Source organism: Crocodylus siamensis, chromosome 1, assembly GCF_052110815.1.
Source record: "Crocodylus siamensis isolate JL-2025a chromosome 1, ASM5211081v1, whole genome shotgun sequence".
NCBI classification, from domain to species: Eukaryota; Metazoa; Chordata; order Crocodylia; family Crocodylidae; genus Crocodylus; species Crocodylus siamensis.
This window is the reverse complement of record NC_143395.1, coordinates 312,910,507-312,982,595: the sequence shown is the minus strand read 5'-3', so window position 1 is coordinate 312,982,595 and position 72,089 is coordinate 312,910,507. Positions and strand designations below refer to the sequence as shown.

At 42.8% G+C, this 72,089-nt stretch overlaps 1 pseudogene; it reads left to right on the top strand.

Annotated features, from left to right (window-relative positions):
* Positions 1 to 29,122: 29,122 nt before the first annotated feature.
* On the top strand, positions 29,123 to 63,130 carry LOC149874771 (uncharacterized; annotated as a pseudogene).
* The last annotated feature ends 8,959 nt before the right edge of the window (positions 63,131 to 72,089 follow it).

Sequence of the window (72,089 nt, the reverse complement as noted above, 5' to 3'; positions counted from 1 at the left end):
CTTTTCTTCCTAATGTAATAATGGAACTATCTGAATTCTTACAGTGTTGTTATATGAGTAACAGAATCACCCACTTGTTCAGTACAATAACATAGAAACAAACACAATAAACTGAAATTTGAAACAAGATTAACCAATACAGTAGCTCCAATAAAGAAAATCCATTCTGTGGTCCCTAGGTAGAGAGCTGAAACAGGTTGCAGAGGGAAGTATAGTAGAGATTATAAGTACAGTAGCATGAATGTCTATAAAGTATATGCTTACGATTGAGCCATGGCCAGTAACCTGATTAATAAGGGTATGTGCAGACATTTGCCAGATCCAGGGTATAACCACATGGCTGACTTTAAGTCACATAATTGCAGATAAGGATTGGTATGTGCATATATTTTAGAAGCCATTCCAGGAACCCAGTGTAAGTAATTTGGGGTTTAGGAAGGGGTGGGGTGGGAAGGATTTGGTGGGGGGGGGCGCGACTAGTGGATGCATGAAGTAAGTTGGGTCCAGGGCAGTTAGCAAGATTGGGGGGCAGGGGGGGAATGGTCTGTGGGTGGGAGGTGAGTGGGTCTGCCAAGAGGGTTGTCCATGCAGGGTGTGGGGGTTGCGGAGGGGCTAAAAATAGCCTGGTCATGGGAGATGGGTAGGAAAAGTTCAGTCTCAAGTCTGGAGAGAGTTGTTGGGATTTTCCAACCCTGAAGCTATGCTTTGAAAGTATACAGATATTCAATAGATAGGGCTAACCTGTTCCTGGTCCAAGTTATTTTATCTTAGGTGCACAATCTTAGACTGAGCTCATTATTTTTGGCCTGATTTAACCCTCCCATGAACATCTGAAAATATAGGCATTTAGATCAACTTAAACCTAGTTAGGCCAATCAAAGTGGGGTCTGCTGTACCCTAAAAGTGTTATCTCATCTAAGCCACACTCCTGTTTATAGGGATCTGATCTTTAGTCCTTATTATGTACATACTTGCATAACATCACAAAACTGATAAGAAGAAACACATACATGTATACTCATGAAATAATGAACTGACCTCCAAAAAATATTAAAAACATTAAACAACCTTTTATGCTTTATAAACATATAAAAGTACCTCTGCAGGAGGTGTACATCAGAATTTAGACTGGCCATAGAATGTGGATATATAAAGTGGATAACAAATCAATCTGTAAATGTGTTTTCATTAATAAGGAAGAATTACATGGTGTTTTTTAATCTTAGTATATTTTAGGAGAATTCTTCCCAATAATTAATAGAGTCATAGATTATAAAGGGACTGGGAGGGTCCTTACAAGATCTTTGGGTCCAGCCCCTCCCCGCACTAGGCAGGAAAGACTGCTGGGGTCAGGTGACCCCACTGAGGTGGCCATCCAGTCTCCTCTTGAAGATTTCCAGGGTAGGTGATTGCATCACCTCTGGAGGGAGCTTATTCCACAGTCTGGACACCATAACCGTGAAGAAGTTTTTCCTAGTGTTAAGCCTGAAACAGTTGTCTAGGAGTCTGTGGCCATTACTCCTGTTTTTTCCCAAGGGTGCTCTGGTGAATAGTTGTTCACCCAGCCCTTGATGTATTCCCCTGGTGTAGTGATAAACTGTTACTAAGTCCCCTCTCAGCCTTCTCTTTTTGAGGCCCAAGTCCCTCGGCCTTTCCTCATGCAGCTTGCCTTGCAAGTCTCTGATCATATGGGTGTCTCTTCTCTGGACTCTCTCAAGCTTTTGCAAGTCCTTGTTGAAGTAAGGCACCCAAAACTGGACTCAGTACTCCAGCTGCAGTTTCACCAATGTTGAGTGATGTGGAAGAATCATTTCCTTGGTTTTGCTTAAGATACATCTATTGATGCATACCAGAGTATTGTTTGCCCTGCTGGTTACATGATCACACTGATGGTTTATGTTCAGACTATGGCCTGTTATTACCCCTAGGTCCCTTTTAGTTGTGGTGCTAATCAGTTTGGCACCACCAAGCCTGTAAATATTTTGGGATGTTCATATCAATAATGTTATGAATATGCTGCTTACCTTCCTTAATGTGTAAACTACTCTCATAGTATCATGTAGTGATACTTGACTAGCTTTCTTTGGGTGCATCTACATGTTTCATAGTTTCATAGTAACTAGAGTCAGAAGGGACCTGAGTAGATCATCTAGTCTGACCCCCTGCCATGGCAGGAAAGAATATTGGAGTTAAACGACTCCAGCAAGATGTATATCTAGCCTCCTGTTAAAGACCCCCCAGGATAGGAGCACCACTTCTCTTGGAAGTTGGCTCTAGATCCTAGCCACCTTGACCGTGAAGTAACGCCTCCTTATATTTAGCCTAAATCTACCCTCTGCCAGCTTGTGACCATTATTCCTGATCACTCCTGGCAATGCTCGGGGGAACAGGACTTCCCCAGTGCCTGCTCGTGCCCCTCTGACTAGTCTGTAACAGGCCACTAGATCCCCCGTCAGACTTCTCTTTTGGAGGCTGAACAGGTTCAGGTCCCACAGGCTTTCTTCGTAGGGCCTGCCCTGCTGCCCCCTGATCATGCAAGTGGCCCTCCTCTGAACCCTCTCCACGTTGTCCACATCCCTCTTGAAGTGCGGTGCCCAGAACTGGACGCAGTACTCCAGCTGTGGCCTGACCAGTGCCTCATAGAGGGGGAGGACACTTCCTTGGACCTGTTTGAGATTCTTCTGTGGATGCATGACAAGGTGCAGTTGGCCTTCCTGGCTGCCTCCCCATGCTGCCGGCCCATGTTCATCTTGGAGTCAATGATGACTCCAAGATCCTTTTCTGCCTCTGTACTAAAAAGGAGGGAGTTCCCCAACCTGTAGGTATGGTGCCGGTTGTTCCTCCCCAGGTGCATCACTTTGCACTTGTCTGTGTTGAATCCCATCCTATTCTAATCTGCCCACCCTTGTAACCTGTCTGGGTCTGATTGCAGCCTATTGCTCCCTTCTAGCATGCCCACATCCCCCCACATCTTAGTGTCATCAGCAAATTTGAACAGGGTGCTTTTTACCCCCTTGTCCAAGTCACTGATATAGATGTTGAACATTGCGGGCCTGAGGACCAAGCCCTGCAGAACCCCACTGCCCACATCCCTCCAAGTTGAAAATGACCCATCCACCACCACTCTCTGGGTGCAACTCTCCAGCCAGTTGGCAACCCAATTGATTGTGTGGGTGTTGACATCACAGCCCCCCATGATATTAGCATGGAGCAATAAACTCTGGTGCATATCATGCCAGAGATTATTGCTACCAGGCACTGTGTTTGAAAGCACACCTGGGGTCACAGCACATTGAGCCAAGTCGGAGCATCCCCAAGTGGGAGGGGACTAAGAAGGTCAGCCTGCCAGCCCACACAACATGCTGTGGAAGGTCTGGATGGGGCATAAGAGTGATCCAGTGTGGGGCTAGGTGGCAGGCAACCTCTGCACTGAAGCACCTTCATGCCCTAGCCAGTCCCATCAGCATTTACACATGTGGTGCTGCAAAGTAAAAATATCCACATCAGTTTATTAGTTTCTTAGGGTGGTTTATTAGTTTCCTGTGGCTTAATAGGGCTACATATGTAGATGTTGAGGCTGTAGAGCTAATTAGATAGTTTCATAGTAAACATCTCATGTACATTTGCTTAGCTGGTATCAAGAACAATTTGTCCCCAGAAGGATGGAGTTCTGTGTCTGCGCCTGTCATTGGGTTGATGCTTAAGTCCATGGGACATAATTTGATCCAAGAAATGTAATCCTATATTTCAAATCATAAGAAAAATGTGGAAAGGGAAACATTCTCTTTCTCTCTCTTTCTCTCTTTAAGTAGATAGGGAATGAATAGTACATAGTCTTTTAATGCATGGGTCAGCACAGCCAAATTACATTATGAAACAATGAGGCAGCAGGAAGTGTAAGGGGAATTTAGCATCACAGTTTACTTCATGCCCTGTTCCTGTAGTGGTGCTGCCCTTTTAGTAAAGATCAATTTCCAAGGTGCTAATGTAGGCCTCAATAGAGGGAATAAGCCACAAATGATATTGTGAAAGGGTGCATTCAAAATTATCACAGTACAAACGCAGGCTTTAAGAGAGCACAACACTTAACTAGTCATACTTTAAACTAGTCCCCTTCTTTGGATCACTTAAGCATATACTTAAATCCCTTAAGAAGCAGTAAAACACTTTTCATACTTAACGTAAGCATGCTCATAAGTATTATGCTAAATGTAGATAAGATTAAGCAGAGGTTTAAAAGGAAGCATATAATCATTTACTCAAGAAAAGTCTCAAAATATAAAAGCTAAAGTTCAGATGAGGAACAAATGACTTTTTGTAGGTCTGGTTTTAAGTTAATATCCCAAAGACAGACTTTTCTTGCTTTCATTAAGTGACTTTTTTCTTTGTTTAAATAATAAACAGCATGTGGTGTTTTGGTTTGGAAAGTGTGTTGGGGGGTAGGGGAAAAGGGGATGAATATTTGGGTTGCTTTATTTTGCTCTGCAAGCAAGTTCATAGAAGAATGTAGACACCAGCCTACTTTATCAGCCAAGTTCTGATGACAAAGTAGGTTCTTGTCCATGAAAACTCTTGCCTTTCTGAACCAGTAAGCCACTAAGGTGCCATTCTGCCCTATCTTTTACCTAATTTCAGGTTAACATGGGTAACCACCTCTGTAATTATAAATGCCAACTCTCAATAAAGAAATTATTGGCTGACTACATTTCTGCACTCTACTCTTGCCTAGCCTCTATATCAAAATGGCCATATGGAGACTTATGACACAAATACTTTTAATTCTGTAATATTTTTTCCCCTTCAGCAATCATCAATCAAGCCAAACTCAATCAAATGACCAATCTTGAAGAAGAAATGAAAGGGAAATGTAAACTCAGCCAAAACAAATTGAATGCATTATTTGCATACATGCTCATAAAAATTCTTTCTGATATTTTTCCAACTCCATTTTCCCCACAAAGTTTACATGCATCTACATTTCTATATAGCTGTTATTTACTAATTTTTTGGTCCAAACCCAATTACAGTCTATGAACATCATTCCCTGACTTCAAAGTGTTTTGACTTAGGCTCTAAAATACACACGGCATTTAAATTTACAGGCCCCAAAGGGAGGTTAAAAGAAATATTAAAAGGTTCCTTACTTTCTAATTGCTAAGTTTACATTTAATATAGCTGCTTGAACCTTTACCCTAAATTTCACAGTTTAACTGCTAGATTTTCTAAACTCAGATATTTAATTCAAACATTGTAGCAGAATTCATATTATTTTTTAAAACACACAAAAATCAAAGGAAAAAGTATATTCTATTTATGATAATACAATAAATGCTTATTCATGCTTTATGAAGGTATTAAATGAAATACTTTATAATGAAAACTAAATTTTTACGTATAGATCAGATTTACATCTTCTTGCCTTTCCTACCAGTTTTCTTGATCAATATCATATTTTCTGCAAGATCTTCATAAATGTGCACTCAAATGAATCATCAATCATTCTGCCCTACCTATCTGATCTCATTGGCAAGGATGAGAATGCACTTCCATTCTCATGACCACTTATTTATGTTTTATTGTTTTAATTATAAGAAATAATCTTCTTACTGATTGTGATACAATATTCATATAAGGAATGCAGCTAAAAGAATGAATGTACTTTTAAATTAGACTGTAAATTAAAAGATATTTATCTAGTATTAATTTAGGTATCATTTAGTGGAACAGGGATGTATTTTATTGCAGTGTAGACCAGAAAGTAGAAGTTACATTTCACTGTTAACTGACTGATACATGACAAGTAAACAAGTTTAATCGTGTTATTCACCTCATTGACTTTAATGATTCAATAATAGATGTAATAGGCACCTCAGGACCAGATGGCATAGGGGGAAAAAGGCCCCATGAACTACCACTTTTTCATCTCAAGTATCTGATAAATATGTTAACTCCCTGCATTACAATGATGGTTGGAATTTCTCACCAGCTGGCCAGTTGCTCAGCACAGTGGGTGTTATCATACACTGCCTAAAGTGGAATTCTCAGCACTGTACTAAGGTCAGGACTTTCTTCTTTTGTTGTTTCAAAGATGTAGTGTCAAAGTTAAGCATGGAATGAAGAAAACAAAACAAAACAACATAATGGGACATAACATCACTGCAAATCTCTGTTCCTGCAATTCCACTTGCTTTTCTTGAATGTGCAGATGACCCATACCACCTAAATAAGGAGAGAATAGGGCTCCCTTAGTTCGTGAAAGGAATTTATGTCATTATTTCTATCCAAGTATAAACTACCAGACAGTGAGCACATTTACATGACATGTTCACTGCACAGTTGACTAATTAGTTGCACAGTAAACATCTTGTTGTCTACACATTCACCCCATTAGGCTGAAGTAAACTAATTTACTCCACAGCAGGATAGTACTTAAAAATACAAGTACTATCCTGCTGCAAAGTAAAAAGATCTGTAGCAGTGCAGGTGTAGACCTTGCTTGGCTGGCTGGGGCACGAGAGTGTTTTGGTGCAGAGGCTGTCTACTGACTAGCCCCACACTGAAGTTTCCTTGTGCCCCAGCCAGTCCCTCCACAGCACACTGAGCCAGGGAAGAAAACCCAGGCTGGCAGACTAACCTCCAGGGTCCCCTGCCAACCAGGGCTGTTCCAGGCGCAGGCGAAGTGTGTGGAGCCCGGGCTCAACATGCTATGCCTGAATAAACTGTGCAATTTATTGCTTCAGAGTTAATTGCTCCCAGGGGCATGTTCAAAGAGCACACCTGGGAGAAATTATCTCCAGAGCAATAAGCTCCACAGTTTATTCAGGGACCGTAATTGCACACATAGACACACCCAGCAATTCTCAGTACCATTGTTATGCTGCCTTCACATGGCAAACCACATGGCTATGATAGACTATGATGGAACCAATTTATGTACATAGAAATAGTTACTATGTAACTTTGAAGAAGCAATCATCTCCCTAAGCTACACAGCCTCAAGCTTGTTCTCTTGGTTTCATGTATCTTCCTTTCTTGGATACCCATGAGGCCAACTTCAAAAAGCAGTAGATATAGTAATGCCCTACCAGTGGAAGGTGATCCCAGAATGGTTGTGGAAGCTCTATCCTTAGAAACATTTAAGAGCAGCGTAAATATTTGGCTGGAATGATTTAATCAAAGATGATCTTGCCTTGAGCAGGGAGCTGGATTAGATGACCTTGTGAAGACCCTTTCATTCCTATGATCCTATTACCATAGGATAACTACACTCAGAAATCATAGATGCAGTTTAATAATACTTCTGCCCAAGAGAAGCCTAGATCCTGACTCCCACTCCTGGCTGAGTGCCCTAACCCCTCACTTCTAAAGGCTAAAACATAGGTCTACCTGCATCTAATAGCCATCTAAGGTTTTCGCCCAGATACATTTTCATGCCTTACACCTACTTTTGTGTCCACAATGGACTTCTACCTACAGTGCATGCTCAGTCTAAACATGTGTGTGATTACACAGCCACAGTACAGGTGTAATACAATTAAAATCTGTGCATGCATGACAAAAAGGTCACCTGCACAGCTGGAAAATGTCCATAGTGTCTTCCAAAACTTCAATAGTGTCTATTTCTGTCACTAACCTGGTCCGACCCTACTAGGGTGTGAGATGTACCTCTGAGCAATTCCTTCATATGCGCCATTTGCCATTTAACCTACATGTTCATGGCTCACTTCCCTACATACTTTAATATGGTTACATAAGCAGAGTCATAACTTTGCACTCAGGCTAAAAGAAAATTATTTCCAGAGGTGTGGAGGTATGGAAGAAATAAGTAACATCAAAGTTAAAAATAATATACAGACAGGAATTAATCGTATCACTAATTTGTAATCAAGGCTTAATTCTGGTAAGAGGCAGCTTTGAAAACCTGCATTTACTACAATGACCACTAAATGATACATCCACTGTAAAACAGTCAACAAACTTTAAACTATTCAACAAGTTTTTGTACAAAATTTGTGTTTAAGTTGTATTAAATCCATAGTTAATATCAATGAGGGTATGACTCAATGTAATGTGGAGAATACCTTATATTCCTCAGTATATTCATGTAGCAAGGTTGGGGGAGGGAAAAAAATATCTACATGTTTTGGATGCTATTCTTGTCAGCCAGTGTAGTGCCATATTGTATTATAATGCTTGGATTATATAAGATCAGTTGTTATTGTAATAAAGGCAGTATAAAACTTCAGATAGAATAGTGTCAAATCTTCCATAAGAGGGTCTTAAAGTGGTCTGCACATATTAATAAATGTATCCATACAACATCCACTTTTGTGTCCAAAATGATTATGAATATATGGCCTGGCTAGTAGGCTATTAAACTGAGACAGACTTGCTCTACATAATGAATGGTCCAGAGTACAATTTATACTTCAATAAGTAGTTTATACTTCAGTGAGCAGTTCTCTGTCTTTTGGAGTCAAAGGCTTGTCTTTAAGTTTCAGAAGCTATCTCCTTCCTCACACTTATCCAAGTCACCAGACTATGCTAGCTAATAAAAAAAAATGTCTACTAAACAAAAGAAGAAGAAACAAAAGAAAAAGAACCAGAGTATGTTCATGAGAATCAAATAATGAAGGAAAGGATCCAAAAGGTTAAATGCCCACAACATTTTTAAAAACACTGAATGAAAATATTTCTGACTTGCCATTTTTATTGCACACACAAAAATACCACTTGTAAAAAAAAATACCAACTTGGAAAAAAGTCCAGTTATAGATTATAGAATTCCATGTATTGGTCAGTTGTTCTAGGTCTGGTTTCCTTGATGGAAAATGTGGGATATTCTGAATCAAAACAATATAGTCCATAGCCTTGAAAAATCACTTCTCATGTGGAGATAACCATGTGCACGTAAAGACTAGTGACAGATATTACACATAAACTGGTTTAAGTGATCAGAAACTGGTTTAAACTTGTAACAGAACAAATGTTCAGTGAACATAAACCCTTTTGAAAATGTCTGAAACCAGTTTCAGATAAACCTGGTTGATATAGTATCAGGCTTAAGTGATTTGGCTCAAACCAGTTTATGCAATGTCTGTTCCAGACTCCTTGCTGGTTTAAGTTAAATCAGACTCCTCCATCATTCTGGCATCATTCCTGGAATAACATAAAGACCATGTCACACATTATACTTAGGACATGATAAGTGCACTTAAAACAGGAGGTCTGCACATTCAAACAGTAAAACACGTCGTGGCAGGACAAGAATTCTAGGGGTGCCGTGAACTCCCCTTAGCATCCCTGCGTACCATGCCAAGCCTGGGTCTTGAATGTACCCTCTGTCTCGCCTGCCACATCTTGTTGGTAAATATTTAATGGGAGGCTGCCTTCCTGCCCTCCTTGGCACGGGGCCTGCCTTGCTATACTGGGTCTCTATCTGATGTGCTCGCTCCCCCTCGGGTCTGCTCGATCTGTTTTCCTGCCCTGGAGCTTACTGCGTACATACCCTCTCCCGGTCTCACTGCACACTCACCCTCACCGGGGCTTCTCAAACAGCTCACCTGCTTCCGGGGCTTTTCCCCTCACCAACAGTGCCCCACTGAGGCCTGTCTCTCCACGCTCACCGTGCTTTTGTCTGCCCACGCTGGGGCCTGTGCTTGCACTCCTTGCGCTCCTCGCCCGCACTCGGGCTTGTGCTTGCGCTCCTCTAGCTTGGGGCTCAGGCGGCCTCAGCCTTACCTGGCCCCAGACCCCTTCTAGGGTCCTATGCCCACTGGGCTTCTCATGATTGGGGCTCAGGCGGCCTTAGCCTTACCTGGCCCCCGGACATGCCTCTTCGGGCCTATGCCCCACTGGGGCTTCTGCTTATGCACCACTGAGCTCTTCCCGAAGCTGCCCGCACTGGGCCGGGGTCAGGACACCTCAAAACGCAGCGCCTCCTGCGGCACTAGGAACACCCCCACCTTACTGGGGAGCTCCTAATGAGGCCTCCTCCACCCCTACAGCCTCGCCCAGTCCTCTGGCTCGTAATTACCACTATCAACCCAAAACAGAAACTCAAAGACCCTTGGCTACAACGTAAATCTTAAGCCAACCTGGCTAACCTTCTCTCATCCCTGTCAGGGTCCTCTCCACCCTGTATCTGCACACTAACGCACAACACCACCCTGCTCACTCTAGCAGAGCTCTTGCTCCTTAGGCTGCCAGAGGGGAACTGAACTCTGGCCTCAGCATCCTCAGTTTATAAAGGCCAGGCCCTGCTCCCTTCCGGCCAGCTGACACAATCAGTTGCTTTAGCAACTCACACCTGTGCTGCCCTATTGAGTGGCAGCTGAGCCCATGTTACCATTATCAGTAGCAGGTACCTTAGTACCCTGCTATACACGTGCTAAGTTTGTTAATATGCAAAGTTATGACTTTTCACAGAAGGGATGTCTCCAGATTGTATTAAATAATATGTGTTTAGCTGTTATTGGACTGCTCCACAGAGACAATACAGAGTTAGGACCAACAATCAGTAAGCTGTGCATGTTGGCAATCATACTAATAATGTGACTTCTCAGAACATGTTCTAACTTTAATGCTGCATAGATTCAACATGTAATTACGTGTCCTGGAGACAACGCCGTGATATAGTCCATGCCACAGCTGCATCAGAATTTCTAAGACTGAACTGAGCAGCATATGCTACAGAAACTAATGTTAATGAGCAAAGCAGTAGAAATAATATAAAACTTTTTGTCCATATTATCCCCATGGGGTCTCTAAGCATTCCCTGGATAGACTGGAAGGCATACAGCCCATTTTTAAAATTAGTTGCAAAAGAACTTCTGAAGCAACTCAACAAAAGTATATATCCAGATGCAGCAACAATTTTAATACATTCACTTAAATCCGCCTATTTGCAAAGGTGCTACTGAGTCTCATAATTTTTCCTTCTCTAGTCACAAAGCCCTGGCACTTCTTTACCCACTCAGGTCTGCTGATCCTGAGTCAAACAAAGGCAGATGACAACAATTACTAATGCTAACCCTCACTGCACTTCCAAGATTTTAAACAAGATTATCGGCAAGCATATATAGAAAAAAATACTTTAAAATTCTGTATCTGTGTTGGGTATATATTCATTATCCTCTCCTTATACTTATCCTATCATTATACTTGCTTAAAGAAAGAGATAACAAATATCTAAACACAATGATAAAGAAAAAAAGATATTGGCAAGAATTGCGTATACCCCAAATTAATTAAGAATTTAGGAGTGAAAGAATGCAATAGACTTCCAGGACTCTTTTTAAATGTCAAATACCAAAACAGCAAGATATGCAAAAGCATATGCAAAGTTGTTCCAAAAAGCAAATAGGTCAACTGTCTTTGCCATACTCAAATATGAACAACTACTTGATGAAGCTGTCAGTTATAATCTTTCACACCTCACATCTTTAACTGAGAAGATCTTTCCCAAAGAACAGGGCATGCTTAATTCAAACACAACTTGAGAGATCAAACCCTAACTCTTACAACCTGGACTGTGGGTTGGCTCCAAAGAAAACAAAAGACTAGAATAGCCTTTGTTGACTTTTTTTCCATTTATGACAAAATATGGAGATATGACCACTTGCTTTTGCTTTCCAGGAGTATCAAGTGCTACTATATCTTACAGGTTACTTCCATTACTTGTTAGGCAAGCTACTAAAACATGAACCATTAGTACTCGTCTCCCACAGGGGTCCATAGTGATTCATAGATTTATAGATTGTTAGGGGCTGGAAGGGACCTTGTAAATCATCGGGCCCAGTCCCCCTGCAATAGACAGGAAAAGACAGCTGGGATCAAGTGAACCCAGCAAGGTGACTGTCCAATCTCCTTTTGAAGATTTCCAGGGTAGGTGATTGCATCACCACTGGAGGGAGTTTATTCCACAGCCTGGACACCCTGACTGTGAAGGAATTTTCCTGAAATTGAGCCTGAAGTGGCCTTCCAGGAGTTTGTATCCATTGCTCCTGGTCTTCCCCCAGGGTGCCCTGGTGAACAGCTATTCACCAAGATCTTGATGTACTCCCCTGATGTAGCAGTAAGTTGCTACCAAGTCCCCTCTCAACCTTTTCTTCTGTAGGCTTAAGAGGCCCAAGTCCCTCAGCCTCTCCTCATATGGCTTGTCTTGCAAGTCCATGATCATATGCATACCTCTTCTCTGGACCCTCTCAAGTTTTTCCACATCCTTGTTGAAGTGTGGTGCCCAGAACTGAACACAGTACACCAGTGCAAAGTGGGAGTATCACTTCCTTAGTTTTGCATGAGATGCAATGTTTAATGCATGCAAACAACACTGCCACACAGGGCAGTGTTGTTTGCCCTGCTGGCCATAGCATCGTACTGCTGGCTCATGTTCATGCGATGGTTGATCACTACCCCTAGGTTCCTTTCCACTGTGTTGCAAGTCAAATTGTTGCCACGGAGCCTGTAGGTATGTCGGGGATTATTTGCCCCCAGATGGAGCACCTTATATTTCTGAGTGTTGAACTTCATCTGGTTCCAGTCCACCCAACTCTCCAGGCTTTCCAGGTCTACCTGTATCTGCAACCTATGTTCTGGCATGGCCAGCCCCTCTCTCCCCTCCCCAAACTTGGTGTCATCCACAAACTTGGTCAGTGAGCTTTTCACTTCCATATCCAAATCATTGATAACGATGTTGAAAAGCACCAGTCCAAGCACAGACCCCTAAGGGACACCAATTTAAGAATGACATGCTAAACATGATATTAAGAAAATTTTTATATGTAAAGTTTGGGCCAATGACAGTTCCCTTGCAACCCAGGATATCAGACTCATCAATATCAATAACTTACTGCCAACCTTAAATACTTGGGGATTACTTCCACTACAGGTAACTATGCCCCAAACAACAGCAAACAACAATGACAACTTTCCAGTTAAGCAATAAAGCCACTGAAGAATTACTGTAATACCACAGAGGGCAATATGTCAGCCTGCTCAACTTTTATAGTCAGGGTGTATACTGCAAAGGGTGTTTGTAATATTACAAATGTTATATCTGTCCATCCCCAAAAAGTATGCAGTACCTAGTAATATTCCCAATAGCCAGATGATTCCATAATATCACAGGTATTCAAAATGTGAATACATTTTTAAACCAGGTGGGCATGCCTATACAAGATACTACACTGGCGTAGCAATGCACTATGGCAACATACTGTCAGTGGGCACAAACTGTGATGTTGCAGCTATGTCACCATAGTGATGCACTCCCTTGCTATAGGGTATCACTATGGTGACTTAGCAACTAAAAATAACTGCTCCACTTGCATGGCGCAGTAATGGCTGTTACTGCACCATTATTTAGTACTTCCTAAAGGATGTTGTACAATGGCATTGTAGGGGGATGTGTAGACATGCCCAGTAAGTAGAGAATTGGGAAAATCTTAGAAAGTAGAGCTGATGGGATTATGAAAACAGCTGTGTGAGTAAATGCTCCAGTAAGGATTATTTTATATTATTTCAGGCTACACTGTAATGTCCTTGTCCACAGCATGTAGCTTTACAGATACTTCGCTAGACTTCTATGCAATGTACCTTTCACTGTGCATCATGATATTGGATTCTAGCCCTTTTGCTAGGCTGGACCAGTGGTTCTCAATAGTTTTAGAGTTAAGGTTCCCCTTATTAGATTTAAGGCACCCCTTGGGAAATTTCAGCTCTTATTTTTGACTATGGAAAATAATAGAGCAATCGGTCTGTTGCAAAGACTCAGAAAGACCTCAACAGATCAGAGTGTTTTTTAGACTGTGGATTCATATTTGAAATCTCTTGTTAATTGTATCTGCACACCTAAAAGTGCTAACATTGTGTAGCTGCCAGGACAACCTTGAAAGGAACTCAAGGCATCACACAGCACCACTGCACCCTACTTGAGAATCACTGGCTACACGTTGCCAAAATGGAGAGCAAGGATGACAGAATTTAGCCTTGAATTAATATATATTCATAACTTCTACATGCAACAGGGACTGCATCTTGTAAATACTGTATGGGTTACCTTATATTTATTATTTGGCATGCACCAACTGGAGCACTGTCAAACAAATACTGAAAAGCCTATAATGTTTACAAAAGTAAAAGTGTATACAGCGTAGCCTGCTATAGTATTGAACAATTACACTCTTTTTGTATGAGATTTGAGTGGCCATAAAAAGGATATCGTATGACCCAGTCACTTTTCAACTACAGCTTTCAGATGATCACTCTCTAGAGGATAATGAGAAAGAGCTAGTGTGTATAACCTTCCTAGCAGAGTAATATTGTGAGGGTCAGAATCAAAGTTTTACTGAACATCTTCAATATTTTTAGTAAACGTGTTACTTTCCAGGATAAACTGAAGAATTCCCTCTACTAAGTTTCCAAAAATCTAAATGGGTGATAAATAAAAGAAAGGTACTATGACCTGGGGACAATTATAGAAATAGAGATCTGTTGAAATCTGGTTTTGACTTTGTTGCATTTTATCAGTGTTTGGATTTGATTTATGAGGGTGAAAATTAGGCAAAGAATGACATGCCTGATAGCATGAGTCTTGCAATCTACCATCACTGTGAATTACTGATGTTTATATTTGAGTCTTTAAATCACAAAACATTTTCCTCCAAAATCCAGTTAACTGTTTTGCTACCAAATCTGCCTGTCTTGCCATACCCCATAATTCTCTGAAGCCAAGCTTTCATATAAGAAACCAAACATTTTCTTTATGTGTATACCTTTTATTGCATTTTATGGTGCATTACATCACTTTAAGACAATTTACATACAACATTAAATGCTGTAAATTACTGTAAAGTGAAGCAGCACATCACAGAGTAATGTCGGAACTGTAAATCATTGTTATTTCCTGGTTTCCAAACAGATGTTCTTTTTCTTGATCCCATGATGTCAGGATTCCTTTTTTTCCCCTTCTGTGGCACACACAGCTTTAAATTATCCTGTTATCAAAAAGCAGTAGTGTATACACCCCCACACATGTATGTATACGAAAATATATATGAGCTATCACATGAGTTGAATGAAAAGGTTTTTTGAATTGGTGGAAGTAAATCAAAGAGCACACATCATTACTAAAATTGGTAAAAATGCAGACTAGAACTTAAACTAATGAAGAAGAACCTATGACTGGTTTTGATAGGCTTTAAATAATGATCTTGTGCTACATCATTAAGCAGACCTGATGTTATAACTTCTCTGTTATAACATCATTTATATGATTTAAACATGTTTTCCAGTAGTGCCAGAATTGTCAAATCTTTTCTAAGGTTTTTCTTTTCTGTGACATAAGAAAACTAAATTAGACTAAACTTTAATTTTCTTTCTTTCATTCATTCTTTCTTTCTTGGGCCCTTGAGGGAGCGCTGTGCCATGTGGAGGACTGCTGTCTTCAATAGATACTCTGATGTCATGACAAGCCTAGGTGACTGGGCAGACTCAGACTGTGACTCCCAGCTCATGCCACCCTCACCCTTGGCCCTCACCAGGCTGCTTTTTCCCATTCTTCTATGTGTGGAAAGTTGAAGGTGTCACATGCATGATTGGATAGAGCAAGGTAGGAATCATTTGTTTATAGAGGGCTTTGGTCTGTACAACTGTGTGGCCGGTGTCCTGACCACATAGCAGCATGTTAGGCACGATGTGTAATACTGTGAAGGTGTCTGTCACCATGTGATGTTATGAATGTAATGACATGGTACTCTTGGTTTCATGGTAATGTGTTTGTCTTTGCTGTGTATATTTGACCTGGACTCCAGAGAGGCCAGCTTTTTTTGTACCCTGAACCTCTGAATAAAATAGTTAAAAGTCCTTTCTTCCTTGCTTTCTTCCAGGATTTAGTTTGTTACTAGAAAGAAACACAGTTTGACCTTATAAAATCTCTCATTCCCTCAACCCCATATTTGCTTGCAGGTTAAATTGGTGCGGACACGTTTCCCTATCTTTAGCATGGCAATGCTGTTGACTTTAACTTCATTTTTTTTGATACACTAGAGTAGGCAGCAGCCGATAGCTCTGCAAACAGGCAGTGGCTTCATGCAGAGCTGCTAATCAACTCTGTTCAACAACTGACATTAGTTAGGGAACCAGTGGATTAGAACAATGTATTTGCAAAATGTCAGATCTGTTTGTTTTGAGAAGGCAAGAGCTACATCTGAGGGAGATTAAAGATCAACTGAAGTCCTGTGGGGGAAAAGAAACAGATAATTCAGTCAAGGCTCTGCATTAGAAACATTTGGTATAATATAATAAAACCAGCACAGGCTGAGGGAATCTAAATTCAAGACAAAGGGCCAAAATCCTTCATGTAAAACCATTAAGTGAAGAAAGTTATTTCAGAAAGGATTTTGGCCCACACACTCTCTATGGTTATGTAAAATGGAACATGGAGTTAATCTTGTTTTGTAAACATGCTTTGCAGTTCATTATTTTACTAATGGGAAAGGAGGCATTTGTTCTTCTGGTGGGATGATATGATGATGGAATATATTTTAGAAATGAAAAATTATTCACAAATATACAATTCAAATTTACTAGCATGGTTTAAAACAGACCTGAAATTCCACTACAATAGTACCTGCTTGATGTTTCCTATTACTTTCTTCTCTGAATAGAATAAGGAGAACTGCAAAAGCTGAAGTGGGAATGTAATGCGGAAAGATCAAGCAGTGGAAGTTTTTCCTTAGGTTTGATTAAGGACCTAGTTTTCAACACTGCCTACAATGACAACTAGGCCTCTAGCTGCTTTTTGCACTTTGGGAAACCCGAATGTTTGATGCAGAGTAGGGTATAAATTAAAAACAATGTGCATATTTTTTAGTGAAGCGTATTCTAAGGAAAACCATGTTATTCAACGAAAGTCTGCATACATCTGTCTTCCACTCAGATTTTAGAATACCTTCCTTTTAGAGATTTTTTAATACTTTATTGAAGGGTGGGTATGGGTAATCCTCCTTGGCTTATCCGACTGAGATATTACCATTTATTCCAGTGAATTGCACAAGACTGTAAGGGTAGGCAGAACAAGTAAGGAAAACAAGGCACAGCTAAGATGATACAGTCTCCAAGCCAATGCTTGGCTGGAAAACGGTTTATAAAAAGACCAAGGATACTAACTAACAATTAAACCACAGATTTATATCTCCCGTGACCTTACAAGTTTTGAATAGAAAAATAGAATATAAATGTGTAAATATGAACCTGGAATGAGTTAAAACCTGTAATGCAGACTACCAATATTACATTGTCTAAGTACTTAAAACTTAAGGAAGTTTGTTTATGGAAGCGTGTTATTAATATTGTTTATGAATAGTAATATTTATTATATCACACAGTACTTTCTTATCTGTTTGAACACCTTATCAGGGGAAAGAATGGCACTAGTCTGAAGCCCAGCAAAATATACAGTTGCAATAAACACTTAAAGTAAATCCATTGTGAACATATACCAGTTAAAATATATCCTTAAATGCCTAATTATTCTATAAGCTTGGAATAAAAAGCCATACATTCCCTTTATGGTGAATGTTAACACAGCACATGCAAAATCATTTATCAAAAGGCACAATTTAATACCTGATAAAGCCTGCTTGTTTAGAATTTTTTTTAAACATACTTGTAAAAACACTCTTGAATATATAAAACATGATAGTTCTGGATAGTCTGGCAAGTGTGTTTTATTTATCAGATGAGAAATGCTATATTTTCCCAAGAAAGCATGAGTGTACAATTTATTTTGTTTACAGGGATGACTCCATAGCTCCAAATGTCAGCACTCAATAGAAACATAAAGTAAATAAATTAAAGTTTGATGATATTATAAATGTGAAGTTAAAGTGATTTAGACCCTGAAAAACATTCGTAATTTAATATAAGAGAAAGAGGGATCATTATCTAAAGGAAAATAAGACAGGACTGAATAAGTGACTTATTTGTACTTAAAGAAATATAAAACTCTAGGCCTGTTGGTTCAGAGATGATACCTTTTATTAGACCAACTGAGAAATTGCAAAAAAAAAACCCCCAAACCCCCAACAAAAACACAAGCTGCAGGCTTTCAAGCACATGCGTGCTTCCTCCAGCCCAGGGAAAATTAAAGATGGTAAAAAGTTCCCATAGGTAGAAAATAAAGTTCATTTATGCACAGAGGAAGCTGAAGGTAGAAGTCTGGTCCTCTGGGTCCATGAGATTTCCACTTAATGGTTCAATGTCACTTGTGCAATTAGTGCATGGAAAAATCGAGGGCAAAAATCTAATGCTGATAGTGGAATTGGAAGACAGCTGAGGGTGAGATTACAAATTGCAATTAGACCATTTAAGAGCTCTTAAAACTTGAATGATTGCACATTAAAGTTTATTAACAAGTGCTAGGCATCTTAAAGTCATGCCACTTTGAAAGCAAGGCTTATCTTTGATCTGTACTACCTAGCAGGAGTTAACTTTTGGGTGTTAACCTTATAGAAAACAACCACTTAGTGATCTTCTAGCATCCCAGGAAGCATTGTTCCCAGGTGGACTAGCTGGGACCATCTAGGACTCTACAGCCCTGGACTGACAGCTAGGAATAGCCAGGCAACAGGTGGGTGGGGATAGATAGGGTGAGTGGGGAGGAAGGGAAAAAAGGCTAAGGGGCCAGGAAGACTGAGGAGGGGGGGGAAGGGGAAAGGCAGGCAGGATCTAACATCTAATCTAACCCTGAATGTGCTGGAGAATTGGGAGAGAGGGAGCAGAGTGCTTCAGAATGCTATAGGTTATATTGTTTTAACACTTGGGAAATGTGGTCAAACTATGTAACAATATCCAAGCTACAGATAAGAATATTCTACCTGAAATATTTCACTCAATGTCATGCCATACAAGAAACAGTTTGCTCATCTGATGCCACTTTTTTTGTGGAGGGGAGTGTTTCTGCCCCTCCCAAGATTTCACATACAATTTCCTATTTTGCTTTGATTTCAATTATTTTAATTTTTATTAGAATTAGCTCATGTTGAAAACTGAAAAAATTATATTAAACCAAAATATGGGAACATATTTCTTTTGAAAATAACAGAACCAATATGTTGGGCACTTTTTCAATCTTTCTACTTGAAAAAAAATAATTAAAACTGGCTTCCCTTTCCAAAAGTTTCAGCTTCAACAGATTTTTATGACATAGTGCTGCATTAAGAAAGTTTCTAAACAGCTCTAGTAATCATTAAATGCTGTACTAACAGATAGAGTTGAACTGATCATGACACTAAACGATAGTGTCCAACCAGATAAAAGTGATCAAGATCTGGGTACATGGTATTTTGGTTTCAATATTTGGTTTGATTTTTGAAGGTAGGGGAAGAGGGAGTTAGTGTTTATTTTGCTTTGTTTTCCTCTGAAAGCTTTATATAACCTCAACCAATAAAACTAGTCATGCATTAAAAAGGGCTTTTTTCCCCAGAACTTTAGATAATTATGGGGAAAAAACTTATTGGGTGGAAATATTAGAATCAAGAAGTGAGAATGAATGATTGGGACTGAGACTCGCATGGTGATTACTTGTTTGACTTACTGCTTCCCTTCAAGTGTAGTGAAGGTGATACGGGGGGAAAAAGCCTATTAATTTAAGCTGCACATTTGGCAGATGTATGAAACAGAGTTATGTAAGGGATGAAGACTATGCAACAATTTCCCAATCCAAAAATAAATGGGCAAGAAATATGGACCTTAAAAAAGATGAGCTTGTCCTATACAAAAAGGCTGAATATGAACATGCAAATACTCTGATGCACATTAAAAGGGACAATTAAATGTATATGTTCATAAATTGCCATTACTGAAATTAGCTTTCCTCGCTTACATGTTACAACATTGCCCACTAGTAAGCCCCCACCTACCAGTCATTACTCATATTAGAGAGCACTTATGCAAGTAATCCCATTAACTTGGAAGTACATATATGGATAAATGCTGCCACAACTAGGTGTGAGTTATCAAAATAGACCACCAATCAGCAAGAAACTCAGATTTTGTTTTTTAATTTTAGTATCCGTCCTGTGGAAAGAAAAGGCAAAAGAGAAAGAAAGAAAGACAAAAGAAAGACAGAAAGAGAAAGAAAGAGAATGATGAAATTGTTTTTAAGTTAGTTTACTATTTTTTATGCTATCTCTCTGTTTGAAAAATGCTTCCCAGGCTCTTCCTGAGAGAATCAAATAATTCAATAGGGCTACAATTATCATATTTTATAGACTGTTTATAAACCTGACCAAATAAACAAAAATATATATAATTTGTCCATGTTTTTGAGTAATTCTATATAATTTTAAAGTATGGATAAAGCTTTGAAGATTTTCCTTTAAATATATTTAAAATGCACTGTGTTAATTCATTAGAATGAATAAATTCTACAAATTTTTCCACAGAACCAGTGTTTTTTAGGCACTACTCTCTTTATTAAACTTAAACTATCCAAGCAGGAGCATGCCATATGACCTACATGACTAACTAGGAACTCACAAATGAGTACCTGAAGTGACTAGTCTGTAAGATTTTTCTCTTACAAAAACCATTAGCGGAATAAATTAAATAGAGGACAAATCTGTAATGAAAATAAAATAAATATAAGTGAAGTGTTACTGGTTGCCCACTGCAGACACAGCTGAACAAACTTGAGTTAGTCCTTTACACTGCATTATACACTTAGCTGTTGCTTATCTGTTTCCATTTCCACAATATTGGGGATGATGTCTGGCTGGGGAGATGAGTCTGAGTAGAGAGATGAGCAGAGGTAGGGACAGAAGGGATCCCAGAAGGTCATCTTATCCAGCTCTCTACCCAAGGCAGTACTATCCCTGACCAAACAATCCCAACCAGGTGTTTGTCTAACCTAGCTTGAAAATTTCCTGGGATGGAGATTGCACAGCCTCTTCAGGTAGCCTGTTCCAATGCCTGACCTTCCTCATAGTCAGAAAATCCCTCCTAATCTCCAGCCTAAATTTCTAATGCTGCATCTTAAGTCTGTTGCTCCTAGACCCTGTACTCTGCAGCCACAAAAAAAGATGTTCTCCATCCTCTGTAATCACCCTTCATATATTTGAAACTTGGAGGCTCAGGAACTGGAAAAGACTGGGAAGAGAACAGCAGAGCAATCTTTGGGGGTTCTCTGGACTCAGGGCAGAGGGACTACTTAGCCCTGTGCAGGGGAAACAAAGAATTACTTGCAGGGTGGCCTTTGACCCAATAAATGCCTTCATTGAAGTGGAGCTGTCTGTTGGCTTTTTTGAAGTTTGGGTTACACTTGTTCTCCCCAACAAGAGGTTAAGTAATTGGTTGCTGGCTCCTTTAGCTATGGAGTACCAGGGAAGGGACAGAAAGGCCAGGATCTCAGCCTGGGCTCCCTCTCTGCTGTAGAAGCTGCATCTAGGCAGGCCTTGGTGGAGCACTCTCAGGGACCAAACAAGGCTGCAGTGATTTCAAGCAAGCATCCCTGATGGGACTCCATAACACATGTCAATTTGATGCATGGGCCAAGCAACAGAAGTATTAATTAGAATTTGGTTATTTTATGTTTTTCTAATATATATATAAAAAATGTTTTGGATTGATGACTATGTATTGCCAATAAAACTAAGCACAATCATTTTAATATAATATACAGCACACTGTTCCTAGTAAGTATATATCTTGACCATGAATTAATATCTATACTCAGTTTTTCTCTCTTCTTCAAGACTTCTATATGTAGTAACTTTTCACCTTTGAAAAGCTAGTACCTCTATGTAAATAGTAGTTTTAGAACTAATATGTGAAGGGATACCCACTCTTGCAACAAAGGTGTATAAAAGCATCCCAAAATGCCTAGTTTTTATTTCACAGTATTCAATGGCATTACATAAGCTTTACATAAACAAGTTACAATATACAATATATTTAGGTCTACTGTGTATTCATGTTTTCAATTTTATGTCCAGTAAAATATCAAAGCAGTACAAAGCAACACACTTAATAATTGTGCTGAAATAGGTGTTCTATGCACTGGAAATAAAATGTTTACATGTTAACTTGGCACTTGCTTTAACATTAATATTTTTTAAATTAAAAATCAAAATTAAAGGACTGCACTTAATGTTTCAAATATGTTTGCCTGAGGCAGGAGAAAAAGGTCACATATTTTAAAAGAATTAAAGTATTTTTACTGGTCAAAAAAGGCATGGGGTACTTATATGCTTCTTTTTATATAATCAGGATGTTATAGGGGAGTTTAGATTTCTGAGTGACCGAAAGAAAGGTGAACTTTATAAGCTTCATAAAATGAGTTATATCTCTGTTGAACTGATCTAAAATTTTCTATTAAATCTGATACTTGATGGAAAAATACATTTTTAACTGAGTGACAAATATGCAGTTCAAGTTCCTAAGAAAACCAGAAAACTTTGTTTAAAAAATGGAAACCTTTTTGTAACAATAACAATTTTTATGGAAAATGTTGTTTATTAGCTATGATACAAATGCACCTGAAGATATTTAAGTCCAATAAGTATTGCGTTACTATCACACTATATACTTAACCTCTAACAAGATGTAAATGTGGAGCTTTCTATACTCATTTATCTTATCGAATGAAATTAAATAGCAATATATCTATCTAAGTGTAGTTTTTATTACAGCAATTGAATCATGTGTGGTTCAATATGCCTTAATTTGATATAAAAATGTCTGTATAATCATAGGAACTTATTCTAAACCGGTTAAACGAAACACATTCAGAGCACATAAGGCACAACATGTGGATTTCTGTGCTCTAACCTAATGAACACTTGCACATGTTCAGGAAAGCCCACTGGATAAAATTTATGTATTGCTAATGATTGTTATTGGCCCCCTGGCCCAAAGTTGTGGCAAGCTGCCCAGGAATCTAAAAGAATCCTGTTTTCACTTAGTATTCAGAATGCAGAGAGTCATAAAAATGATAAAAGTTTGGTAAATGTCCAAAAGTATTCTAGATAGAACTGAGGTTGACTCTGCTATATGGCCTTTTGCCTTGAGACCTTTAAGGCATTTTATTTCAGCAGCATTTTCTATTCAATATATTGCACTGTGTTATGAGGGCAGTGCTGTATCTAGGGTTTAATTCTCCCCACACACCACTTCCTTAAGCCCAGGAGTACCTATCAATAGAATTAAATCAGTGTTAGTGAAAAAAAGAGTGGAAGGGTGAAGGCTCCACATCATCCACCTCCTTTTTGTGGGAACATGTGGAAGCCCCTTTATTGGCACTTCGCTATATAAGTACCTGCTAACATTTCTAAGGACAGAAGCTGTATCACTGGAGCTGTATCACTGGAGCTGAGAAGCAGCTGCTTGCCACAACATGTTTGCCTGCTGCTGACCCTGAGAATGCCAAAGCAGATGTGTAATTGGAAGTTAATGCTAATGCTGCCTCAAAGATCATTAATGCTTGCAGACTCCCTTCTACAGCTGCAGTCATGAAGGAAGGTGGAAGTGTAGTCTGTTAATGGTAGTACAACTCCCCTAAAAGCTATCCTGATAGTGGGCTTTAGACCAGCAGCTGTTCAGAGACTCTAGAGAACCTGTTGATTTGAACTCCACGCCCTGCAACAAGAGTGAACTCACTCATCTTCCTGTGGGAATGGCTGTATAAGTACCTAAAACAGAAGATAACCATAATCTCTCATAAATTTCAGCAGCTGAAGTGAATTGTATGAAACAGTTCAATTAAATATGGAAAAACGCACTGGCAAATACCAGGTACAGAAGCATTATATAACCTAATTTAAAGGATGTGAAAGCTTATTACTAGGAGCAATGATATGAGTTTAGGGAAATGGGCATGTCTACACAAGACGCTAATTGCACAGTAACCAAATAATATTGTGCAGTAGCATGCCACAGCAGAAACAGTGCTAATATGCTACTGCACAGTGTATTAGGCTGCTGTGCAGTAGTGTCCCTTAAAAGGCATTCACTGGGAAAAATGTCTTAAGTAAGATTTATGAAATTATGGAAGATTCCCAGGATTAAACCCACTGGACTAAGAACTAGTTGATCTACTATAAGCAGCTAACCTATATTGACGCTTTCTTTAGCAACAGACTAGATGACCTGTCATTCCTATAGATAATAGATGCAGAAAGAGAAAGGACCAAAAGGTTGTGTTGGCACTGGATTTGGACCCAGCCCCTATACCTTTGTTTCAGGCAAGCACAATCCTCAGACTGACCATACCACCTGCCAGTTGATAATAGGTGAGTTTATTGATACAGAGTGATAACAGAAAAGCAACAATACAAACAATTAAGCAATTCTATATGCACCAATCCTAGAGCTGTCATCAGAGTCAAAGTACATCTGGTCAGGGTGCAGGCTCCACTCTTTCTCTTAGGGGTCAGCAGTCTGGAGGTGGGCTGCCAAGGTCCCACAGCCCCCCTCCAGTGGCTGCTGGTATGCCTGCGGTCCATGGTGGCCTCGGGGACCCTTCCTGGGAGAGGGGAACATGATGGGGACCCCTCTCAAGGAAGAGAAGGAGAAACAAGGAGGGACAGCAAGGAGGAGCAGGGAGGGATCCTTTGTTACTCTCCAGTCTCTGCTTTTATATTCTCTTTCCCCTTTGGTGACTCTTCATGCGTGGCTACTCTGGTTGTTTCCTCTCTGGTCACATGTCTACATAGTCTTCCGGGCCTTCTCCTAATTTGGTCTGTTCCCCCAAAACTGGGGAAACAGGGACTCAGCCCTGCACTGCTGCTCTGAGGCCTTGTAGCTGGTGTTACTTATCTCATGTTATGGGACAGTATTCCCATATAATTCCAGGCTTTGTGTCCTTCTTATGTTAGACAACGTGTCTGCCTTGAGGGCTGCAATGTCGTGTTATGCCATGCTCCCCTCAGTTCTCAGGCTGTGTCCATCCATTGGCCTTGTTGTGCTAGACAGCCCATCTGCTTCCAGGGCTATATGGAACTCTTTGTGTAAAACCCAGGCTCTTACAAATCAATTAAACCCTGCTGCCCATCTTGAACCCTTATAATACATATGTCTATACCTATATGCCAATTCCCAATAAACAAACCTTTAAATACCGGTTCTAAGCCAACAGATTGTGATGACTGAATTGCTTTAAAGGCAGCTTTGAGGTTTTTTTAGGAAAGATTCAAGGCACAAAGAGCTAAATTCTATGCCGATTTATATCCCATTGATCTTGGAGGAATTTCATGGGTTAAATAGATATTCAAGCATATTTTAGTCAGCTGTGTAAATTATGTTGGAAAGCTTTCACTGTTTTCCTTCAAAGTATGCCCTTGGAGAAAAGAGACTTCTGTCATCAACACTAAATTTAGTATACAACACAATTCAATTGATGTAATTATTTTACTGTATCACTAGTAATTGTTACTTAGCCACTGTTTATTATGAATTTACATGTGCATTCCTTCTCTTAGGGATGCGTGCAATCATACAGAGAAGAGGCCCAAGAACTAATCTTTCTAGAATGTATATAGTTAAAGAATATAATCATTCATAATAAACTTTTTGGTCCAAAATTCTGCTTGTGTACTTAGCAAACTGCAATGAAACTTGAATAAAAACAGCCCCAGTACCTATCCCTGGGGCACTCCACTTGATACCAGCTGCCAAATTGACCTTGAGCCATTAACCCTTTCAGCCTGATGATCAAGTATCCTGGTTTTCTCTGATAAAAAATCACAAATTGTCCAGAAGCCCCTGCCCAGGCCCCTGACCTGGGTGCCCAGCACCCAACTCCTTCACTTAGGTGCACCCCTGCTGCTCAGCCTGGATTCAAGTGGCCTCAGAGCAGGAGTTTAATGCAGTGAGGTCAAGACTACGTGTGGGCCCTACTGGTTTGGCCCACTGGCTGCAAGATGGGGAGATGGTCACACCAGCAGAGCAGTGCCTGCCATCACCCCTGGGCAAGCCCATGCCCTCTGGTTTCATCATGGCATACATGCCCATGGGGGTGTGACCAAAGGCCAGGGTGTGAGGTGCCTGACCCCAGGCTCTGCCTCCTAGACATCTCCATCCCACAGCCCCCTACCCCAAGAGGCCACACACAGAATGCACTGTATATAGTCTGCACAGGAAAGAAGGTGATTTATTGGTAGTGAGTGGAAGGCCCAGGGAGGAATAGGACCTCTGCTAAATGGGCAGAAACAATTGGTGACGGACAGAGGGGACAAGGCTGAACTCCTCAACGAGTTCTTCGCCTCAGTGTTCATAAGCGAGAGGCATGACAAGTCTCTCACTGGGAGTGTAGGGAGGCAGCAGCAAGGTACCAGACTTCCATGCGTGGACCCTGAGGTGGTGCAGGGTCACTTGGAAGAACTGGATGCCTTTAAGTCGGCAGGCCCGGATGAGCTCCATCCGAGGGTACTGAAGGCACTGGCCGACATCATTGCAGAGCCACTGGCGGGAATATTTGAACGCTCGTGGCGCACGGGTCAAGTCCCGGAGGACTGGAAAAGGGCCAATGTGGTTCCCATTTTCAAGAAGGGGAGGAAGGAAGGACCCTAGCAACTATAGGCCAGTTAGTCTCACCTTCCATCCTTGAGCAAAGGTCTTTGAAAAAATCATCAAGAGCTCACATTTGTGAGAGCCCGGCAGGGCAAGTTATGCTGAGGGGAAACCAGCATGGGTTCATGGCAGGCAGATCGTGCCTGACCAATCTAGTCTCTGTTTATGACCAAGTTACAAAATGCCTCGACGCAAGAGGAGGGGTGGATGTCATATACTTGGACTTCAGGAAGGCCTTTGATACGGTATCCCACCCCATACTGGTGAACAAGTTAAGGGGCTGTGACTTGGATGACTGCACAGTCCAATGGGTGGAGAATTGGCTGGAGGGTCGCACCCAGAGAGTCGTGGTGGATGGGTCGGTTTCGACCAGGAGGGGTGTGGGCAGTGGGGTCCCACAGGGCTCGGTCCTTGGACCGATACTCTTTAATGTCTTCATCAGCGACTTGGATGAGGGAGTGAAATGTACTCTGTCCAAGTTTGCAGATGACACTAAGCTATGGGGCGAAGTGGACATGCCGGAGGGCAGGGAGCAGCTGCAAGCAGACCTGGACAGGTTAGACAAGTGGGCAGAAAACAACAGAATGCAGTTCAACAAAGAGAAATGCAAAGTGCTGCATCTAGGGAGGAAAAATGTCCAGCACACCTACAGCCTAGGAAATGACCTGCTGGGTGGCACGGAAGTGGAAAGGGATCTTGGAGTCCTAGTGGACTCCAAGATGAACATGAGTCGGCAGTGTGACGAAACCATCAGAAAAGCCAATGGCACTTTATCGTGCATCAGCAGATGCATGACAAATAGGTCCAAGGAGGTGATACTTCCCCTCTATCGGGCGCTGGTCAGACCGCAGCTGGAGTACTGCGTGCAATTCTGGGCGCCGCACTTCACGAAGGATGCGGATAATCTGGAGAGGGTCCAGAGAAGGGCCTGCAGGCCAAGCCCTACGAGGAGAGACTAGAGAAACTGGACCTTTTCAGCCTCCGCAAGAGAAGGTTGAGAGGCGACCTGGTGGCTGCCTATAAGTTCATCAGGGGGGCACAGAAGGGAATTGGTGAGTATTTATTCACCAAGGCCCCCCCGGGGGTTACAAGAAATAATGGCCACAAGCTAGAAGAGAGCAGATTTAGATTGGATATTAGGAGGAACTTCTTCACAGTTCGAGTGGCCAAGGTCTGGAACGGGCTCCCAAGGGAGGTGGTGCTCTCCCCTACCCTTGGGGTCTTCAAGCGAAGGCTAGATGTGTATCTAGCTGGGGTAATGTAGGCCCAGCACTCTTTCCTGCTTATGCAGGGGTTCAGACTCGATGATCTATTGAGGTCCCTTCCGACCCTAGCATCTATGAATCTATGAATCTATGGAGTGGGTAGTAGAGTGGCTCTGTTGGAAGGGGAGGAAGTGGAAATAGGCTCTGTTGTAGGGGAGAGAGGGGGTGGCCTGTGTTTGTTATAAAGTGTTTTTTTTTTCTGAGAGCTGTCTGCTGTGAGCATGGCACTGGGTATGCACAGTGGGGCAAGGGTCCATGGGCAACTGTCCAGGTGGGCTAGAGCAGAGAGTGAAGGAGGCCAGTTGTGAGAAGGAGTATATGGAAGTTTCTGACAGAGACTTCAGGTAAGTGAATGAGAGGGGGTGCTACTATGTGGATGCACATATGGAGCACAGTCAGGGACCTTGCCCTGCTGCTGACTCTGGTCTGGAGCTCCTGTGTGGCCTCCACCTAGACAGACCCCAATCCCTACCCCCCAGGCCTTGCTGGGCAAACCCCACAGGCCAGGGGGTGGGGGACGCCAGCTCCCCCATGGACTGTCTGGGTGGAGGTCTCAGACAAGCCCCGGGTAGGCTACTCCCCCCGGGCAGCGGCCCTGGCAGCACTTCACATCAACACCATCATAGAAGTTGCTGCTTGTTTTTTGCTTAGTGCAGGGCCTTCACCCTGCCCTAGCAGAAGTCTCCCACCTGGTCCTTCCTGCTCGCCCGCTGGTGCAAATGCCAACACGCTCTTACAGAGCGGGCCTGTTTGCATGCTCTGTTCATGCAGTGTGTCTCAGGAGTGTGGCTCCCTACTGGCTCACCTAAGAGGGATCTGGGGGGGCTTCCCCTCCAGATCTGGCTCAGCTGCATCTGGTCCTTCTGCCCACTTACCTTAGGGGGATTACCTGCTGCTGTCCCCACTGCTGGCTCCGCTGCTGCTGCATCCGCCTCGGGTCTGGTAAGGGGGCACACGTGTGTGGGACATACATGTGCCTGGATCCCTCCTCTCCCCGCTGCTTCTGGCTCCTGAGTGCTGGGGGCTATGTCAAACCGTTGCTTTTAAAGGCCGTGGTTTGAATTTCCTGCTGCTGCCCCAATCAGCCAATCAGGTGCTCTGGTCTTCCTGGAAGTGCCTGCCAGAAGTCCAGCCTCCTTCGCTCCCCCGCTGAGGGGATCTGGTGCCTCTGGAGCCTGCTCTGCAAGGGTTAACCCTAAGGGTGCTCCCTACCCTGGGGGGACAGTCCCCCCAGCTCTCCCCCTAGCCCTGTTTGCGCACTCTGTCCTACATATGCCCAGATTGAGGCCATGATGTGGGAACTCCAGGCAGAGGTGAGCCAGCTGCAGGGTATCAGGGAAATTGAAGAAGAGATTGAAAGCTACTTTCATTCTCTGCAGGACAAGATTCCTGGTGGAGAATCTGTGAGAGAATGTCCTGAAACAGATGCTGGTGAGTGGAGGACAGTCATCTCAGAGGCCAGACCTCTCATTGCAGAGACAGCTCCTCTGGTGCAGTTGGGAAACAAATATGAGGCCTTGGCTGCACTGGACGAGTGTGTGGTGGGGGAAAGTGCACTGGAGGGGCCTGCCACCATCACAAATCAAGCTGAAGGCGGGCCAGGTAAGCAGACGAAGAGATGCTGAGTCATCGTTGTGGGTGACTCTTTGCTGAGAGGAACAGAGGGACCCATCTGTCATCCAGATCCCATGGTGCATGAGGTCTGCTGCTTGCCTGGAGCCAGGATCAAGGATGTCACGGTGAGAATTCCTGACCTCATCTTGCCCTCCAACAACTATCCCACAGTCCTCATCCATGTAGGAACAAATGATGCAGCCAGGAGTAGTCCAGACCATATCATGAATGATTACAGGGCTCTGAGGACCAGTATGAGGAAGATGGGGGTGCAGGTGGTCTTCTTGCTGATCCTCCTGGTCAGTGGTCACAGTAGGCATCACGTCACCTGTGTCAGGGAAGTCAACCCGCAGCTCCAGAGTCAGTGCCGTCATGCGGGTTTTGGCTTCCTGCACCATGGCCCGCACTTCTATGCAAGGGACCTCTTAGGATGTAATGGGCTTCATCTTTCCACAAAAGGTAAGAGTCTCTTTTCTTACAGGTTGGATGACCTCCTCTGTTGGGGTTTAAATTAAGTATGATGGGGGACAGGGAGGCAGGAGACGGAGATAGTCTAGAATCTACAAATTATGAGACATGCAGCAGTACACCCCAGGTAAGTACCAAGGGGCTCTTTGGGCATCAGAATGGTGGGGCAGCAAAGATAGCATTCAGAGGGCTCAAGTGCCTGTATCCTAATGCTAGGAGCATGGGGAACAAGTAGAAAGAACTCTTACTTCTGCTTTCAGATAATAGTTTTGATTTAGTGGGGCTAACAAAAACCTTGTGGGACCCTACCCATGACAGGGCCATACGCACTGAGGGCTACAGGTTGTACAGAAGGGACAGAGTAGGAAGGAAAGGACTCTCTCTATGTAAAGGACCATTATGTACTGTAATCAAAATGGAATCAGAGGAGGAGAAAGTTGAGCCATTGTGGGTTAGGATACATGGAGGACATGGGGAAAGGGACTTGGTGGTGGGGGTCTGCTACAGACCACCACACAAAGAGGAAAATCTAGACTTGGAATTCTTGACACAGCTCTCAGAGTCCATACCATCTAAGGATGTGGTTGTCATGAGGGACCTAAAGTATCCTGACATCTGCTGGGAGGAGCAGTCAGTCAAGTCAAACCGTTCACATAGGTTCTTAACCTGTGTGTAAGACCTTCACCTAACACAGGAGGTATATGGTCCTACTAGGGGGAATTCCTTACTGGACTTGGTGTTGGCTATGGGGGAGGACCTGGTAGGGGAGCTGCAGATTTGTGGTCACCTTGGGGACAGTGAATACTAATCAATCAAATTCACCATACAGCATACAGTGGGTAAAATAACTAGTATTCCATTAGGGTGGAAGTGTTTGACTTTAAGAAGGCTAACTTCAGTGTGCTTAGGAGTCTAGTAAATGACACACTTCAGGAGAACAGTACTGGTGAGATGGGAATCCAGGAAGGGTGATTGTTCCTAAAGGCAGTGATCCTTTGGGCACAGATGGAGACTATCCCAATATGCGCAAAAACGGAGAAAGGGCCAAAATACTTCCTTGGCTAAACAGGGAAATCCAGGGGAGCCTAAGGGCAAAAAATTTTGTGCATTAGGGCTGCACAAAATTTCACCAGCCATTTTGTTCTTACACTGTTTCAACCAATTTTGAGGTTGAAACAGCAAAATCAGAACAAAAGAAAGCCGGTCAAAATATCATTGAAACAAAAGGAGAATAGTCAGGGAAGCACTGAAGTCCCGGAGGGGAGGGGAGCCAGGTGTCCAAGGAGAGTAGTCGCTCCTTAAGGAGATGATCCTCCAAGCCCAAAGGGAGGTAATCCCAACACGGATCAAAGGGTTCAGGAGGGCACACAAACCTTCATGGTTCACCAAAAGCATCTGGGAATATCTCCTAGCTAAAAGGGAGGCGTACACACAATGGAAAGGAGGGGCCAACACCAGGGATGACTATACTGCAGTTGCTTGGGGCTGTAAGGGGGCAGTCAGGAAGGCCAAGGCAGAGATGGAACTGGGACGAGCTTCCCAGATTAAGGACAACAAGAAGTACTTTTTTAAATACACAGGAGGTAAAAAGAAGGCAGTGTATATGTGTGATACTATTACTGGATTCATCTGGTAAATCAGTTCATCATGGCTTGAAGAGAAGTATGTGGCAAGGATCTCTGTGATTACTGAAATTAGCTCAGTGCTATTTCATCAACAACTAGTATGTTTATGAGGCCTGAAAGTTCTTCTATCTTTCAAAATTTTAATCAAATACCTAACTAGAGCTAACTCTAGTTGAGGACTTAGCCTCTAAAAAGGTACGTCCCTGAAAGATGAAAACAAGACCATCTCCCACAATATCCTCTGTAACAGGGGGCTTTCTCGGGACCAGTCTACCACCTGTTTCTGGGCTAACTGCCCACCTTCTCTGCTGCCACGCCTTGATGATAATTAATTTAGATATTAATTAGGCGGGAGGTTGCCCATTTCTTGCTCCAATGCCAGAGGGTGCTACCTGCGGCTCCATTCCTCCCCTACACCACAGCCCAAGCCTCACAGATGGCATCTACAGTTGTTAACATCACTGGTTCCACTCTGAGGCCCAGAACCCTGCAGTCCAGACCCCAACTAGATCCCTTCACTCAGGCAGCCTACTCCGCCTTCATTCTGGGCTGCCTAGCTCCCTGATCTGTTCCCCTTTACAGGTGTGCTCCCCCCAGAACCTTTGGCTACACAGGCCCTGGCCTCACCTCCAAGCCAGTAGGAACCACAGGCCCTCAGCTCTGGGCATCCCTCATGGTGGGCCCTTGGCCCTTTGACCTTTCTGGTCCTGGCCAAGTCAAGGGATCCATTGAGCAGTCAAGGGATTTCAAGTGAGGCTTCCAAGTCTATAGCCCTCTCTCTGTCTTGGGTCTGCCTTCCAGACCCTACAAGGGGATAACCCACCTGGTTGTGGGAAGCAGGGTTATTAAGGTGCCCGACCCACTTTTCATTGGGATGGTAACTGGCCTGGCATTTCCTGGGAGCTCTCGTGCTGCTGGGAGCCCCACCAGCCACTCACTCCTGGCAGGGTGCAGTTTTTGGTCATGCCTAGGACCAGTAGCCTCCAAGCCATCCCCTACAGCTCCTGCCCTTACCTCCAGGATGTTCCAAGCAAACTTGCAGCCAGGCGATGTTACCCCTTCTGCTGCCAGCTGTGAACTGTTCTGTTTATATAAGTGGCCAGGGATCTAAAAATGGGTGCCACAATCATACACTTGCTGGCTGCTTGGCTGCGCCCTTAAAGTGGCAGGCACAAAAAATGGCCTGCCATACCCTCCTTCCACATAAGTGCCCTAACCACTGGATTACAGATTCATACTCCCTCTTGTGATCTCTATCAGGTCTTGAAAATCACCATTTAAAATTAAAGAAATAGATGTTACTGCTTTTTATAGGGTATCTGATCCTGTCAGCATCTATTAGGTATACTTTGAATGCCTATAGGATGAATCCTGTGTGAAATTTAGAAGAAGGAAATCTCTTTTCTTTATCTTGAATGTAGTATAAGCTGCAGACCAAGTCACTCAGCTTTGTGGCACTCCTGATTGTGCATGGCAGCATTACATAGAATGTTTCTTATATAATGCCTCCTAGAATCATAGAGACAAAGGGCTTGAAGGGACCTCAGGAGGACACCTACTCCTATCACCGAAGACAGGATCATCCCTATCCATAAGTCAGAGTAGAGGAGAGATGTGGACAACATTGAGAGGGTCCAGAGGAGGGCCACCTGCATGATCCGGGGACTACAGGGCAGACCCTACAGTGAGAGACTGCGGGACCTGAACCTGTTCAGCCTTCACAAGAGAAGGCTGAGGGGGGACCTGGTGACTGTCTATAAACTCACTAGGGGGGACCAGAAGGGTTTGGAAGAGACCTTGTTTCCCCTAGCACCCCCTGGCAGTTAGTCTTACCTCGATCGTAGGCAAGCTGTTCGAGAAAATTATTCTGGCACACATCCAGGAGGGGCCAGCAGGGGACTGCATTCTTAGGGGCAACCAACATGGGTTCATCAGTGGCAGGTCCTGTCAGACCAACCTGGTGGCCTTTTACGATCAGATCACCAGATCATTAGATGCAGGGGTAGCAGTGGATATAGTCTTCCTGGACTTCCAGAAGGCTTTTGACACTGTCTCTCACCCCGTTCTCATTAAGAAATTGGGGGGCTGTGGTGTAGACATCCACACAGTCAAATGGGTCGCCAACTGGCTGGAGGGCCACACCCAGAGGGTGGTAGTAGATGGGTCCTTCTCAACCTGGAAGGACATGGGCAGTGGGGTTCCGCAGGGCTCTGTCCTCGGGCCCACACTGTTCAACATCTTCATCAGTGATTTGGACGAGGGGGTAAAAAGCACCCTGTTCAAATTTGCTGATGACACTAAGATGTGGGGGGATGTGGGCACACTGGAAGGATGCAACAGGCTACAATCAGACCTAGACAGGTTACAAGGGTGGGCAGATGAGAATAGGATGGGTTTCAACACAGACAAGTGCAAAGTGATGCATCTTGGGAGGAACAACCAGCACCATACCTCCAGTCTTGTCACCACAGAGGCGGAAAAGGATCTTGGGGTCATCACTGACTCCAAGATGAACAGGGGCTGGCAGTGTGGAGAGGCAGTTAGGAAGGCCAACCGCACCTTGTCATGCAACCACAGATGCATCTCGAGCAGGTCCAAAGAGGTGATCCTCCCCCTCTATGTGGCACTGGTCAAGCTGCAGTTGGAGTACTGCATCCAGTTCTGGGCGCCACACTTCAAGAAGGATGTGGACAGCATGGAGAGGGTCCAGAGGAGGGCCACTCGTATGATCAAGGGACAAAAGGCTACGGGACCTGAACCTGTTCAGCCTCCACAAGAGAAGGCTGAGGGGGGATCTTGTGGCCTGTTATAAACTACTCAGGGGGGATCAGCAGGCATTGGGGGAGTCACTGTTCCCCTGAGCACCACCAGGAGTGACCAGTAATAACTGTCACAAGCTGGCAGAGGGTAGTTTTAGGTTAGATATCAGGAGGCGCTACTTCATGGTCAGGGCGGCTAGGGTCTGGAACCAACTTCCAAGCGAAGTGGTGCAGACTCCTACCCTGGGGGTGTTTAAGAGGAGGTTAGATGAATATCTTGCTGGGGTCGTTTGACCCCAGTATTCTTTCCTGCCATGGCAGGGGGTTGGACTAGATGGTCTACTTAGGTCCCTTCCAACCCTAGAAACTATGAAACTATATTATGATCCTTCCTGCACATTAGTGGATTTCCAAAGAGAATGTGATTCCAAGAAATGTATGATAGATAGATAGACAGATAGACAGATAGATAGATAGACCTCATCTAATGGTTATAAAAGGGAAAATTATCATAGTTATATTTGTGTGTCTTGTCCATTGTTACTCAGGAAGTGCATGGCAAGGACAGGATTATAACACATGGATCTTGTTTAGGAAACCCTACAGCAGAGGTCAGCAACTTTTTGGGTCAAATGCCAAGAAACCCCACAACCTGGACTTCAAAGATGCTTCCCACTAATGGTGGGAAGCCATGAGGAACCCAATCCTTGTGGCAGTGCAGCCCCAGCCCCTTCTCTGCTGTGGTCCCTGAGGTGCATGTGCAGTTGCAGTCAGCAACAAGTCAGGCTGTGGCTCCAGGCCCCAGTGCAGCCACCTGCAACCTTGTGGCTGCCTGCTGAAAGTAGCCTGGGCTGTGTCTGGATTGCTACTTCCATGCAGAGGAAGAGAGAGCTGCTGCAGGGGCCATGTGTCCCCCCGCTGGAGAGCTTCTCCAGCAGCCTTCCAGTGCCCCCCATCTCTCAGTCATAAGGCCTCAGCTGAGCAAAAGTGCAGGAGCACACACAAAACAAGTGCAATGGGGGAGCAAGTTTGCAGCTGCTTCCCCACAACAGAGCTAAGATTTACAAACCAGAACCACCGTTCAAATGAATATATCTCCCTCCCAGCCCCAAATGCATGGGGGCAACATGCTGGGAGAGGAGGGAAAGGCAAAGGAGAGCTTCTGTTGGCTGCCAGGCAAGGGCATTGCAAGGCAGAGATGACAGGGCACCCCTCACCCCCATCAGGGAAGCCCACACAGTGGGCACATAACCCCCGCTGCAAAGAAATGGCAGAGAAGCAGGGCTGGGCTGCACAAATAGCCCAGGCTGCTTGCAGCAGGCAGCTCTAAGTCTTCAAGTGGCTGCATTGGAGTCCAAAGCCCTGTCCTGGCTCATTGCTAGCAGTGACTGCACATGGGAGCATGACAGGGAAGGGGCTAGGGCCGTGCTGCCTTCAGCCCCTTCCTTGCCATGTGCCCTGAGATGTGCATACAGCCACCACCACCACAGAGCTTGGACTACTTGCAGCAGGCAAAAAACAGGTTGCACACAGCTGCACCAGGGTCCATAGACCCAGCCTGGCTCTGTGACAGTAGTGCTGCCCTAAGCCCCTTTTCTACCATGCATGCTGAGGCACGGGTGCAGCCACCACTGCCACAGAGATGAGCTGGAGCGCTAGACCCTGATGCACCAGTTGCAGTCTCCCAGCTGCCTGCCACATTCAGCCTGGATTCCGGGCAGCTGCTGCCTGCCATGGAGCCTAAGCTGCCCACAAAAGGAGTTGGAGCCTCCCTGCTGGCTTCTGTAAGCAGCCTAGGCTCCATGGCTGATGGCAATGCCCAGACCCCAAGCCAACTGTGGCATGCCGAGCAAAATGGCCTCATGCCATATTCGAGAATGTGTGCTGGGGGGGGACTGGGGGGGAGGTGCTTACCTACCCCTGCCCTACATAGTTCTTGCCTACAATGAAGCAAATGTGGTTGCTTTTTCCAACACATAAGTGAGTAGTATGAATGCAACTATTCAGGAATGCCCAATAAAACATATATAGGGCATGTGTAGATAAAATAAGGGGCATGTGTGCACAACACTTTAAAGTAGATTAAAATGCTGCTTTAATGATGCTGGTGTTTGCATGCATCAGCGGTGTATTGCACATTAATTCCAGCTGCTGTAGCACATTCAGTGATGTAATGCACCTTAAATGACTTCGGGGTGCAGCAAACTAAAACATCTCTGAGGAGCTGCACCTGGGGAGAAAGAATCACCAATACACCTATAGATTGGAAAGTACCATTCTAAGTAGCATACCAGTGGAAAGGGATCTTGGAGTCATAGTCAACACAAAAATGCACATGAATTGCCAATGTGACAAGGTAATAAGTAAGGCTAACTGCACTCTTTCCTACATTAGTAGGTGCATCACCAGCAGGTCTAGGGAGGTGATACTTCTCTATGTGGCATTGGTGAGGCCACAGCTGGAGTACTGTGTCTGGTTTTGGGTGTCGCATTTCAAGAGTGATATGGATAACCTGGAAAGAGTTTAGAGGCAGGCTGCTTGTATGGTTAAGGGCCTGTAGGTAAGATCCTATGAAGACAGACTGAGGGACCTGAATCTCTTCAGCTTCTGCAAGAGAATGATGAGAGGTGATGTTGTGGCTGTCTACAAGATCATCAGAGGGGTCATCAGGGAATATGGGATACTTTGTTTACCAGGACACCCCTCAGGGTTACTAGAAATAGTGGCCATAAACTGAAGAAGAGAAGATTTAGATTGGACATCAGGAAAAAAATATTTACAGTGAGGGTTGCCAAAATATGGACTGGGCTTCCAAGGGAGGTGGTGCTTTCCCCTACCTTAGAGGTGTTTAAAAGGAGATTAGACAAGCACCTGGGTGGGATTACTTAAACCCAGCACTCTTTTCTTCCCAGACCAGAGGGTTCGACTCAATGATCTGATAGGTCCCTTCTGACCCTAGAAATCTATGAAATCTATTAAATAAATCTATGAGTTTTAGTTTGCTGCCCTACAGCTGCAAAGCAAAGCACTGGGCTTCTTGTGGCTCAGGGGCTGTGCAGACAGCCTGACAGCAGCCCATGAAGGCAGGCTCTACCAAAGAAAAAACAAAAGTGGAGAGCTTGATCTTTTTGTTTCCTCTCTGGAGCCTGCCTGCCTGCATAAGCTGTGCAGGGATCCGGTCCCTCCCTCTGCAGCTGCAGTGCCACCCCCTCCCCCGAACTGCCCAAGATGGGTGCCTGTGGGTGGGTACCACCTGGTGGGGGCCACCACTACCACAGAGGGAAGCACTAGCCTGCCCATCCCACCACAGTCCAGGGACCACTCTGCCCACCAGCACCTCGCCCTCCCCTCTCTGCTGCTGGACAGGCAGGTAAGACACATGGGGGTTTACTTTTCCCTAAATTGAAGCAGTGGGTTTTTAAAAACCCACTGCTTCAATTTAGGGCCCCCATTTCATCTACATACACCCATAATGAATTCTGCTTATATTATACTTTTGTAATTGTCCCGGGACTGGAGGTACGGAGGAATGTAATTGTCACCTGTGGGTCAGGATGCAGCACGCGAGGGGTGGAAGGCAGAACCCACGTGGCTTGTCAGCTGCCTGTTTATCCAGCTGCAGCTGGCTGGTGATGTCAACGCTGAATGCTGGCCGGCACAGATAAAAATGGCGACGCGCGCTGTGGAGCCGGCGGGGAGCGAGAAAATGCAGCCACAGATGATCCCGCAGTGGAGGTGATCTGATATACAGGACCAGAGGAGCAGGAACGGCCAGGACAGAAGCAAGAAGGAAGAGGAGCATCTTGATGATGTTGCAGATGGGGCAATGGAGGGACATGAAGAACGCCTCATAAGGGCGACAGGGGGAACACCTGAAGAAGTCCGCCCCAGGAGAGAGGGACTGCAGGGAACCCAGGAAGGGTTGTAGCTGGAGCGAGCATCGCCGCTGGACCAGGAGGTGCCTTAGAGTAGGCAGGGAACCTAATTGCCTAAAGGGATGAGGCAGCCAGTGTCCCACTAAAGTGCAGGAAGGGAGAGGGGTAGTTAAAGGGGCAGTGCACCCGGTTTTGTGTTGGAGCTTCTTTCTTTCCTTTTGTTCTTCCCCGAGCTCCATGGGTGTCTGAGGGTAGTGGGCCCACATGCAAGTTAGATAGGGTCGGGGCCTGAGTAGGACCCGGTCAAGGGTCCCAGGAGCGAGATGCTGACCATCCTGACACTGCTCCACAGGAGGCATGAGGCTGGGGTGTAGGGGTGGCGGAGCCCCATGAGTAACCGCTGGGAGGAACCTCGGGTCTATGAGCACACCCAATGAACAGCCCCGGACAGTGAGGTCCAACAAGTCGTGGCAGATGAGCACAAGGTTAAGGATTCGGGTGGAAGTCACCAGCTCAGATAGAGGCGTGAGCCATGTAACATCAGTCACCCGAGCGCAACTGGTTGAGGCCTGGTGGCTACAGTAATATTTCCATAATCCATTATGATCAAGGAGCTGAAGTGTCTTGAAGCTTAGAAAAACAACATGGACTCATTGCACCACCCAAGTTATTAAACTATTGTTATTAAGATACTGATGTTACTGTATTACTATTATGTCTGTACTACTGTTCTTTGCTTGTAAATGTTGTGCAACTTTCTCTTTATTTAGGTAACGTTTGTTAATGCAAACCAAAATAAATTGCAGTGATAGTATTCTCCTATTGAAGTCCCATTGCCATTTCTAACATCATGAAAATCTAAGTGGATTTGTTAATTTTTAAAATGTTTTTTGCTACTTGACAAAAAAAAAAACCCACAACTTTTTGCTGTTTAGCATTATTGTGCCTAGTGATTGGTTCTAACTACTAGATAACTGATAAAGCCATGTTTTTGTAACTGTTGGCTCAACAGTTCTGGAATTCACATGTCAGTCACTGCTAGCTGAACTTTCCTCCCGAATGACTGAAACAGATGGCAAGTTTCTTCTTTTGAAATCAGATGGCATCAAAAATTCCTTGAACTCCTGCTAATTCTTTGAAAATTCATGAATAGATATTCATAAAAATGCTATATTCCAGACTGACCGCCTACAATGATAGGACATACATGAAACTGAAGAGATTGTTTAAATGAAGAGATCTGTACGTATGTAAGTTTAGATAATGTTTCCATGAATTTCTATCATCACTTATCAGCTGATACCTTGTCACTCATATTGCATAGCAAATAAAGTCAACCTTGCCCTCTCAGCATTGTTTCTACAGGGTGTGTCTACACGTGCCCCTATGGTACTGTTGTTATTGCACCATCACTTAGTACTTCCTTCTGGTGCACAGTTTTTTTTAGCCTCTACATCACCATAGCGATGCACAATATTGAAGGAGTGTGTCACTACAGGAATGTAGTTGTGGATCATGTTTTTTGCCCATGGATAATACATTGCCACAATGCTCTGCTATGGCAATGTCACATCATGTGTAGATGTGCCCACTTTGTGGTAATATATCACAAAGTAGATCAAATGAAGGGAATGCAGTTAATATAGATCTCTAATATTATCTTTATCTATATAATCAATTCTATTGCTCTATCCAAGCTAAATTATTTGATATAAACTTTGCTATGGCTTTTTAATCACTCCAACTAAATATAGAATATTAGAAATTTTACAAAACACATTTGAAAAATTCTGGTTATTTTCACCAAATTAGCATCAAATGACCAAGGTAATAACAAGCTTTAGAACAAAACATTCACCAGAGAATGCTTCTTAGACTTGGAAAACATAGAATCAAAAAACACTTCTACAAAATATACTGTGATGGCACTACCCTAAGAAGAGAGAAACTTTGTGGATGGAACTACATGGGGATATTTTAAAGTTAATTTATTGAACTTAAAAAAACCCCTAGAGATTCAATTGACTTTAATTAAGCACTCTATAGGATTGCTAGCTTGATAAGCTTTTCTGAAGCTCTAATAGCTCTAGTTTCAATGCAATGCAAGTAGGCAGTTGACGAACTACAGTGACATAAGAGGAAGTCCTGTTAAAAACCAACCCAAAAAAATCACATACTGAGGTAATGTAACTTTAAAGAAAAGTGGTTTCAATAAATAATTATCTTTATGCTGGAGGCATTTGTTTAGATTTACATCCTGTAGACTATGATGACAATGCAATGATGATTGCTCCAGAACCCTATATTAATAAGATTTAATATAGCAAAGTTTTCCACAACTGTGTTTTTTGAAATATTAAGAGTAAAAAAAATAGTCCTCTGAAGCTGAAGCTCACCAACAGTTTTTATGAGTTTAACTTCAAGGAATTATATAAAGAAAAGAAAATACATGAAAAGAAACAACACTAAATGAAACAAAATGAAAAGAAAAAGTGAACAAATTAATTAACTAGTCTGTATGTATCATAACAGGAAGGCTATCAAGTTATGTTGTTTTTTATACCTTTTGCATTTAACATTTTTGGAGTTAACTAGAACAAAATCCATTCTGTTTGTAGATGTACTGAATTGTAATTGCCAGAAGGTTTGCCTTGAAGTATCAGCTACATGTTTAAAAAGTATTACAGAACCACAAAGCTCTCAATTGATATTTACATTACCCCAAAGAAATTAAGGGCCTAATTTGCCAATATGAAGAATTTAGCAAACCATAAGAACATAATACATTTAATATTTATACATTCCAGAATCAATAAATTAGCTATATAATGTTAAGATGTTTTTCCAAAAACATCCCTCAGGGCTAGTGGGTCCACAAGGATGGTGGTGGGTCTGGAACAGGAATTTGGTGGGATGGGGGAGGCTGGCAGGTCTGTGGGAAAGGGTCACTACACAGGAGAAGAAGGATTGTATGTCTAGGTGCAGGGGGAGGTGGTAAAAATATCTTGGTCAGAGCTGGGGAGGTGGACAGGAGGAGCACAGTCCTGGGGCCATACTCCTAATCTTAGTTACCCTAGTTACAATCTAAATGTAACATCTACACATACCCCTAGTGTGACCTTGAGACTATCCAAACATCCAAAATAAAATATTATTAAACAAATGACTTAATAGTATATTTTATATGAATAATTTTATTGTAAGGAGAACTTTGGAGACAAATATTTTATCTTCCAAAATATTTTTAATTACAGACTTCTGCTTTAGATTGGTTCATCTATTTATAATAGTGTATGCATTTCAACCTTAGAGTCAGCTAAATTAAGTTGCTGGGAAAGGTATTGCTGGGATAGCAACACAAACAAGCATGTCTGTTGATAGGATGGCAGAGATTACAGTTTATGAAGGACCTATTTACTCATTCAAGTTAATGTTCTTTAGCCTTCAGTCCTGCAAATCTTTCATTTGTTTGGTGGAATAAAGGTTTCAACCCTGGTATTTCATTTTGTAGAAACACATAGTAGCTAGAGTCGGAAGGGACCTAGGTAGATCATCTAGTCCGACCCCCTGCCTTAGCAGGAAAGAGCACCGGGGTCAGATGACCCCGGCAAGGTGCTCATCTAACTTCCTTTTAAAAATCCCCAGGCTAGGAGCCTGCACCACTTCCCCTGGAAGCTGGTTCCAGGCCCTAGCCGCCCTGACTGTGAAGTAGCGCCTCCTAATATCTAATCTAAACTTACCCTCCGCCAGCTTGTGACCGTTATTCCTGGTCACTCCTGGCAGCGCACGGGGGAACAGGGACTCCCCCAATACCTGCTGATCCCCCCTGACCAGTTTGTAGCAGGCCACAAGGTCCCCCCTTAACCTTCTCTTGTGGAGGCTAAACAGGTTCAGGTCCCGTAGCCTCTCCTCATAAGGCCTGCCCTGCTGACCCCTGATCATACGAGTGGCCCTCCTCTGAACTCTTTCCATATTGTCCACGTCCCTCTTGAAGTGTGGCGCCCAGAACTGGACGCAGTACTCCAGCTGCGGCCTGACCAGTGCCGCATAGAGGGGGAGGATCACCTCCCTGGACCTGCTCGAGATGCATCTGTGGATGCATGACAGGGTACGATTGGCCTTCTTGACTGCCTCCCCACACTGCCGGCCCATGTTCATCGTGGAGTCAATGACGACTCCAAGATCCTTTTCCGTCTCCGTGCTGGCAAGAGGGGAGTTCCCCAACCTGTAAGTATGGTGCCGGTTCTTCCTCCCCATGTGCAACACCTTGCACTTATCAGTGTTAAACCCCATCCTATTCTCATCCGCCCACCGTTGCAACCTGTCAAGGTCAGCTTGTAGCCTATTGCACCCTTCTAGTGCGCCCACATCCCCCCACATCTTAGTGTCATCAGCAAACTTGAACAGGGTGCTTTCTACCCCGTCATCCAAGTAACCACTCTATATGGGTAACTGCCAAAACTGGAAAAAAGAAAAAAGGGAGATAAATAAATAAATAAATTTGCATTCCTCAATATGTTTAAGGATTTTAATTTATTATTAATTATGTTCTACATTCCCCTTATTTTGTACTGAATATGTGAATGATGGCTTGTAGATATATAGATATCAAAACCTATTATAAGAAAAATATAGTATATTTATAGTTATAAATATTATATAACTCTTTCTATTATATCGTTTGAACCTGGTTTGTGTGTGATTTTGTATTTTGTTTATTTATGAAAAATACAAACTAGACAGAATGAAGAATGTTGAACACTGGGACAGATCCTATTCCACCCATTAGGTGCTTTTGTAGTCTTGAGCACTTATGTATGACCCTGTTCTACTCTTCTCAAGTCCTTGAAAAAGTTGACATTCCTACTTTATAACATGCCATCAAATAAACCTTAAAGTTAAATTACAAAAGGCAGGTAGCAGAAAGAAGACACATCCAACTTCTGCATTTTCTGTTTTTCAGAGATTCAAGCAAAGTAGAGCAGGATCACGTTTAAGCACTTAAATCCCCATGAGCATTTAGTGGGTGATACAAGATGTGGCACATCTGCCTGTAGATGTGCTCCAATGAGATTAATCAAGGCTGCTGGAACATGCTAATTAATGAGCTCCAGCAGCCTCCATGTCTTATGTGTCCCCATACTTCAAAATAGTGTTGGGAGCACTTTAAAGCTCATCAAACAAGCTTTAGTTAAAGCACCCTCACCGCCAACTTGAAGCATAGTGTTACCAGGTCCTTCTGATAGAGTGTGGGCTTGCCTCATCTACCTCACCTGCCACACTTTGATGGAAAACATTTAAAAATAAGACATAGGTGAATTGCCTTTAAAAGTGTGACAGAGGGCATGTCCCAGGGCCGGGTGTCATGTTGGCTTGGCCACCAGTCTCCATGGGACAGTGCTCTCAGTCTCTCCTGCCCTGACTTCATTGTTTCCATAAACTGATGGTATAATGCGGGAAGCTGCCTATTCCCAGTCCTGATGCAAGGGAGCACCATCTGTGGCTCTGACCTCCCCTACAATGCAGCACATGCCTCACAGATGGCACCACAGTTCTTAAAGTCTCTGGCCCCACACTGGGCCCCATAATCCTCCAGTCTGGACCCCAACTTGATCCCTCCTATCAAGTGGCCCATTCCACCATCATTCTGGGCTGCCTAGCTCCCTGTACTCTTCCCCCTCTTGAGCATGGCCCCAGGGACCTTTGGCCACACAAGCCCTGGCCTCACCTCCAAGGCCAGTCAGAAACCCAGGCCCTCAGTTATGGGTGTCCCTTGCAGTGGGCCCCTGGCCCTTTTGACCCTTCTGGTCCTGGCCCCAGCATTGACCAGTTGAGGGTGCCTCAGGTCAGGCTTCTTGAGCATCTAGCCGACTCTCTCTCACAGGTTCACCTTCTCGGCCCTACTATGGGGTTACCTGCCTGGTTGCGGGTGCTGGGGTTATTAAGACACCCCCACCTGCCTTTCACTGGGGTGGTAACTGGCCTGGCATTTCCTGGGGACTCCTGTACCACCAGAAGCCCCACAAGGCCACCCATTCCTGGCAGAGTGCAGTTTTAGGTCATACCCAGGACCAAGAGCCTTCTAGCTATCCCCATCAGCTCTATGCCCTTAGCTTCTGGTTGCTCCTGCTGCAGTTCAGTTGGGTGATGTTTCTGCCTTAGCTGGCAGCAACAGACTGCAGCCTTTATATACTAGGTTCTCAAGATGGCTGCTGCCATCGGGCACCTGCTGGATGCCTGACTCAGCCCTTAAAGTGAAGGAACCAACAGTGCCCTGCCACAAAGAGGAAAAGAAATTACTGAACAACAACAAAAAGAGTATATGCTCACACCAATCTCAAGATACACAGTAAAGATGCAGCCCTGATATACTTCCTTTAAGAAGAACAGAAAGCTGTTTACTGAATAACAACAAAAAGGCCTACATTCCCACCAGTCTCAAAATACAAGGAAACTATGTAGCCCCATTGCACTTCCCCTTTTTCCTCTCTTCACAGGTTCCCTCCTGTCAGGGGTGGCTCCCTTCCCCCTCTTTTAATAATGATTATCTTGCCTCTCTTCCAGGTCAGTCTGCCGCTGCCTCCGGTGCCACCATGCTGCAGCCACTCCTGCTCCCAGCACTGCCAGAACCATTTGTCCTTGATCAGATAAGTATCCCTTTTTCTCTTTTAATCACCTCGATCCCATGAGTCCAGAGACTGCTCTCTCTTTCAAACTCGATCTGTCACTTTATCTCTTCTTGCAGGTTCCATCTTGCCATCCTCACTCCCCGGTCCTGTGCCAAAGACTTGCCACTTGGTGTCTTCTGCTTTTATCTCTGGGCTTGCTCCTTTCGTCTGGGTCAGCTGCAGGAGGCTGCGCCTGTACTTAGTTTCAGTTTTGAGCTTTGACCTGCTGGTGACACCCCCCCCACTTGGGAGGAATCTATTCCATCAATAACAAGTTATTGTGAGTGCTCTTACACACAGGATGCTAAATACATGTGACCTTGTGTGTGCTTTGATGAGAGTGGCTCCTGGAGTCACTCTAGATAAACCTTCCCACTTCTGGAGCATGTGTAAAGATGATCATTGTATTCTACATCCTTCTTATTTGGTCATGTGTCTATGTGTATGCATATTCTACTTGCTTGCTGTTTGGTATCTGTCATATATTGTCTTTGTTTTCTTTAGATATCATTAACCTTACTGAAACCAAAAAAGAGGTTATAAATTTGAAACATGAGTTTTAAGTGTATAATTTTACAATTGAATTATGAATCATTATAGTTGATTAACCAAGATCCAAAGTTAGTTAGAATGTGTCAAGCAAACTGATGTATTAAAATGTATAGATCAATCTCACAGACAAATTCCAGTAAACAACTATTTTGTTTTCAAATATAATGTTATTTACTTAGTTCTAGCATGTCACTCCAACCTACACAACTGTAGCAAGAACCACAGGTGCCCAAAACTACCCCCATTTCCCTCCAATCGTTGTGTGACCATACAGGAGTCCTTGAATTTTGAGTCCAGAATTTTGTGGGAATTTTGCCTTCCCAAAACAGGAATCCCAGAGAAACTGACTTATAAAAGTGCCTCTGGGTGCTGGCAGAAATGCAGTTCCCCATTGTATATCATGGCACTTCAAACAGCAATCTCCTTGACCCAACAGATGTCCTCTGTTAGGTCTGGGGAGCAGGAGGATCGAGCTCCATTTTGGACCCAGGTGCATGTTTGTAACCTCCCTCCGTCCCATCTCTGATTCTGTTAAGATGGGGTAGAAGGAGGAAGGGGAAGGAGCTCTGTCTGGACACTGCCAAGCCCCATCTTCAAAATGGAATTTTGTTTGTAGGAAAATCACATTTCATAGGGCTCATGAAAACCCCAAACCAAAAAAAAATAATTTCTGCCAACAATTTTGAAAGAAATAAAATAATTTTACTTTCTGTGGAATTTCTTTACATAGCAGTTCTGTGCATCCCCATGAGTATTTTCCTTTTAGTTTTTAAAAACTGAAATGTTTGTGTGTGCACATGTATAAGTATATTTTCTGTCACCCTTATTCCCAATTCACATATGTATATATGTATGTGTATGTATTTCCCCCTTTTTCTCTCTTTATTTACTCATTTAAAAGAGAGTTAAGTAGGAAAAAAATATTCAATGAACCTATTTTAAAAAAACAAGTACTTTTTTTTCAATTCAGAAAGAAAAATACATTTAAATATTGTCTTTGAAAAAATTTATAATACACTTGATTAGGTCAAATAGTATATCACAAATATTTTCCAAATATGATATTATACAAATATATGTATAATATTACTATACAAAATAAAACAAAACCAGTAGCTTATTTGCATGTTCTACCTATAGTTTTTTTCTACATTATGGTCTATCAGACTTCTTACTTCATAGACTTCATAGACATTTGGGCTGGAAGGGACCCCGGAGGATCGTCGAGTCCAGCCTTCTGCCCCAGGGGCAGGAAGTCAGCAGGGAGCATAGGATCCCAGCAAGATAAGCATCCAAATGTGTCTTGAAGGCATTCAAAGTGGGTGTTTGAGAACTTGAAAGACTTGAAAATAGTACAGGCAAAGTTTTTTCCAGTTTCTGCTGACTGTGATGTACCATTTCTAACTCCCTAAATCTGATGGGTTAAAGGGATTTTCTCCTGTTTTGTTCAGGAAGCATCTTAATCTATGTTTATTTGTGAATTTGACAATTTTAGCTCTGCTAGTACTCAGTGTAGGAAGGACATGAAAGGAAATTTATTCATATTTAAAAGAACATAAAAGCCTGCCCATATTTGCTAGGGATCATATGACAATGGGTGAATGAGGTCCTCTGAGGGGTGGCGTGGGGTCTGTTCTAGAATGACTGAAGTTCTGAACCTTTTAAATTACAAATTCAAATAAATTCCTGCCAGTGTTATTCCATGAATTGATATAGAACCAGAATCAAGACACTTTCTACTTGGTTTAATGAATTTTCTGAAAAGCATATGTCCTCTCCTTCTTTTACTCTTTCTTGTCATCATTACTCTCAACTAATACACAAAACTCATATGGGTTAGGGACATTTTTTGGACTTATAGTAATTTGCATACAAATCTGTTTATGTGAGAATAGATATGCTTGTTGATGTGAGTAACAGCTCCTCGTTATACACGACTCATGCAAATGATATCAAAAGCAATGCAGTTTCAAAAACACTTGTAGAACGCCTCCCCCCCCCCAAAATTTGAAACAATGGTTATATTGAATTGTAAATATAAAATCCTCAAACATGTTAAGCAATAGATTTTTTCTTTCATTTTTCGCCAATATTAATAATTACCCAAATTGAAGCATTATTCCTCAAAATTATAAGCAACTATAGGTGAACTAAAGTATGTATATTATGGATAGCATTTCTCAATGTTTGACATCTTTCTTTCAGAAAGAATGTGCATGGTTTTCGTGTTAGTCACACTTTAAGATCAGTTTTATTAATATCATATTTAAAACTGTTTACATTTACCTATGATATTTCCATCTTTTTTCTTTAGTTTGATCTTTATTTTAAAGTATGTTATTAATCAACATGAAGCACTTTTCTGCTCTGTGTCTTCTGCTCCTTGTTTCCCTCCCTAATACTCTCTGTGACTTCACACAAATTAAGTAATTCTGACGTCATGTTGCCTTGGAGAAGATTGTGACACGATAAATAAAAGCTTTGTAAATTCACAAACTGGATAAAAGCTTTCCAAGAAAGCTTTTCCAAATTCAGGAAACCGTACTACAGTGCTCAAGAGTGTTTGAAGAGTGTTTGAACTAGTTTATAAAATTAATTTTACAGAGGCATGAAGGAGACTGGGAAAGCTCTGCCTGGTAAAAAGATGTCTTTAAAAAACAGCTCCCTTTTGCGTGCAAGGAGAGCTTTATTAAAAGAGTTGACTCTAAATAATTTAAAATTTGCCACTAGCAAGGTTGGGCCTATAAAACTATTTTCCATCCATTCTTTCTTTCTCAGCTTTAAAACCCTGATATTATATTGATCCACATAATAGTGATGATTTATTCAGTCAAAATTGAGTGATTTCCCTTTGTCTTTATTTTCTTCACTTCATAGCATTACTCTGATTTGCATTCTTGACTACAGAAATATTTCGCTTGAAAGACCTCCAAACTGCGTGTAAGTGTCAACTGAAGTTAGTACAGAATCAGGTCAGAGAATTTAGAGAGGTCATTAGTGATTTAATTTCATAACTCTTTTAGATAAGTATTATCACAGAGCTTGTAGGATAAGAGCAATGAGAAGAAGATAGCATTCTGTCATAACTGAAATCTCTGGAAAATAAATCTGCTGAACCTTCAGATTTCTACTAGATGCTTTGTCACTTCGCAGATAAGGATAAATTTGGCCTCACTTGTCAGCTTTGTAAGAGTTTTCCAGAATTCTTCTGTGTGGAAACTTGTGGTTGTATATCCAGAATGCTTGGCAGAAGGATTAAAACAACGCTCAACCTTTTTGGATTTGAGGCAACCCACATTGGATTGGAGGTACCTTGCCACAACTTTTGCAAATTGAGTGGCACCCAGTTTCAAAAAAGCTAATTTATATATTACACTGCTTACTAGGGCTGTGCGAAGCTTCAGTCCTGATTCAATCTGGTAGCGATTCAGCCCGATTCAGTGGCTGAATCTCCAAATCCAAAATGGATCAGAGGACTCTTTAACCTCTCCAAATCAAATCAGAACCCTCTGAATTGATCTGGAGAGTTTCCAAAAGATTTGGCAATTTGGACACAGACACAGCTTTAAATGTTTTTTCTGCATACCTCTAGGTACCAGGCGGCTCATGAATGCTGTGATGCTGGGGCACATGGAGTGTCCCAAAGAAGTGCAGGGGGCTCCCCAGCATGGTTGGCAGCAGACCCAGAAGTGGACCAGAAGCACTTTCAGTCCACTTCTGGGTCCACTGGAGAGGATGCTGGGGGCTCCCCCCTACCCATCCAGGCTCAACAACTTAACTCCTGGGTCTAGTGGGGCACCTGGGGTCCTCCTGTGGCCAATCAGCAAGCCAGGGGGGCACAGGGAGGGCCTCCAGTATGCTCCCTGGTGCAACCAGAAGTGGACCAGAAGTACTTCTGGTCCACTTTAAAAAAATTGGGTGTCAGTCAATTTGCAAAAGTTGTGGAGAGGTGCCTCAAGCCCAAAGTGGGTTGCCTCAAGTCCAAAATGGTTCTGGGTTCACCATCAAGCATGCAGCCAACCTCCCGTGCTCCTGTGGGACACTCCATCTGCCTCAGCATTGCAGCATTCATGAGCTGTGCCTGGTACTTTGGGGTATATAGAAAAAAAAAAACACTTAAAGCGGTGTATATGGTCAGATTGCTTATTCTCCAAATCAGCATCAGATCTTCAGATTTGGATTCAGCCTAATCAAATCAGAGACAGTGATCTGAATCAATTAATTGAATCACTGTCCATTACTCAGGCTGAATCCAAATTAAATAGGGCCCATTTTGCACACCCCTACTGCTTACCTCTTTGTATTGGGGGTTGGGGGATCACAAAGGCAGGGGAAAATCTGAGCCTGTGTTTATCAGCTTATATCCTCACACTTCCTGGAACCCTTCAAAGAATCTTGTGACACCCCATGGTGCCATGGCACCTTGGTTGAGAATCAGCGCTTTAGAAGAAAAAGGCAACCAAAGCCCAGAACTCTTTATTGGCTAATTAAATCAAACAAGGACATATGGGAATGTCAATTATATGTGCCTAAATGATGGCAGAGCTGTTTCAGTAACATGGATTCATTATGAGTCTAGAGAAGCAGGGGCAACACATAGGGGGTGCACGGGGGTACATGTGCACCCCCTGAGAGCACTGGTGCACCCCTGTCAGGCTTCACTCCCTGTTTAGCCAGTGGGTAGGGGGGAAGGTGGAAGCACCAGTGGGCCCCCCAGCGAATGCCAGCTGTGGAGAAGGGCTGCCAGCAAAAGCAGCTACACTGCTTCCAGAAGTGGCTGCAGGAGTTCCAGAAGCGGCGTGACCACTTTTATGGTGAGTGAGATTGGCTCTGGTATACCCCACACCCCCAGCCAGTGGAATCAGCTGCTGGGGGATGCCCCCCCCCCACCCCCAGCCAGCCAGAACCCAGATGTGGACCGGTCACTGACTGCTGTCAGGGAGGGCATGTGCTCTGCCAACTCAGGAGGCACCAGACACCCATGTACAGAAGGAATTCCTACCATATCAACTGGAATTCCTTAAGGAAGCCTAGAGGCATACTCGCTCCTCTGTTCTAAGGGTGACTACAAGCTTTCAAATCATCTAATTGAAATTTACCATTTTGGTGTAAGCAGGTTGAACCCCTATTAGTTGCAAACTGTACTAGTTTTCATAATTCATGGCAGCAGGCACAAAAAGAATCTATGCTGATGACAACCTTCAACAAGAAGGCTCCTATGCAAGCATCTCAGCCTGATCTGCAGGCTTTTTATGGTGCCGGAGATTGCCAAGTGCAGTCAAGTGCACAGGGCAGACATGACTGGGTAGCTCCCACAGGGAACCACATACTCCTGCTGAAATTCTGCATGCCTTCCCTTCCTGGAAGCATTGAGAGATTGTCACTGGCTTCTGCCAGCTGGTCTTCTCCAACTACATGAGGGTCACTGACTGACACAGAGTGCTCTGGATGGTCTAGGACTGCTTTACATGCAGTGCCCTCACAGGTCCAGTCCAATATGCAGCTTCCAAGCAGTCTGGGACTTGGGTTGCATATAGTGCCTGTCCTGGCTGGTCTGGGGCTGCATCACATTGTGCCTGTCCTGACTGGTGCAGGCCACACCATCTCTAAGCTGGTCCCCCACATTGAGCAAAAGGACATCAGCATAAGGCCTTCCCTGACTTCAGAGGAGTGCATCACCAGTAGAAAGCAGGGAGAGCAAACAGGGAAGTTTGCAAGCAGTTTGCTTGGAGCAGGAGGAGGAAGGGGAAGAGGAACCAGAGGAACCAGGCACCAGATCCTGCACTATGAAGGTAAGTGAGCCTGTCTGTTTGGCTTGCTGAGGGCTGTTTGGTGGGTTGTGTGCCTGGGTGTATGCTCTGAGCAGCTGAGGGCTGATTGATAATTGATTGCAGCCCAGGAGTGACAAAAGGCCCTAACAAAGGGGCCTAGCCACTCCAGGCCCAGGAGAGGCATATAAGGAGGCACACTCTAAGTGACCAGGGGAGTTTGCCACTAAGGGAGCCTCTAAGATTTTTTTTCAAGTTTGCTGAGATGAAAGGAGTTGCAGGGAAAATGGAACACTAAAGAACAACAAACAGTTAAGCTACAGAGGAGTTTGGTAGGAAAGGTCTTCTTGGAAAGAAAGACAGGAAATGAGAGGCAGAAGATTAAAATACCTAGAGAGGTGGCTGGAGGACACTGCATGCTCAAAGCCACTGCCACTTCCAGCTCTTCCTCTTCTTGCACCTGTGAGGTGTCTGTCCGGACAGGACCACACACCATCAAGGCTTCCACCCAGGTCCTGGTTTGGTGCTGTGTAGACTGTGGCTTTCAGATTCCTTCTAGTGTCAGCCAGATTGGGGTGTGCCTCTGATATGAGCAGTGATGTGAGTGGTATCCCTCAGAAAGAAGGCAAGAGAGCTACAGGAGGAGGAAGCAAAGCTCTGAAGCATCCTCGGTTACCAGTTTTCATAGACATTAGACATTAGGGCTGGAAGGGACCTCGGGAGATCATCGAGTCCAGCCCCCTGCCCAAAGGGCAGGAAGTCAGCTGGGGTCATAGGATCCCAGCAAGAGAAGCATCCAATTTACTCTTGAAGGTGTTCAATGTAGGTGCTTGAACCACCTCCGCTGGCAGACTGTTCCAGACCTTGGGGACTCGGACAGTAAAGAAATTCTTCCTTATGTCCAGGCTGAAACGGTCTTGCAGGAGTTTGTGACCGTTTGACCTTGTCATCCCTTGGGGCGCTCTGGTGAACAGACGTTCCCCCAGGTCCTGGTGGTCACCCCTGATAAACTTATAGGTGGCCATCAGATCACCCCTGAGCCTATGCTTTTCCAGGCTAAAGAGCCCCATGGCTCTCAGCCTGTCATCATAAGATCTGTTTTCCTGACCTCTGATCATGCGCGCGGCTCTCCTCTGGACTCTCTCAAGCTTCTCCACATCCTTTTTGAATTGTGGAGCCCAAAACTGGATGCAATACTCCAGCTGCGGCCTCACCAAGGCCGAGTACAAGGGGAGAATGACGTCCCGAATTGCCCGTCCCTTTGGGGTACGCTTATTTATTAGAGTTATGTTTCTGAGGTTGCTGTAATACTATCAATGTGCTGCTTGTGTCACTTGTGTTTTTATATGGAGCTGTATCTCTCCCTTCTACACATTCTAACCCCCAATGGTACTACCTTGCAGGGTTTAGTTTCAATGAGGCTGGGTTCCTCCAGCTACCAAATCAATCAAACACATATACAGGTTAACAGAGCACATCTGAGTCAGGCCAGGTAACTCAGCATTTCCAGGCTGATACCCTCATACGCCCCAACCTGAGCACATGAATAGAGTATATCTGAGCTGGCTGGGTCAGTCAGCACAGCAGGACAATCTCAGCACAGCAGGACAATCAATAAAACACAGTCAGACACACACACAGTTTAATAGGGTACCTCTGAGTGGGGAGGGTTACTCAGCACTTCCAAGCTGACACCCTCGTGGGCCCACTCAGCAACCCCCCTTGTTTCAGAAGGACAATAATAACTGATGTTAGACACACATACACACATGCTAACAGGGTACATCTGAGTAGGCTGACAGTCAGCAGTGTTAGCTGATATCCTAGTGTGCCTCAAAACTCAGCACATCCCAATCTGTTGTCATAAGTGTCCTACTAGTAACTCCCTTGATGAACAGACCCCACAGGATCTTCAGGCTTTACAGGGATTTTTGGCTTAGGTAAAAGAAGCATTGCTACAGAGCAGGTTTGGAAGGTATAGGTTAAGGAAGAGTAAATGAGGTTTAGAGAGTATAGCAACCAGCTTGACTATAAAAATTATTTCATTGCCAGTTATGTAAAACTTATGATGATACTAGTAGTAACAGCCATACAAGGAAAAAACAAACAAAACAGTTAAAATATTACAGTTTCAATTAGGTATTTGGGGAAGTCTAGCTCAAGTCTGATCAGCAAAAGTCAGGTTTAGAAAGCTGTGCCTGGAGTAAGTGAGAGAAGAGAGAGAAGGACTGATTCAAGTCTGAGGTTTAGAAAGTAGGCTTAAACAAAAATGAGATAGAGAGAGAGAGGGAGAGAGTTGGGATCTCACCACTCCAAGGTTCCCAGGTGTTTGTTGACAGGCAGAGCCCCCAACACACTCACTGAAGGTACCCCAGGCAGAGAAGGAGTGGAACTGGTGCAGCTTTTGGATGTAAGCACCAGGACAGAAACTTGAGCTTGGGAAGGGGTTTTTGTAGGGAACTAACAATGGAGCACTAAGTTTGTTTACAGGTAAATGATGGCTCATATGCTGAATAATAGGAACTGATTACTCCCGGCTAGGGATAGCACAGGCAACTGGTGCCTCCTGAATCTGGTGGGCATGGCCAGTTAGCAACTGGGGAGGTGGGGGAGGATATCTCCCTGCAGCCGATCCTGCAGACTGGGTCATCAGACCATGTGGTGGATGGGTGTCACTAGACCAGGAAGATGATATAGATTGGCCCTGGAAGGCAAGTGGAGTCAATGCCAGCCCTGGCTGAAATTGGGCATGGGAGATCCATTTGCGGAGCCAAGATTCTGGATCCAGGTTGGCTGGATGGAGACATGTGCATAGGCAAATGGTGGACCAAAGGGGACCCTCAACATGGGTAGTTGGAATGGGCAGATGGGAGACTGCTTGCATCCAGGCTGCCACATCACTTGGATGACCTGTCTAGGCCCAGGAACATGCTATTAAGGTCCAAGATCCAGCCATGACACCCCTGAGTTGTCAGCCCTGCCTCCCACAGGGAGATCATTGCCCTTCCAAACAGGAGTGGTGGGGCAGGCTGCTGCCAACACTCCCCCAGCATGGAGAGTCCTGCTCTAAATGGTGATCATGAGGGAAACATTCCCCACCACACAGTGATTTGGAAATTCTGTGGGGCAGGAGGGTGTATGGGAGCTGCTGACCCATGGTCCAAGAAGCCAGGAATGTCCAATGGGGTTTGACCCAGGGAGCAGTAAAGTGGGAGGGGAGTGGGACCAGGCTAACCAAGACCCAATGCCAGGACCGGCATTGACTCCATTTGCCTTCCACAACCAACTCTCTAACCCCTAGCCACCAGCAGTGACTGGTATAGGTGAAGGGCCTCAGAAATGTTCTAGGCTGGTTGTGGAGTGGTGCTGTAGCACTCTGAATGGACCAGGGGGTGGGGAGGGTGACCAAACAGCCCACCATGCTAAGCCAGTCTACTCCAGGCCTGGGTACTGCTGCAGGGGAGTAGCACAGCCTCTGCAAGGATACGCAGCCATCTGGGCTCATGTTCAAGTTTTACAATTTTTCTTTGTTATGAACACAAACATTTTATCAGCATCAATATTTAATTAAACCAAGGGGCATCAGTTTTTTGCACGGCATTCCCCCTGCTGCTCCCAGGTTTGAGCCCACTTGACTGTCTCCCCTCCTCCCCCCCATCAACATCATAATTGTCTGGTGTAGCCAGGGTCTTTCCTCACTCTACTAACTGAGAAAATCATTCCAAGTTCCAGAAAGGGAAATGTTGCAGCTTTTGTTTACTACACACACTACCATTTGGGCAGCTTTAACATTTGATTAAAATGAGGCACATTTCTTCCTTAGGGTGCATTCCCCCACAGCCCTGGTGTGTGATCCTGGAAGGACTGTGGAGAGAGTAGGGGAGGGGAATCATTCCCAGGTACCCTGGATTGTGGGCAATGGTGCCTCTGATGTAGGGCTAGAGGAGCTTATGGAAGGAGCCCATGGCAGGTCATGGGCACTCAAAGTCCTCCAGCCCTACTCAACTGGGAAAGGCTTCTGATCCATGTGGGTGTGGAGCTAGTTGGTCAGAGCTTCACAAATCGAGACAGCCTGCTGCTGTGTGGGACCAGGGCCACCAACAGTGATGGGGGGGAGGGCATATAGGCTTCCAGGATACTCATAAACACACACAGAACCCAGGTAGCTGTGATGCACACACTGTGTGGGCATGTGCAGGATGGTCAGCTGGTGGCTTGTGTCCATGAGGACACATGCTATGACAAGCTGCTGCTGCATGAGGTCCAGGTGGGAGACCATGATGCCCCCACCCCAGCCAATCAGGAGTGTCTTGGCTGCTCAGCTCTACTTTGGAGTTTTCAGCAGCTCAGGAAGCCCATAGGGCACGCTGAGAGGCATGCAAGACCCACCTACCTGTTGGGCTCATGCCATGCAAGCAGGCTCCAAGCTCCCCTCCCCCAGCACAATCAAGGTCTAATGTGTGTTCTGTTTGCTCCCAACCTAACCTTGGATGCTTAGAGTACAGCTCAAAAGTTAGTGTGCATTAGCTTCTGGCTTGAATGCCTACGCTTACCCTCATACCCAAATGTCTAGCCTTACCAGCAGGTTAGACATTTGACTTTGATGGTTTAGTTCAGTGGAGGCAAATGTTTTTGGCAGATGTGCCACAAATTACCCCCCACACCTCTAAGACCCACTCTGATACCCTTTCCCTACCCGACTGCCTGCTCTGCTTTCTGTCCTGTGCTCTGTCTGGGAGATACCGCTTTGCTTTTTGTTTCTGGGTTGGCTCCACTGTCCTGTGTTCCCTGTCATTCTGCAATATGCTACTTGTCCCCTTCCCAGGTATTGCAATTTTGCTTGGGGCTCTGACTAGATGGCCTCGAGGGTTTGCTTCCAGCCCTACTTTCTTATGATTCTTTATCATACTAGTCTCTGATTTCTTATGGATTTTTAAAACTTGATGAATAAGCTTTACAAATAGATGTTTTTTTGTGAGGAAGCATAGTTATCAGCCAGAAAAAATATATATTGACTGCGAATCTGTCTATTCTAAGGTTTCTATAAAGGTGCCGTTTCCTATTTCCTCATCATAAAGAGTTTTGTTTTCAGTTCTTTTTTTGCTGGCAGTTATATTTGCAAGTATTAAACAGCATAAACTTTTAAAACATCCTATTATGTATCTTACAAACTATGAATAAAGAGAGGTCACTATTTGCTTATGTCCAAATATCCTCACAAAATCATTTCCACAACAGTACAGAGAAATAGTTTATTTTCATAACAGCCTTTGTTGCTGAAGTCACTAGTCTGTGTGCCCTTGTGTGTGTACTTTCCCATGGATGGGACCTAGCTGTGGTGCCTCAGAACTGAAGCAACCTCTTTTCCTGTAATTCACTAAATGTTTCTTCCTGCTGCTGAATAATTAGCCTGCAAAAGACTCTATTTTTGCATCACCATCATGTGTTGTGTTTGGTTTGCTTAATGCATTAAGAGATCAATTTGCAATCTATTAAATCTGTCCCTTTGCATAGGGTTGTGCATCATTCATCACACCTAATCTCATTTGTATTACCTCTGTCAACACTGCAGCCTTTATAAAGTTTGAATCCTTTTGATGGCCATGTGGTCTCTATGCTGTGTATATCAGCCGAAGTAATTTTTGGTTTTAAATGTGTGCAATTCATACGGGAAAAAACAGGTATTATTTTCTGTTAAGTGATCTTAATAAAACTATCTTAAAATGCAGCCATAGCAAAGACTAACTTAAACGAGTTTGTTCAATTAAGAAGATAATCAGAATAAACAACAATACATTCATGCTGCTTCCGATGGTATTGACAGCCAACAATTGTTTTTCACTCTAAATTTGGAATTTCCTGCCTCCTTTTTACAGGATAGTGTGATAATCCTAATAGCAAAGCCAATTTCCAATAGTTTATTTCCAAAAGGAGTTTTATGTTTTCTCTCCAAGACCTGAAGAATGATTCACAATTAGTAGTCTAATGAAGGCTGCTATATATGGGCTCCATTTCACTGGCTTTCAGTCACAATTTTTAGATCCAACGTGACAAATCCTTAGGATTAGTCATGAATGAGATTGTCTTGGACTGAAACTATTCGGTAAACAAGATCATCTGTAACAAGATTATCCTGTGATGAGATAAACCACAGAGGAATTCAAGTTATGATAATAAGATCCACCAGTGCTATCACATGAAAAGAGAAAGTTGTGTTAGATTGCATATATGGGCACCTGCATTGCAACAGACATGTATAAAGGTGGTGGAAATGGGTAACAAGGTCTCCTGAAGCACAGCGGCATTTAAATTATTAATAGTTGTGAAGTGCTTTGAGGTCTACAAAGGGAGAGTTCTCCAGAAGTGCAAAATACTATCATTATTTCATATGTGGAAGACTATTACTCAATCTGACTACATGCATATTATATCAGCCTAGCTATTTGGTAATCAGATAGTTTTTGAACTGGAAAGATTTGCAATGCATCTGTTAACATAATACAACCTTCTGAGCTTCTAAGTTCTACAGAAACATTTATGTATTATTCAAAGCTTTTTAATAAAATTGCTAGGCAACACAATTGTTTGTGTCAAGTGTAAGCTTTTTAAACTATGAATAACAAGGTAAGGACAAGTATTGTTTTCCTTACCTATCTATTCAGTAATGATAATGCTTAGCTAGTTCTTTTATTTCATTAGAATTACTAGCATAGGTAAGATGAACTGGATTTCATCTTGACTAATAAGTTAAAGGACACTAGCGTTTAACACTAGATTGAAGATACTATTAATAAGTTGTTTAATAATTTAGCACTTTGCTAAATTTAGTCTACGTTAAAAACAATAAAAAAAATATATATTGCTAGACAGATTTAGAAATTATTACCCAGGTATGAAGAGGACAAAAGTAGCATAGCAATAAAGCTGGATGGTATGAACTATTAGAATAATATTAAGGGGGGCTTGTATGATAGCATTATACAACTTTAACATAACTAGTGATTTTAAATATTTTAATAAATATGGACTTTTAATTTATAAAATGTACATTAAGATAATACAAAAGTAACAAAAAATGCAGTCCCTGCGAATAGAATGTTTGAAATTTTGATTTTTTTTTTATTAGCACATATCTAAAATGATTTTTGATTTTAGGATTGTTTTTACACCACGTGAAGATATGTGTGGATTCTTTAAAACTCTGGCAGGAAGAAAGTTGGCAAAGGTTCAGCATGAAGCTGTGAAACCAAGTAGACACCGACACAAAGCGAGATCAGATAGAAGGTAACACCATTTACCTTATTTTAATATTGCCCTTATTCAGTGCTAGAAGAAAGTGGCTTTTAAAATTTTTTTTACTGTTGCCATATATCAGTGTGCCTTGAATAGACTCATTTCTGAGCCAGAATAAATAAGGGGAAAATGCCAAACTTCACTCCTTTAAAAGACTTACATTCTGATAAGCACATAAAACAGCCTGAGTGGCAGGAATGCCTCTTCAGACCTCAAACTTCAATTGAAGCTTAATAGAAATGACAGCAACCTACAAATCAGATTATCAATTTATGTAACAGGAAGCAATGCTGAAATAATATTTATAAATGAGGAAGGAAATGAAGGGGACTATAATATTTGCACTTAAAAACACAGATGTGCATTAACTTTCAGAAACGTAACACAATAATGCCAAATTTTTGCCACATTCTGGAGCCCAGAAAATCACAACAAGCTTTACTAGAACAAACAGTGTTATAATGTTGAGACCAAAAATGAGAGAGAGTAGAAAGAATTTAAAACATGACGGGCTACTAGAATAAAGAGGACAAAATTACAAATGCTGTTACGTCAGCTTACTGCAGAGTTGCCTCTAGACTAGTAGTTGGCAACATTTTTGGAGCACTGGGCCAAAATAACATTGCTGTCTCTGAGGTGGGCTACAGCTTCTAATCCATTCACTGTCACTTCACCCCACCATTGCTGCTGATGGAGATTTGACCTGCCATAGAAGTGCCCCAGTGTTGAAATTCTGCCAAAGTATATTACCACTGATATGTGGGTTTTACGGGCTGAATAAAATAATTTAGCAGACCAAAACTTGGGATTACCAGGACTGCCTCAAATTGGACATCAGGGGCACAGACGGAAGTGGAACTTTTCAAGCAATCTGGCCCCAAAAGTGCCCTACAGCCAAACCATAACACACACGTACAACCACAGAGGGCTTTTAAAATGACTATTCACATGAAAAATTAACCCTGGTTAACCCTGGTTAAATCAAGTATTACATCAGGGCACTTATAAGCAGAGCACTTTAGGGAATTTGGATTCCCCTCAGGATTAAAAAAAAATTATGTTTTATCACATTGGGGGCATGGCTATACAGCCCTGCCCCTTGGGTTATCAGAGAAAAAGAGAGGGAGGACTTGGCTTCTGAATGGCTAGAGCTGGAGGGGGGGCAGGTAATGGGACCCTTTCACCTCATGCCCCTCTCCAGCTACCCCCATTAGTGTGTTGGGGGGATCTGGGTTAGGCCCCCAAGGTGAGGGGGCTCCATTCCCACTCCACTCCCAGTTGCTAAATGGCCAGAGATGGGAGAGGTGAGGTGAAATAGAGCCTCCGCCCCTCACAGGCCCAACCTGGCTCCTCCCAATACCCCCTCCAGGGTAGCCAGGGGGGGCATGACGGTGGCGGGGGGGGGGGGCATTCTCTGCCTCCTCCCTCTCAGTTCTGGCCATTCAGCAGCCCACAGCTTTATGCTAGCTGCTCCTGGTTACTGAATGGCCAAAGCTGAGGGGGAGGGCATGAGCAATGGAGACCTCTCACCCTGGGGGCATAACCCAGTTCTCCCCAATATCCCTACTGGGGTATCTGGGGGGTATGTGGTAAAGGCAGCCTGTTTTCCACCTTCCCACTCAGCTCTGGCCATTCATCAGCCAAGTACTTCTTCCTACCTGCCCCTTTCTCACTGATAACCCCACAGTTGGGGGGGAGGGGCTAGGGAGAATGACATTTTGGAAGCCTCCTGGGAGGCTACTGGAGTGCCTCCACCTGGTGGCCTGGTCTGATACAGGCTGGCTCTAGCCCTCACTCCCCACTGACCCAACATCTATTGGCCTGGAGGAGGCACTTTAACTTGTGACACTTTATGTAAAGTGCCATGAGTTAGAGCAGAGCTCTAATGTCTGTTTGTGCCCCTGTTTACAGCCTAAGGGAGCCTACTGTGGCCATCTGTACATGGATTAGGTTTATCAGGGCTGCCTTTAAGCATGCTATGGTATTATGCATGGGCTACCTACCAAATCAGTAGTGCAGTCATTTCCACATGACATCCCAAGAGACTAACTAACAACATCACTCATCAGTGCTAATGCCTAATGGAAGCATAGCACAACCATGGTTCCACTGCCTCTGATTTATGAAGCATCCTGCTTAGAGCAGCACTGGATGTTTGAGGATATCAGTGGTGGAAAGAGTATATTACTGTGCAGACAGCCTGAGAATGGTTATTTTGTCCTTTCCCATTAGCATTTTTTCATCCATTCTATCCATATTCATTTTTCTCTTAATACCTACACAAAAGAGTTTTATTTGCAACAGAAAAAATAATGGTTAGGCTAGTGCAGTACTAGGGATATTGTCATACTCATCAGGCATGTCTACAAGTGCACTGTAATGTGCAGTAGACTATTTTACTGCTTATTAAAGTATCACAAAAAACTGACATTAAACTAATGCACAGTAAAATAGTCTACCATGCCTAAAGCATCATGTAAAAACTGTGCAACTGTGCTACTGTACATTAGGGCAGCCTAATGTACAATAAATTATTATCTCATATTGGAAGTAATACATTTAATGCACATTAGAAAAGTTGTGTTAATGCATGTGTAGATGCTTCCATTATCATTCTCTCTGACTCCCAGTTCTTTCCTCTTACTATGAGCTTTTTGACATGAGGAACTTCTCTGTGTTCTGTGTACATGTATCACCTAACACAATGAGATCCTGGGCCCTGGTGGTTGGTCATGAGATCCTGGGCCCAAAATGAAAATGCAGCAGTATTAGTAGTACTAATAGTAGTAGTAATAGTAGTAGTAATATCTTCATAGCAAGGGCGGTGATCTTCATAAATATGTTGTTATATAATCTGTAGCTTTGGCTACTTCAGATTAAGTGCCAGGAAGACAATTTTCTTTTTTTTAGGGCTGTTATTAAGGGAAATATTTTTAAACAGCGACTAGTTTTTCATAAAGAATCTCACAATGACACAGTATTATGTTCTTCACTGAAACCAAACCCATATTTTAGAAATGCATGAAGCCAGGGTTCAGGAACAGGTCTGGAAATTTTGCACCTTAACCAGCAATGTCTGAGGGGAAAGAACTGCATATGCACAGTTCCAGTGGGTAGAAAGAGGATTGTATATTTCTTGAGCAGTGTCTGTGGTTGGACCTTTAGAAGCTACTGTTTAATATTTCAGCTATAGGTTATATAAGGATATTTTTAGGGAGAGACAAATGCTTGTGTGTCAGGGAGGGAAAGACAAAATAGGATAAACCCACTGGTCAGACCTATTCCATACAATAACTCACTGATCTGAGTGAAAGATTGTGATTTTTCAAACAGGATATACAAGTATTACAGGCAGAGAGAGAGAGAGGAGAGAGAGAGGAGAGAGGGATTGGAAACGAACGGTATTGCATCTTCTCTGATTCCTAGTACTTAGCAGGACTAACTTGTATGTTCAGGCATTTCAGCAATTTTCATTATTAGCAGCACACATTAAATTAAGATATTACTATAGAAGTAACTGAAGAGCAAAAAGTCTTGACTGCAACAAGAGCAATTTTAAAAGTAAAGGTCTGATTGTTCTTGTGTTTATGTATGCATAAATCAGCAGTGAAGCAATGAACTCCATAGACTATTCCTTACACTAGTGTGAATGAGAAAAACGGAATTTAATAAGGCATTTGCAAGAACAATATTGTTAGCATAAGACACTTTTTAAACTCTACTGTATGAGAGTGTATTATCAAGAGTGAGTAAAGCACCCTGCTATTGTGAAACATTCCAGCTACCCAATAAAAAGTGTATAGACTCAAGAAAACATTCAGTTACCAAGAAACGAGACAGCATCTGCAGCTAACTTTAAGGAAAATGCACTATTCTAAACCTGAGCTCCCTTCCATAAAATCCTTATTCAAAGTATATATTCAAAATTTAAATCTAGGAAGCATTGTTAGAAACAACAGCTCTACTGTAGTTGGCTTTGAAAATTGCTGAGTCCTATTTTTCGACAATGAATTGGAAAATCCCCCTTGATGTTCCCTGTTTTAACATTCCATTTAGGGGATGAGATGAAAGCCGGCAGCAGTGACAATGATTCAAAAGGATTTAAAGGTAGGTTGTAAATTCCAATGGGGGTTCCAAAATCTTAGTGTATGTAAACAATTAAATCAATCATCTAATCCCTTTACTATGTGGGTTGGTGAACTCACTTCCCTGTATGGCAGCTATTTAATATAAGGTAGAGGTTTATCATTTTATTATCATGGAGTCTTTATGTAACCACTTCCATTCATTTTAGGTTTTTCCTTCTATTTTATATAGAAAATAATGAAGTATCAAATAATTCAACTATGTACTTCATCTTAAATGAATTATACAAATAAATAGGCTTATTAAAATAATTTGACAAAATCAAAACCAATTGGTTTTTTAGGCTATGATTGTATCTGGATGCACAAAACAGGGGTAATAAAAGAAATCCCTGCCTGCTATTCATTTCCACACTTTAAGCCCCTAAAATAGCTGTATTTCAGAATATCATTTCACTAATCTTTTGCCAATAGTATTTGTTACTATTGAATATCTGGGTGATGTTGTACTGGGGGTCTGCTATTGGCCACGAAACCAGAAGGAAGTAGTGGATGAGGCCTTCTTCAAACACCTCTTAGAAGTTTCCTGATTACAAGCCCTGATTCTTATGGGGGACTTCAAATCACCGTGACATCTGCTGGGAGGGCAATACAGCAGTGTTCAGGCAATTCAGGAAGTTTTGGGAGAATATTGGGGACAGCTTCCTGGTGCAAGTGCTGGAGCGGCCAACTACAGCCCATTCTCTTCTTGACTTGCTGCTCACAAGCAGGGATGAATCAGTGGGGAATATAGTAGTAGATGACAACTTGGGCAGCAGGGACCATGAGATGATAGAATTCAGGATCCCGAGGAAAGGAAGGGTGGAGAGCAGCAGAGTAAGGACCCTGGACTTCACAAAAGCAGACTTAGATTCTCACAAGGACCTCATGGGCAGGGGTTTGAGGGGGAGAGGAGTCAAGGAGCGCTGACTGTACTATAAAGAAGCCTTACTGAGAGTGCAGGAACAAACCATTCTGATGTGTAGGAAAACTAGCAAGTATGGCAGAAGACCAGCTTGGCTTAGCAGGAAACTCTAGTGAATTAAATCACAAAAAGGAAGCTTATAAGAAGTCAAAACTTGGACACATAACTGGGTAAGAATATAGAAGAACTAGGGAAGAATATTGCTTGGGTATGCAGGGATGAAGTCAGGAAGGCCAAAGTGCAATTGGAGTTGCAGCTAGCAAGAGATGTGTACGGTAACAAGAAGGGTTTCTACAAGTAACAAGAAGGGTTTCTACAAGTATGTCAGTAGCAAAAGGAAGATCAAGGGAAGTATGGGTCCCTTTCTGAATGGGGAAGGCATCCTTGTGACAGAGGATGCAGAAAAGGCTAAAGTGCTCAATGCTTTCTTCCCCTCAGTCTTCACAGGCAAGGTCAACTCCCAGGCTACTACACCTAGCAGCACAATTTGGGGAGGGGGAGAGCAGACCTCAGTGGTGAAATAACAGGTTAGGACCCACTTAGAAAAACTGGACATGAAAAAGTCTATGGGCCCAGATGGGATACACCCAAGGGTGCTAAGTGAGTTCACAGTTGTGATTGCAGAGCCACTGGCTATCATCTTTGAAAACCCAAGGTGATCAGAAGTCCAGGATAACTGAAAAAGGGCAAACATAGTGCCCGTATTTAAGAAAGGGAAAAAATTAGGATCCAGAAAACTACATACCAGTCAGTCTCACCTCAGTTACTGGAAAAAGCATGGAGCAGATCCTCAAATAATCCATTTCTAAGCACTTGGAGGAGAAGCAGGTGATTAGGAACAGGTCAGCATGCATTCACCAAGGGCAAGTCATGCCTGACCAACCTGACTGCCAAACTTGTTCACTGGCATGATGTGGCATCGGATCAAGCATCGTAAAGTCAAAACCGATGTCAGAAAGATGAAACAGGGTGTCAATTTATGAATGTTGTGAGTGCTAATCATTGCTACTCAAAATGTCAGAAGTTGAGGACTGCCTGTACCTCATATTAGAAATAATAAACTTAATGCATAGTAAAAAAGGTGCATCGATGCACGTGTAGATGTGCCCAGAGTGTTAAGAACAAAATGGGAAGCTATTCAGGATGAAACAAGTTACCAGTTACTGTAAGAGTTTAAGATTCAAAGTGCTTTCTTGGATGCTTAAATGGAATTTAGACAGGGCTTAGCCACTTAATTCTAGAAAGAGCTTCAAATTGGCCTTGTGCTAGGACCCATGAAATTCATTAGTCTGCATACTTCTCCAGGTTTCTACAGGATGGTTTCTAAGCATACTCAGAAGTGATTCAGTGGGTGCACTGAAGCACACCACAGCCCCTAATTCCTATGTTACTTCTACCATGAATTAAGAGTATTGCTGAGAAGAACCTAAAGTCCTGTTAAATCCCCGGAGAAGTCCTCACTGATAGGGCTACAAAGTACTGGTATCTGGGACTGCTTTTTCCATTTTAAGTAGTCATTTTATAAAATGTATAAATAGCTTTGGCAACTGGGACTAGTAGTCAGGGATCCCTCCCTCATAGGGGACTGCCGTTCTTACTGACCTAAGTTGGACATCATCTTGGTTGGTTTTCTTCTGCCTCCTCATGGGTGCATCCAGAAGAACATGCATGTGAGGTATGCAGAACTGCTACTAATTTGCAGTGCAGTGGGTTTTTTTGACACTGGGAGATCCCAGTGTCAATAAAATATCACTCCTGAAAAAAAACCAGACAGTGCACATGGTAGCAGTGAGTGCTGCCTGAAACCAGACTCTACATGCTGGATTGCCTCTGGAGTCCTAGGAAGCCCCAGATAATGGTGTTGGGGCCAGCCCAGGTGCTGGCCCCAACCTTCCCAACCCACCTGGGGCAACTCGCTCCATGCCAGAGCACATGTGCATAAGCATTCACTGGGAATCAGTGCCAGCAGTACAACTAAGTGCCACTGCTATTTATCCCAGGGGAAACACATGGGCATGCTCATCTGGATGCACCCCATTGGGCTAGCTTCAACAAGAGGGATGTGTCACAAACTCACCTTTAAAGTAGGACTATTTTGTGGATGCTCACTGAATGTTATGCATATTTTCCTGCATTAGATTTACTAATATAGTGTTTTATCTCTACCAGTATCTATTATTAAGTTGTGTTTAATCTTAATTGTTATATTTATTTGTATGAACTACAGTTTGTGATACGAATACATTTCTTTATAATATAGGTGGGATTGGCCAATTCTAGTCACACATCTGAAAATTTGTGTTTCAAATAGCTATGCTTAATGGCCTCCATAAATGGGCACTTGAAACATGAACTAAGGTACATGAACCAAGGCCCTCCCAGAGAATGATGATTTTCATTTCAAAGGGAAAAAATGTTAGTGAGAAAAATAGCCTTCTACTCATATATTCTTTGATTAGAAATGAGAGACTGAATGTCTCTGATATGGGATTAGTAATATTTATAGCTAAAAGGATATAGATATTTCCTAAATCTAATTGGATTAGGAATCATGCCCGACTTGTCACTCAGATGCACACCTGAGAGAAGGAGTTATAGCAGTAATATTACATATTCTCCAGAACTGGATAGGAAGAATATAAATGAGCAAATAGGATTGTGTACTTAAGGCAGGTTTGTCTGTCTGTGTTTCATCTCTGTCTATCTTAAAATACAGTTACTGATTTCTATAATTTACATAATTAACATTTTTGCTATTTCTTATACTTTACTTGCATCCTGTGCTAATTGTGATTTCAGATATTCGACTTAACAGACTGGCCTCTTCTCCAGAGGATGTGATCTGTAATTTCTAATATAGACAGATAAAAGGCTTAATTTTTTAAACTGGCAAAACTTCCTTTCTAAGATCTGGCAAAGCCTGAGTGAGACAAGTGGAGGTAAGGGGCCTTGGGCCAAGGAGTCTGTCCTTTTGGCACACCTCAGCTTATTTTCAGTGGCCAAACAGCAGACAGGGGAAAGGGGTTTAAGACTTGAAGGACAGCCGTGAAGTGTAAGTGCATCCCATTCATAGCATAGGGTACATTCAGTTTATAGCAAAAATACAGGGGTTCTCAAACTTATCAAATTTACTGGCCCACTCACAAAATGCCAGCTCTTACTTTTCATAATGTTTTTTTTTTCCCCCCACTATGGAAAAACAAGACAGCATTCTGTTGCAAATAACTCAGAAAAAAATCACAACAGGTCAGAATTTTTTTGAAACTTTAGATTTCATTTTGAAATCTCTGGGTTTATCTTATGAATCATATGTAGGGTTTTACATACCTAACAGCTAATATTGAGCATGACCCCAGTTGAGACTCACTAGCACAGTAATTAGGATGCTTTCCTGGGAAGGAGGAAGTATATGTTTAAACCTTTCTCTGGATGTATGATCCTAGGACTAAAGTCTCCCACTTTCTGGAGTAGTACCTTAACTCCTAAGATATAAGGAAGTAGACCCCCATCATCCTCTTCCCCCACACCAGGATGTAGGTGCAGTTACAAGTAGTGTCCAAGTGAGCTTAGAAAAGATTCATACTTCAACACACACATCTCAATCGAATGGTAGATGTATAAATAGTGGCACTTTCTTCAACGTCCAAGCCTGTTCTTGACCTTGCACTAGAGCGCACAGAACAATAGTAAAACATGTATGACTTCCAATGCACATATACATTTAGTCAAAATTTGAAATGAAAGACACACACTTCTGACTAAAAAGTGACTGGTGTGTATAAATCAATTTAAAAAAGAAAATCTTGGCCTTGGTTCTAGATGATTAGTGAGATGATGATTTAAGTTGTGTGGACCATAATGTCTCAATAACCTGAGAACCAGTGAAGGAATATTATCTGTACCTACGTGGAATATCTCAAGGGTATTCTACATGAAGACTATGGAGACTGCAGATGAAGACTTTAATGAGTGCAATAGTACTGACTCATAGCCATGGATATTGAAAAGGGACAGCTAGGTATTATATAGTTTTATAATACATAAATACAGCTTTATTTTTTTTATATTTTGCCAATTCTTTATATCTTAATATATTTACTTTTCTTGTTTAATTGCCAGTCATATTTACTTCTTTTTGTGTGTTGCTTACTTATTTGCAAGTAATGTCAGACATTTTTCTTCAGCAAGACTGATCATCCAAGGATCGGAGGCCTCATCAGTTCAGTCAAGGCTCCTGAACACTTAACTACTCATCAGTTTATTGAAGGTGAATCTACAAATGTCAGACTCATCAATCAGAGCTGTCTTCCATTTGTGCAATGTTGTAGAAGATGTAATAGGTTACAGATATAATTTTGATCATGGCCATATAACAGTCTTCTGCAGACTAGTCAAGCTATTTGAGGAGGTCATAAATTCTCTCTCTCTCTCTCAGATGCGTCCTTACAGGCCAAGCCATTTCTCCCCTGCTACAGTCTCAGTGTAAACTACTGGAAGCACAAAATAACACTCAAGAGGCAAACTCACATAAAGGAAAGTTCACTCTAGTTACCTCAGGAGGAACTATGTAAATGGCATAATACTGTGTTTGGTCAGGACTTACCCAGGAATCATCTTTCTTGGATCATGACACCTTTTTATAGAGTCAAGGTGAACCAAAAGGTTTCAGAAAAATGGAATCCTGCTAAATTATCCTGAATTGCTACTTCAGTAAAAAGCTTTCTAGGCCTTGCAAACAGCCAAGACGTTCTTGTATTAAATATTCTGAGTTTGTTTAGATGACATATTTGGATGGCCTCTGGCAATATGGGATCCAGCTCCTTTACACCCTTCCATCCTTTGGCATGAATGTACTGCTCATGAGCCCAGCTAATCCCTTTTTAAAATCCCCTTATTTCTTACTTTCACCACATAAGGGGATTTGTGCCCATGCAGCTTTTGAAAATTCATCCCTAAATGATTTTGCACTCAGTTGATGTTTTCCAGTGACAAGTTCCTGCCAAAGTAAAGTTTGCTCTGCTATAAAATGATAAGAGTTTGAAGAACTAATGCTTGGTCTGATCATTTCCAGGTTTTTAGTTTAATATGACTGATCTGCCTGAAAGAAGCAGCAGGTTTTTTATCATCAGAACATGTGAATATGACACACCATGAACCTCAACCAGCCAGTCATGCAGCCTAAATATTCTTATATAAACCACTGCTATAATTCTGGTTCTCCTTCTGCTATGATGAAATGAAAAGTTGCTAACAAATATAAGTGTGCAGATTTAGTATAACAGAATGTCTGTAAGCCAGCTGGCCCAATGTTTGTGCACTGTAAGGGGGTCAAGGACCTTGTATGGTCTTAATAAATAGAATAAACTGACTTCATATGTATTTTGGCACTAATATGTGGCCTATGGCATCATTTCCTGAGGTTTAGTGCAATATTAATAAGACGACTATTCTAGATCAGGTCCATATCAGTGTTATGGTGGAGAACAGTTTTCCTTTTTGCTCAGATTGAAAAAAAAAATAAATTAAGCAGAATAAAGTACAGCTGTTTATGGCATTACTTTGAAATAGCCAAACAAATACAAATCCTCAATGTAGGTTGCTTGTTTCAATTGTATTTACTTCTTATTAGCTTACTTTAAAGGAGGCAGTTCTCTGGGGAAAAGAAAGTCCCACACAAGGGAGAAATCTGAAAAAAGCACAGGCCAATGATAAATCCAGGTTTAGCCTTTGGCTTTGGTACACCCTGAATTCATTATATTTGTTTGTGCAGCCACTCTTAATCTGTTGTGACAACAAATTAGACTCTGATTTAAATTAAACCAAATCACAAAGTAATTAGAAGTTTCTTTTCTCCCCTGCCATCCTATTTCCCTCCTTCACCTCCCCCTGCCCTTGACAATTATCAGTTCAGGTTAGGAACTCACCGCCTGCCAATCTGATACTTCATGAGATTTCTCTGTTAGCTTTTCCTTCATATTCAGTGACAGCTCCATTCTTCAGTTTAGCATGTGCGGCATAGCATTCATAAGCTCTCCTCCCTGTGAGGTTTCTTTGCCCAACACTGCAGGATCCTTTGCTATAGCTTTTAAGATGGGCATTCTACAAAATAAGGTTCTTCTGTACTGTAATGCATTAAATATCAGCAGAAAGCTGCATTCATGACTCACAGCACACACACATTTTCAGAAACACATACAAAACCATTCCTCATTAAAAAGTACTCAGCCTCAAGTTCTACCTACACAGTAAAAGATGTTTCATTTTTGCCTCTCAGCAAATATCAAACCATCTCTGTTGTTAATCATGCACAAAATAGGACCAGAGTTTTTAAAATTCTATACCTGCAAAGAAAGGCAGCTAGCATTTACGGCCAATTCCCTCAAAGTGTGAGAAAATAAGAACAGGACTTAATCAGATTTTAAGCACCCAAGACCAAAATTGCAATCCAAAAGGCCATCGGGACTCATAGTAGAGATGATAACTTTTATTAAACCAACAGGATTTTTGCAAAAAAATTCTTTAATTGTGAGTTTTTGGACACAAACACCCTTCATCAAGCACTGGAGAAACAATTGTAAAAGCTCTCCTGGGTAAAAATGAACGGCGTTTGTGCCCAAAAGTTTGCAATTAAAGATAATTTTTTTGCAAAAATCTTGTTGGTCTAATAAAAGATATCATCTCTACTGCGAGTCCTGATTGCCTTTTCCTCTAGACCAATATGGCTACAACCTGGATACCAATCCAAAAGACCTATATTCAACAGCTACCTAAACCCAGAGATGCCAAAAACTCAGTGATGGTCCCTACTTTCACCTGAAAATTTCACAGGTTCCAACTCTGAGCTCCTGGTCATCTTGTCCAACTCCTGTTAGGATCCAGAAATTAAGTGTAGCATCAGCATCAACCTACAGGGCTGATTCCTTAACAAAATATACTTGCAGCTGCTTCATTTTGAAAATATTGCCAATGGACAGAGACAGATGGTGCTGTCCACCTTTTCTATAATAACCCACTAATTAAAGTATTCACCCAAAAAGTGGGAGACCGGGACTTCCCCAGGATAGCAGCACTCAAACTTACATTTCTCACCTTTTAAAAGAATGGGACAGTATAAACACATAAGGACCAGGCTATAGATGGGAGATGGCACTCTTTTACTCTTTTGCTGAAACCCTGCAGAAAGGAGTGCAAGAACCATGGAAGAGAAAGCACAAGGGGGAGCATAACTGTGCATCTACATGCCATTAAAGTGACGTGATAAACTCTGGAAGAGTTTGCACCAGAGTTTATCACAGTGCCTTAGTGGCATGTGTAGTTGATCAAACTACTGTGGCTCAGAGCGCACATGCAGATGTTGCTCCCAGGACTGCAGCAGTTTCAGTTACGGCAGAGCAGCTCAGGCAGGCAGTGGGACTGTGGGGGTCAGAGGCAGGGGTCAGCCCTGGGCTCTGCATCAGGCAGCAGAGGGGCTGGCTGGGGTACAATGTGCAATGCCTGGGGTTAGGCAGCAGGCAGGGGGATGGCACTCTGCTTTCTGGACTGGCTGGAAGCAGAGTATGCCCAAGTCAGTGTTTACACATGCATTTAGTTGCAGTTGTTTTCACTGATATTAGTACCATCCTCGACAGTACCATCTTATGGCAGCAAAAATTAGATTGCTGCAATCTAATAGCAGCATACTTGTAGACACTGACACTTTACACCCCATGTTTGTGTAATGCACAGTTAAGAGCATGTGTAGATGTACCCATTAAATTATCATTTGCAAGGTAGGAATGTTTTAAAAGAACACTGTATTTTGCTCAGTTCTTTCAAATGACATTTGTAGGAATAAGAGTCCTGGAGGAGACTCTAGCCTCTGGATGCTAAGTGGATGGAAACTGCAGTTATGACTCAGGCGTTTAAACTCCAGAGAGGGTTGAGATTTTACACAGAGATTATATTTATTTCCTGTTCCTTAGTTCCAGGTAGATCCCTGGTCAGTGTGTGTTTTTTTAATTTATTGATCAATTGCCCATCTGAGATTTGGTCCAAGGCTTGCTGTTGTTTAGCAGCCGATCTTTGCTTGTAACCTCAGTGATTGTTTTACAGCTGGCAAACAACACAAATATAGAACGCACAGATGGCATTTACACTGGATTAACATATTACAGTGAATGTATTGATTGATTTTCAGTCTGAGATTCCTAACTTGCCCCATATTCTATACATGAAGACTAGGGGCCTAACTGGGCTTTGGATTCCACTTCAAGGTGTCAAGTTCATCCCTGTTCACAGTATCTACACAGTGTTTATGTGCTGGAGTTCTTCCTCTGTAGTCTTCACACAGGGGCTTCACCCTGAGGAATTGTTTTTCTGCTGTTTTGCCTTGTCCATTCTTTGTTGTCACAATTCAACTGGTAGTCTACTCATGGCCCTACATCACCACTCCATTGTCTCTTAGATTATTCAAGCCACTGCCAAGTGCCCCCTGTAGTATTACAGTTATTTGGAAAGGAGTCAGTAACATAAACAGTAACTGAGCTCTTACCACCATAGGGTTGGTAACACAGACAATAACTGAGCTCTTCCTGCATAGCACTTTT